The sequence below is a fragment of the Myxine glutinosa genome, chromosome 5 (genome assembly GCF_964187855.1).
Source record: "Myxine glutinosa chromosome 5, kmMyxGlut1.1, whole genome shotgun sequence".
NCBI lineage: Eukaryota > Metazoa > Chordata > Myxini > Myxiniformes > Myxinidae > Myxine > Myxine glutinosa.
The window spans coordinates 31431921-31504009 of record NC_136265.1 but is presented as its reverse complement, the minus strand read 5'-3'; the positions used below and the strand labels follow the sequence as shown (position 1 = coordinate 31504009).

The 72089-nt window shown below is 48.7% G+C and overlaps 2 protein-coding genes and 1 long non-coding RNA gene across 5 annotated transcripts in view; 2 read left to right on the top strand and 1 right to left on the bottom strand.

Annotated features, from left to right (window-relative positions):
* Positions 1-22173: 22173 nt before the first annotated feature.
* Positions 22174-56542, top strand: LOC137427746 (E3 SUMO-protein ligase ZBED1-like). Of its 2 annotated transcripts, none has more exons than XM_068117451.2 (5): positions 22174-22681; positions 22957-23013; positions 26013-26069; positions 50948-51294; positions 51578-56542. In XM_068117451.2, exons 1-5 carry the CDS (start codon positions 22510-22512, stop codon positions 53180-53182), a joined length of 2238 nt encoding a protein of 745 aa, XP_067973552.2. In that variant the 5' UTR covers positions 22174-22509; the 3' UTR covers positions 53183-56542. The 2 variants fall into 2 exon arrangements, with proteins under 2 accessions (XP_067973552.2, XP_067973553.2); XM_068117452.2 differs by having other exon boundaries at positions 22552-22674.
* Positions 43141-43436, bottom strand: LOC144892010 (uncharacterized). Its single transcript, XR_013623331.1, has 2 exons — positions 43308-43436; positions 43141-43185 (listed from the first exon to the last, which is right to left on the bottom strand). It is a non-coding gene; the product is annotated as an uncharacterized LOC144892010 (long non-coding RNA).
* Positions 56543-71804: 15262 nt separating the features above from the next.
* LOC144892230 (uncharacterized) overlaps positions 71805-72089 on the top strand; it is a 7250-nt gene continuing 6965 nt past the window's right edge. For both annotated transcript variants that reach the window (XM_078777797.1, XM_078777798.1), the window contains exon 1: positions 71805-72015. In XM_078777797.1, coding sequence (XP_078633923.1) covers positions 71856-72015 — 160 coding nt within the window. In that variant the 5' untranslated portion in view covers positions 71805-71855. The remainder of the gene's footprint in view (positions 72016-72089) is intronic.

The window sequence follows — 72089 nt, the reverse complement described above, 5'->3', positions numbered from 1 at the left end:
AAATTGGTTCTCAACTTTGGACCTCAAGAGTGGGTATTGGCAGGTGGAGATGGATAGGGCAGGGAAGGAGAAAACGGCATTTTCCACAGGTAAGGGGCTGTATCAGTTCACTGTGATGCCATTTGGTTTGTGTAACGCCCCCACCACCTTTGAACGATTGATGGAGCATGTACTGGGCGGCATGCCATGGCAGTCATGCCTGGTGTACCTGGATGACGTCCTGGTACATGCTAAAACATTCCCCCAAGCCATAGCTAATTTGGACCAGGTGTTTGGGTGTCTCAGACAGGCAGGGTTGAAGCTGAGTGCGAGTAAATGCACTTTGTTTGCTAGAGAGGTGGCCTGTCTAGGTCACGTCATCGGTCGCGAGGGGGTAAAAACAGACCCAGGCAAAATTACAGCGGTAGAGGAGTGGCCCGCACCTCGTACCATCAAGGAGGTGCGGGGATTTTTGGGACTCTGCTCCTACTACCGGCGCTTTGTGGCAAAATTTGCAGAGTTGGCCCGGCCCCTTCACCGGCTTACGGAGAAGGGGACGAGATTTAATTGGACAAGGGAGTACCAAGAGGCCTTCCTAGCATTGAAGGGGTGTTTGACATCCGCACCCATTCTAGCTTACCCCACTAGTGACGGGACATTTATCCTGGACATGGATGCAAGCCAGGAAGGATTGGGTGCGGTTTTGTCGCAGACACAGGGGGGCGTGGAGAGAGTGATCGCGTATTATAGTCGGGCCATGAGTAGGCCCGAGCGAAATTATTGCGTCACTCGCAAAGAGTTATTGGCTATGCTGGCTGCCATGAGCCATTTCCACCCGTACTTGTACGGGCGGAAATTTCTGGTTCGAACTGACCATACCTCCCTGCAATGGCTCCTCCAGTTCAAGGAACCGGAGGGCCAAATTGCAAGGTGGTTGGAAAAGTTGCAGCAGTACGATTTCAGTGTGACCCATAGGGCCGGGAAGGCCCATGGGAATGCCGATGCACTCTCTCGACGTCCTTGTTTGGGGGAAAACTGTAAATCTTGTGCGAGACACGAGGAGAGGGAACAATTGACAGACTCCACCCCTACCCTCGTAGTCCGTGCAACCCGGGTGAGAGGGCCAATTTTGCCACTAACCGCAGATGAAGAATTCGGAACATTGGCTTGGAGCACGGCCCAGCGGGAGGATCCCGAACTGGGACCGGTGTACGAATGGGTTCGATTGGGACAAACACCTCATGGGGAAGAGGTCACCCCCCTCGGGGTGCCAACAAAGGCATATTGGGTTCAGTGGCAAACCCTGGAATTGAAAGATAACATCTTATATCGCAAATGGGTGGAGGTTCCCTCTGAGAGAATCTCCTGGCTCGTGATAGTCCCAGACAAATTTTAAAACACCATATTACAGCAGGTGCATGGTACCCGCTCCGGCGGCCATTTGGGCAGGACAAAGACAACATCTCGGGTCCGCCGGAGGTTCTATTGGGTAAATATGGGGCGCGATATACAGGACTGGTGTCGGAGATGCGACGCCTGTACTGCTAATAAGGGACCAGCACAGAGGATGAGGGCCCCCCTTCAATTACACCAGGTGGGAGCCCCCCTTGAGCGGGTGGCTATGGATATTCTAGGACCACTACCCCACACCCGCCAAGGTAACAAGTACATCCTCGTTGTATTGGACTATTTCACCAAGTGGCCGGAGGCCTATGCCCTCCCCAAGCAAGAAGCCGGGGTGGTGGCACAGGCCTTCGTGGAAGGATTTGTATGTCGGCATGGGATTCCGGAGGAGCTGCACACCGACCAGGGTCGAAATTTTGAAAGCCAATTATTAAAAGATGTGTGCAAGCTCCTGTCAATTAGGAAGACACGGATAACGCCCTTAAGACCACAATCTGACGGGATGGTGGAAAGGTTCAATCGAACCCTGATTCAACAATTGACATTGTTTACCACCACCCGTCAGGACGACTGGGACGAACATCTCCCGTATTTGTTAATGGCCGACCGAACTAGCCAGCACGGAGCCACCGCATGCAGTCCAGCGTTGCTGATGTATGGGCGAGAGTTGTGGGCTCCCGCCGACCTGCTATGCGGTCCCGTGCCAGAGTCCACTAATACACCGCCGAGGGAGGGCTATGCACGTCACTTAGAGGCAGGCATGTAGAGAGTCCATGCCTTCGCACGCCATTCTTGGCATCCTGAGGGTGCCAAGATGAAGTGCAGGTACGACCACCGGAGCCAGGGGAGTCAGTACGCTCCGGGGATGAAGATTTGGTTCTTCAATCCCTGGAGGCGGAAGGGTAGGTGCCCCAAACTCACCTCTCCCTGGCAAGGCCCGGGGGTCTTCCTGTCGCAAATCTGTGACGTGGTCATTAAGATCAAGATTGGGCCATGAGCCCTCCCTCGGATCGTCCATGCCGACCGGTTAAGACCCTACACCGGCGAACAGGCGCCCTCATGGATCGCCTCGGCTTTAGAGGCCGAGGCAGGACCCAGTACCTCACATGACGGGGGCTCATAGTGCGAGAGGACTGGGGGTGATAGTGGGAGATAGTGTCCGATGTAGAGGGATGGTAGCTATACCATCCCTCACATTTTTTGGGGCAAAGGAGCAGTAGAGTATGGGGTTTGGCAGTGTGAACTAGCCAGGGCGGGCTAGGATATTGTTAGGGATTTAGAGAAATGACAATAGGAGACTGAGATTTAAGTAGTGACATTGATACAGGTAGTGGGGACGTAGTCAGATTAGGTGGATGTTAATGACGAGGGAAGTGCTTAGTATAAGGGATGACGGGGAGCACGAGTTTTAGAGGGAAATAGTTAGATTAAATGATGCTGTGTGTGTGTGGTAGTGTGGAGAAATTGTGTATGAGCTTGAGGATGCACTTTAGGCGCAAATGAGGAATTGAGAATGAGAATCTTTGTGGTGAGAGTGAGCAAATGAGGCAATGGTCGAGAATGATGTGTGTGTGTGTGTGTGTGTGTGTGTGTGTGTGTGTGTGTGTGTGTGTGTGTGTGTGTGTGTGTGTGTGTGTGTGTGTGTGTGTGTGTGTGTGTGTGTGTGTGTGTGTGTGTGTGTGTGTGTAAGTGTGTGTAAGTGTGAAAGTGTATGAGTAGAGTATTGTGGACAAGTGTAAGTGTATTGAGTGATTGGCTTGCATGGGGTGCAAGTGAGAATACTGAGTGGTGTGGGGTAAATGGTGTGGGGTAAATGGTGTGTGGAATGAGTGGTGTGGAGTGCATGGTGCGAAGGAGTGGATGGGGGAAGATGGACCCCTTCACGAATACCCGGGGAGGGTAGTTTAAGGTTAGGTAGAGGGAGTAGGTAAATTGGTTGGATATTTACATCTGTGGTGCGAGTAGTAGCAAGTTGTTGCTTTGAGGGGTGCATAAGTGAGTGGAATGGCTGGGCGTGTGAGCCTGTTGGTGCGTATGGTTAAATGGGCACTCCGCCACTGGTAGTCTGTCGGCCAGGTGAGGCCGCAGGTAGGCTATGGGAGCCAGTTAGGGTCAGTGTAGAGTTCAGTGGGGCCCGAGGATCCGAGGAGAAGGACCTGGGTAGCCCAATGCCAGAGAGGGCATCACGGGGTGAGAGAGCCAGGAGGGCCTTCCCCGGGTTCGGGTAGTTGTGAGGAGCTAGGCAAGCTCGGGTGGCGACTTCAGTGGCGGAGGTGCGCAGGTAGGTAGACCTGCTGGTAGAGCCACATGACCCAGCCCCGAAATTGTGCGAGGGCACAGTCGGAAAAATTGGGGGATTGAGACCCCAAATTTGAGAGGCACCACAGGATGGTCAATGGGAATTGGTTTTTAGAACCACATAGTGTAAAGAGGCCAATTGGATTGGCAGGGCATGACCCCAGGTAGTTTAAAGAGTTAATGTCAAGTAGTGGATACTTAGGATGAAATCTCTCCGCACCATACACATCCACTCACCGAGGTGACAGGACTCCACACCAGGTTTTTGCAGATGTTTGGAATGAAAGACGCATCATGACGTGGGTGAGACATTGTGTATATTCCATCCCTTCCTTCTTGGGAGGGATTGGAAACGAATTTGGTTTAGGGGGAGATATGGGAGACTCAGTAGAGACGAAATTTGTAAAGTGTAAATACGGGGGAGGGAAAGGGTAGTGTAGATTGACATGGGGGGTGACGAACGGCTCGGGGCGAGCTTTCTCCGCTCGCTCTCCCGCGCCCCTCATGTCGCATTGCCTTGTTATGACGTGTACCCTTGTGCCCTGTCCCCCGCTAACCTCTGCTTTGTCTTCCTCCCCACCCATGGACCCATTACCTTTTGTTGAGGGGAGTGTGCAGGTGCCCTGAGCTGTGCGGCTGCACTCTTGCGCTGCACCCTGCTGCCTGCACCGGTACACCATATGGACCACACGTTCTGTGGCCTGGCACCTTTGCTTGGGCAGGCAATCGCGACAAACGTTATCTTGCCCTGCAGACCACTGTCTTTTAAGTGGCCTCTAGTGGCGGCCATCGACGCCTTTATTGATACAGCTAACAAATCTCTTCGGACTTCCCTTTTAGGATTCACACTAGGTGATCTCTTCCAGCGCGACGATCTTCAGTCAGTTATCATCGTCCATAAGCACATTGTGCAATCTTTGCCACTTGTGCTCTCTTGAATCTCCTGGGTCGGAATCGTCAGTTTCTTTCAGAACCGACTCTATCCCGTACTTGGTCAGACTGGCCAACTCTTGTATGTACTCTATTGGGCTGATTGGGCACGATTTAGCTAAATCAGGGTAAAGGGTTGAGGGTAAGGCAGTGACGTAGTGAGGAGATGCTGCGAGGGAGTAAGAATGTTGCTGCTCTCGTACAGGGGTGTCTTGTTCATCTTCTTCTCATTCCTGGACCACCATTTGTCACTCACCTGTACCTGCATTGCAAAACTTACTGATGCACACACAAATCAAAACTTTTAAGCATGCAATGAAAATGATGATTGTGATAAGGAGTCCTACTGCAACCATCAGCCAGTGAACTATCTTAGCTCCCCAACCTCCGAAGATACTTTCCAACCAAGCTCCTATTCCCCACATATCTCTATGTAATCTTTTATCCTTCAAGTTGGTAGTTATATCCCTCATCTTATTGACGGCCGCCTGCTCTCCTTCCGTTGGATCTGGGATCCACATGCAACATTTACCTTCAATAATTCCGCATCCACCCCGCTTTTCTGCAAGAAGGAGGTCAAGGGCCACTCTGTCCTGCATTATCATTGTTCTCATTTCTACCGCAGCATTCAATAATGCATGATCTGCCTTCATTGACTCATTAGCTACCTTCTCTAATACAAACGGCAATTTATACAGTCGTAACTGTTCATTACAGTACCTGCCCTATGAAAGAAAAAGCTCACTGCCTTCTCCCATCCTGCCCTATGTAACGACGTTTGACCGTCCTTATCCCATAAGGCCCTTTCCTCCTGGTCTTTCCGGCATTCATCAAGTACCCCTCTTTCACAAAGTGTATTTGGGGGACAATGTCGGCTAGATAGCAGGTACCAACCCACCCTTTCGGCAGGTAGGGGTAAGCCTTGTCCCCACACACAAACATTGTCCCACGGGGTCCGACCCTAAAGTCTGATAAGCAGTGCCCGTTTCCCCTTAAATACACAGCCATTCTCATAATCGGTCCAGCAGGTGGCGTTATACTCAATCCCCGATGGCCCCTTTCTATTTGGGTATGTTTGCATGTTGACTACCCTGCAAATCCATGCATATAGTTTTCGCGGCCCTTGCTCTGAACACGGAGGACTCCTCTTTCCTGTTTCATAAGGTGTATGGGCCCGGGAATCTCTTCCTGTTGGATTTTGGGTGGCATCCTCCCCTCTTTTAACTCAGGACACATTTCTTCTTTTTCTTTGAAGGCTTCTCTTGTCTCAGTCATAACCTTTAAACAGGGCTGGCCTGCCTGGGTGTTGTCCCCAAGGGAACACCTACGCATGCCGTTCTTGTCTTTCCAAACAAATCCCAGTAATAGGAAGGGGAATTGCTCTCATATGAATTCCTTTCCTTGACAGGGGAACAGCAATTAGTACATGTACATGCCCGACAGTACTTTCCCAGCAATTAGTCTTGTTCAGGACAGCAGCTACCTGCATGGATACCTGCCAATAGGTGTTCCACTCATGCTCATGTTCCTCTGGTCCCTTCGCACTGTTTTCATGGGGCAACACTATCACCCCCAGGAGGCTGAGGAACCTGCGAAGCTTCATCGTCTTCTTCCTGTGGCTGGTATGTCTTACAGTGCGTTACGTGTACCCACGACGGCTTACCTTCAACCTTGACCGCTGTGTGTGACACAAGAAGTACCTGGTGTGGTCATGTCTGTAGTGAAATTATACCGAAGGTGAACCCAGGGAGTGCTCGCTTACCCCACTAAAAGGGGCGTCTATAAGACCCGGGACAACCGCGGGGCACAGACACTCCAGCGGCACTTACTGTGACATAGTCCTGTAGTTTGAATGGTATGTACGCCCCTATATGCTGCGCCTGTTTTGTTTCACCTATTGATATCGGACATTGCCCATGTAATACTCTGATTCTAATGTCTGTTGCATGAATGTATTTTACAGGATGTTACTACAGATCTAAATGATATTAAACCTACCCAAGGGACAAGTCGTGTCTGTGCTTGATTTTCACGACATTTAATATCATTTAGATCGACGAAATGACTGAACACAAGATGATCATGGTACCGATTCTCGGAGCCGACGCTCAAGCCGAGGGGTCGGGATCGGAGTTCACCCACTGGCTCAAAACACTGGAGAATTACTTCGCCGCTCATGAAGCAGAGCCCACCGCCGCGGTGAAGCTGTCCGTGTTACAGTCGAAGGTCCATCACACCGTTTACCGGAGCATTGCTCGGTTTGAGACGTACGCTACGGCTCTGGCTGAGCTAAAGCGACTATACATAAAGAAACGGAGCGCCGTGCACGGCCGGCATCAACTCTCCCAGCGGCGACAGCAACCATCGGAATCGATCGATCGCTATGCGCAGGAGCTGCGCTACCTATTGGCGGACTGCGTCCAAGAGGTACGGACCCATGAGCAAGTTCAGGATGATCTTCTCCGAGATTCTTTCGTCTCTGGAATTAATTCTGGAGTCTTGAGGCTCCGACTCTTGGAGACCGCGGAGCTGACATTTACGGAGGCACTACGGCTGGCACGCGTCTTTACAGATGCCCGTGAAGAATCCACCGCTTATGACCACCCACGTGTCGTGGCGGGGACTTCTCAACTCGCGCGACCGGAGAGGGTTACCACCGAGGATATGGGGGAGGACCCGACCACCACGGCCGAGTCTCTGGGTGCTCCTGAAGCGGACTCCGCTTCCGGCCTAACTGCTGCTGCCGCTGCCCGGCCACGGCCTGACCGGTACGCAAAGTGTTATTTTTGTGGGAATCGGCAGCACCCTAGATCCGAATGCCCGGCTCGGGAGGCCATATGCCATCTATGCTCCACCAAGGGCCATTTTGCAAAGGTCTGCAGGAAGGCCGCACGGGGCACGCGCACCCGCGCGACCTTGAATGGGCTTATCGCTGAGCCAACAGATCGAGCACCGGATGGGGCGCCTCACTCGGCTTTGATGAGCAGACCTCCTTCTCGCGGGCCTCTGGCTGCACACACGACCTTGGTGAGATACACCGGGCCGCCGAAACAAATGGCGCGAACGCGACCGGCCGCGGAGCGACCGACCTTGACTGGCGTTCGAATGCCTCCTTCAAACAAGCGACATGCTCCTGCTTTGGAAACCCCTCTTGATGTGCGGCAAATGCAGCACGTGCGAGCGCCATCTGACGGCGGCTCTTACGAATTACACGCACTCTCTCCGGCATATGAAACTGCAGATGAGCCAACTATGCGCTTGTCACGAGGATCCTCCATGGGCTGCCCGAACGACCGGCAAACTGCAGCCGGCGTGGGAACGTCCTCTGACAAAGGGTATTACGATTTATATGCTCCTGCTGAAGCCCAACCTGCCGACGATGCCCCGGGCTGCCCGAACGACCGGAAGATTGCAGCCGGAGTGGGATCCACTCGCGAGGCGCGATCTTCTCGCCCGGCCGGTACAATACCTGCCGGGTCTGCCGGCCTTGCGCAGGCCATCATTCCACTCAAGGTCGCGGGCGTTTTTGCGCAAGCTTTGATTGACACGGGGTCTACGGATAGTTTTATAGATCAACGACTAGTGCATCAACATGGGTGGCCAGTTCTCGGGACAACACGACGGATCTTCATGGCCTCCCAAGGACTTCGGCTGAGCACAAAAGGGGCATGTCGATTGAAACTTGTGATAAAGGGACGCACGTTTCCCAGACGTGTATCTCATGGTATTACCTGCTTTATGTGCCGACGTTCTGTTAGGACTTGATTTCCTTAAGCGACATGGACGTTTGGAAATAGACTTCGGTGGGCCGGACACGCTTGCTGTGTGCGCCCTCGCTCAGATGGACGTGGAGCCTCTCTCGCTGTTCCCCAACCTGACCACTGATTGTACCCCTGTAGCCGTAAAATCGCGGCGCTACTCTCGCGCAGACGCGCAATTAATTGTGGAAGAAACGGCCCAGCTCTTAAAGGACGGTATTATAGAACCCAGTAGGTCGCCGTGGTGGGCCCAAGTCTTAGTGGTGCGAAGTGAGGCCCACCGCCGGCGCATGGTAATCGACTACTCACAGACGATAAATCGATTTACCCAGCTGGATGCCTACCCCTTACCGGGGATGGATGCCCTGGTACGCCAGGTGGCCCTGTATTCCGTTTATAGCACTCTCGATCTGCGTAGTGCGTATCATCAGGTCCCCATCTCTAGGGCTGATCGCGTCTTTACAGCCTTTGAATCGGGTCAGCGGTTGTACCAGTTCACTCGACTCCCTTTTGGGGTAACTAACGGGGTCACTTGTTTTCAGAGGGCTATGGATGACCTCGTTGCGAAGGAGAACTTGACCGATGTCTTTGTCTATCTGGACAATCTTACAGTTTGTGGGTATGACCAGGAGCATCACGACGCTAATCTGAAGCGCTTCCTCGAGGTCGCGTGGAAATATCGCCTAACCATGAATGCGGCTAAGTGTCGTTACTCTCTACGCACGGTAGATCTTTTGGGGTACACCGTGACCCATGGCTCTGTCTCTCCGGATAAGGAGCGTCTACGACCGTTGCTCGATATGGCTCCGCCTAGCGATCGGGCTTTGCTGAAACGCGCTCTTGGGCTGTTCGCCCACTATTCAAAGTGGGTGCAAAATTTCTCCGTGAAGCTCCGCCCCCTCGTGGCCTGCGACACGTTCCCCATGGGCCCGGCCGCCATGGCGGCCTTCGAGGGCCTTAAAGCCGACATCGCTGGCGCCGCTGTAGCGACGATTGACGAGAGTGCCTCTTTCGTCTTGGAAAGTGATGCCTCGGATCATGCGATAGTGGCGACTCTCTCCCAAGGGGGACGCCCTGTGGCTTTCTTTTCGCGGACTCTCACCTCCGCCGAGCGGAGGCATTTGTCTTTCGAAAAGGAAGCGTACGCGATCGTCGAATCAATTCGGCGATGGCGGCCGTACCTGCTTGGGCGGTGTTTCCAAATCGTCACGGACCAACAAAGCGTTGCATTTATGTACGACACCTTACATGCTCAGCGCATTAAGAATGAGAAAATCACCCGTTGGCGTATCGAACTCGCCGACTTCTGCTACACCATCAAATACCGCCCGGGGAAGGATAACCTGGTCGCCGACGCCTTATCGGGGCCGGCCACTTGCGCGGGGGTTGTAACTTTGGAGGGACTGCGCGTTTTGCACGGCACTATGTGTCATCCCAGGGTGGCGCGTTTCGCGCATTTTGTGTGCAGTGGTAATCTGCCGTACTCGATTGAGGACATCCGCCGAATCTGCCGTGATTGCACTATCTGTGCGGAGCTCAAACCGCGTTTTTACAACCCTCCTATGGGGACGCTGGTTAGGGCTACTAGACCGTGGGAGCGCTTGGCGATGGACTTCAAGGGGCCGCTGCCGGTGTCGAGTAACTCTCGTTATCTGCTCACTATCGTTGATGAGTATTCACGATTCCCCTTTGCTTATACGTGCGGGGATATGTCGGCTGCCACGGTTATCCGGTGCCTGCAGAATTTGTTTTCTATGTTTGGGTATCCGGCCTACGTGCATACCGATCGGGGTGCGGTGTTCCTGTCTCAGGAGGTGAGGGGCTACTTGCTCCAGAATAATGTCGCCTCGAGCTACACCACCCCGTACCGGCCCCAGGCGAATGGGCAGATCGAACGCTTTAATGGGATTATATGGAGGGCCGTCATGCTAAGCCTCCGGACCCTCGGCCGAGGCCTCGATAAATGGGCGTGGTCGCTACCTGCAGCTCTAAACTCGATCCGGGCTCTCCTATGTACCGCCACCAACCAGACTCCTCACGAAAGACTGTTCCACCACCCTAGAAGCTCGGGTAGTATCCAATCTTTACCCAGCTGGCTCGCTGAGCCGGGGCCCGCCTATCTCAAACGAGCGGTTCGCGCTAGCAAGTACGACCCCCTTTTTGATAAGGTGCAGGTCCTCCAGGCTAATCCCGAGCATGCTCGTGTGTTAACGGCGGACGGCTGCGAGTCTACTGTCTCTGTACGCCATCTCGCCCCTTGTGGGGACGACGACAGGGATATCGACGAACCCATCTACGAGTCTATGGACCCTACCGAAGCTTCCTCTATGGAACTACCACCGTCACTTCCGTCGTCACCCACTCCCTTGCCAGAAGGCGCTGGGGCACCCCCTCCGACACCCACCACCGGCAGCTATTCCGACGCGGGGGACTCTGGGCTTGGGGACGCCATACCCGGTAGTTTCCGAACACGAACTGGCAGGGTAGTTCGCCGCCCCGACCGCTATGGGTGGACCGACTGACGTGGATTGCCGTGACCCTTTCGATTATTGCTGACGCTTGCTTGCAACCTGCCGTGCGGCAGTATAGTTCTAACGGTGGGGAGAATGTAGTGAAATTATACCGAAGGTGAACCCAGGGAGTGCTCGCTTACCCCACTAAAAGGGGCGTCTATAAGACCCGGGACAACCGCGGGGCACAGACACTCCAGCGGCACTTACTGTGACATAGTCCTGTAGTTTGAATGGTATGTACGCCCCTATATGCTGCGCCTGTTTTGTTTCACCGATTTGTATCGGACATTGCCCATGTAATACTCTGATTCTAATGTCTGTTGCATGAATGTATTTTACAGGATGTTACTACAGATCTAAATGATATTAAACCTACCCAAGGGACAAGTCGTGTCTGTGCTTGATTTTCACGACAATGTCCACCTGGGCTGTAGTGCTATAGTCCGCCTCCAGTTCTTCACCAATACCTGGTCACCTGGCTGATAGGGGTGGCATGGCTCTATTGCAGGTTCAGGCATTGCTGCTTTCACCTGTGTATGGAAACTGTATACAACTTTTGTTAAAGTAAGAGTGGGCTATACGGGGGTCAAAAATACTTTTATTGTTATTCTTCTTAGGTGACAGTTTTTTTGTATTCCATTTGACCTATCTCAACATGAAATGACAAAATTTTCGGCCTGGGGTCCAAGAAAAAAGTGTACAGGGCAAAAATTGTAGTGTCAAAAATAGACAATGTGAAATGAAAATAGACAATATAACTTATGTCTTAATAAAAATATGATTACTCAACATCGAAAACATAAAAAATATGTCTTAACTCAAAACATACAGCAAAAATATGTCTTAACTCAACATCTGAAGGTTTGACACTACTTTTAACTGCATAAATAGATTGCCTGACCCCATAAACATAGGGTTAGACACCACAACCAAGTAAAAAGACCCAGAAATGACAAAGTTATGGCTAAAAATGTGATTTTTCAGGGAAAACGGTGGCCATTTTGGATTTTTGCCCTGCACACTGTTTTCTTGGACCCCAGGCCGAAAAGTTTGTCATTTCATGTTGAGATAGGTCAAATGGAATACAAAAAAAACTGTCACCTAAGCAAAACAAAAAATGACCCATTTATAGCCCACTCTTATTTCTACCGAACCATTGTACATAATAGTGTAAATAAATCGTGTTATTTCTTTGATTCAACCGTCCCGTGTTTTCCATCATTGACTAAGCATGGTACGAATTATATCGCTCTGATCGGGTTCCAATAACAAGGTAACAGCACGGACCACGTGGTACGCCATCCGCTCGGACATACTCAAATTACGCGTGGTTCATGCGAGACTTGATCCCCGCTTCCGCGGCGGCGTGGGTACTTAGGTACATGCGAAAATTGTGCCGAAACCCTGTCCCGCGTCTGACCGGAAGTGGTGACTCAGTCTCGCGGTTGCGAAGACCCCAGGAGAACAAGGGGCTTAATCTCCCCTTGGTAAGGGAATGGGGGTCGCGCAAAACCGTAACATTTGGTGTCCGGGAGTGGGATTGGACCTGGAGTGCGCTTCACGCACTCGAAATTACGAGCGACCGAAATTTAGTATTTAAATCCAAAATTGTATTCGTACCATGGCTGGCCAAGGCGGTCGAATGCCGGTGGGGGTAGATGAAGAGGAGGAATGGATAACCCAGTACCGAGAGGGACAGTTGGTAATGGAGGAAGCCGAAGAGGGGACGGTAGCTGGCGAAGAAAATGGCGGAGCCTCGCACGTGGCAGCGGCAGCTGAGCCCGCTGTACGAGCTGCATCTGGCATTGAATTGCTCCTAATCCAACTGAATGCGAAAATGGACAAATCAGGAGCAGAAATGAATGCGAAAATGGACACCCAAAAGAATGACATAAATAAAATAAATGGGAAAATGGACATCCAAGAGAAAAAAATGGAAGAAATGGGTGATAAATCCACCAGGGACATAAAAGAAATGGGGAGCAAGATGGATACCCAGGGGAACAAATCCACCAAGGAAATTAACAAAGTGGGTGTTCAAATGACTAATCAAATAGAGGAAATGATGGCAGCGTCAAAGAGGGACATGAAAAAAGCGGGGGAGGACATTAGGCGCAGGTTGAGCAAGGAGGTCGCAATGGGGCGCGACGAGGTGAAGCGATGTGAGGAACGCGTGGGGAGCGAGCTTGGGCAGAGCACAGCCAAATTGACGGGGCCTATGGAAATCGCGACGTGGGGTGTAGAAAAGCTGACGGTCGCCAATTTTATGGGCGCCGACGATTGTCGAGGTAGAAAAAGAAATGATGGAAATTGGGGCCGAAGAGACGGTAGAATCGGAAAATAAATCGCGGGAGGTAGAAATGGAACCAGTACAAAGTTCGTATTCACACCGTGATGCCGTGCTTGCTAACCCCAATAAAGGTTTACAGGTGCTGGCGGAAAATCCGGGGAAGGAGGACCCCGAGGTGAGTGAGAAATATGGCGCGAATGTGTTTGGCGCGAACGGGTTTTGGCGCACTTGGGAGAGAGACGAAACCCAGGTGGTCGCAGAGGTCCATTGTGCGGTGTACGAGGGCGACTGGCGCGAAGTGTGATAGAGAGTGTGCGCCGAAGCGTGAGCGAGAAAAGTGTGCGCCAGGGTGTGCGATGATTGGGTGTGTAACAGGAGAGTGCACACCCGAGGGTGTTACGCAGTGTGTTACAGAGTGTGTGCAGGAATGCACACCGGAGCATGTTGCAGAGTGTGTGCAAGAGTGCACACCCGAGGGTGTTACGGAGTGTGTTACAGAGTGTGTGCAGGAGTGCACACCGGAGCGTGTTGCAGAGTTTGTGCAGGAGTGCACACCCGGGTGTGTTACGGAGTGTGTAATGAAAGAGGGTGTGCCAGGGTGTGCGCCAGAGTGTGTGATGACCGAGTGAGTTACAGAGTGTGAGGGAGAATGCACACCGGACTGTGTGTGGGAAGAGTGTGTAACGGATTGTGTGGAAGGTGCGAGTGCGCCTGGGTGGTGTGCATCAGAGAGTACGAGTACGGAACGTGAGGGAGAATGCACACCAGAGGATGTGGAAGGAGAGTGTGCAGTAACGGGATGTGTGGGAGACGCGGGGACGCCTGGGTGTGCGAGTGTGGAGTGGGTCCCGAGGTGTGAGGACGCGTCTCAAGCATCGACACCGACTGGGGTAGCATTTAGCGGGATGGATAGCAGACGCGAGCCCCCGGTGAGTGGTGTGCAGCAGGGACCGGCAGGGATCGGTGCAGCGGCGGTCTCACAAGGACCGACGTGCACGATTCGTGCCGGCCCCCGCACTGTATGGTTGGTGCCGTGCCGTGGCGGCAAAGGCAATCGGCGAGGTTCAAGGGGAGGTAGGAGATTTCGGAGCCGCGCACCTTGGCGGGTGCGGTGCTCCGACCGTGGCCAGATGGGTCATCGTGCGTGGGACCACGAGGCCCCACGCAGGGATGGGGCCCTGCACCTCGGCCCATCCATAACTCCCCCTTTGGATCGAAAATGCCGGACGGACCCAACATACAAGAGACAAACCACCCGCATGGATCGCTCAGCCCTTGGAGGTCGAGCCATGATGACAATGTACATCCACTTGGTGAGGCTCGAGTGTAGCGGACTGATGAGAGTAGTGTACCCTACGTGGAGGAATGGCAGTTTGACCATTCCTCACACCCAGGGCCCATGAGCATTAGTTTAGGGGGATGGCAGTGATAGGCACATGGAGGTGCCAGCAATGGTTACCTCCATGGGGCACCGAAGCTAGCCGAGGGAGGGCTAGGTTAATGTTAGGGAATTAGCAGACTGCAGAGACAAGATTTAAGTAGTGACACCTGTACTGTTGTGGGGACGTAGGTAGCTTAGGTGGATGATAATGACAATGGAGTGCGTAGTTTAAAGGGACGACGGGGAAGCACGAGTATTAGGGGAAATCAGTCAGCTAGATTATGATGTGTGTGTGAGGAATTATGTTGTTGAGACGAATGGAATTGTGTTTGAGGTGTGCGAGGAAAAAAGGTGTTTGAGCACAAAAGGTGTGTGAGCACAAAAGGTGTATGAGATAAATGGTGTGCGAATAAGTGGTGTGGAATGCTTGGTGTGGAATCCTTGGTGTGGAATGCATGGTGCGAAGGAGTGAATGGGGGGAGGTGGAACCCATTCGCGAAAGCCCGGGGTGGGTAGTGTAAAGCCAGGTAGTGGGCATAGGCAAAATTTGTATGGATATTGACACCTGTGGTGTGAGTAGTGGAAAGAAGTGTTTTGTTGGGTGCATGAGTATGTGGAATGGCTGGGCATGTGGCTTAATTGGTGCGTATGGTTATTGGGGCACTCCGCCACTGGTAGTTTGTCGGCCAGGTGAGGCCGCAGGTAGGCTCTGGGAGCCGGTTAGGGTAGTTGTGAGTGGGGCCCGAGGATCCCAGGAGAGGACCCGGGTTGCCCAATGCCAAGTTGGGCATCAGGGGGTAAAGTGCCAGGTGGGGCCTTCCCCAGTTTAGGTAGTCGCAGGTAAGCTCGGGTGGCGACTTCAGTGGCGGAGGTGCGCAGGTAGGTAGACCTGCTGGTAGAGCCACACGACCCAGCCCCGAAATTGTGCGAGGGCACAGTATGAAAATTTGTGGGAGTTAGACCCAAATTTTGGAGGGCACCAGGTGGGCAATGGGAATTCGGGTTCTTAGAACCACATAGTTTAAAGAGGCCGATTGGCAGGGTACGACCCCTGGCAGTTTAACAGAGTAAAGGTTACTAGAGTAGTTAGGAGATGAGAAGTCCCTTCGCACCATCCACAGCCAATCACTAATGAGGACGAAGCTCCACACCAGGGCTCTGTAAGCTGGTTTGAGTTGTAAGACGCATCACGACGTCGTGAGACATTGTGTTTGTTCCATTCCTTCCTTCCGGGGAGGGATTGGGAGACGAATTTGAGATAGAGGGGGATATGGGAAACAAGACATAGAGACAAATTGTAAATACAAGGGGGGCTAGGGTAGTGTAAGCCGACGGTGGGGGGTACGGACGGTTATGGACGAGCCTGCTCTGCTCGCTCTTCCGCGCCCCTCGCATCGCATTACCTTGTGTTTTTGTGTGCCATTGCGTCCTTTCCGCTTTGCTGGTCGTGCTTTGTCTCTCCCCCCCATCCCAGGACCATTTTGGAGGTAGAGCTGTGCAGCACCATCGACCTGTGCAGCATCCCTGCTGCACCTTGCTACATCTGTGCAGCCGAACGGTGCAGTATTTGCTGCCGTATCCTTTTGCTGTAACTTTGCTGCACCTGTGCAGCACTTTTCTGCCACAAACCCTTTGCTGCACCTTTGCTGCCACAAACACACTATGGACCACAAGCTTTGTGGCCTTGCACCTCTGCTGTGCAGCACCTTGCTGCAAAATCATCTTGCATCTTCGGACCACTTGTTGAGTGGCATTAATGTCACGCAGTCGGACCACATGGGAGTGGCCCTGCCTGGCAAAGAAAAAGAAATGAAATGAAATAAAAGTATTTTTTATGCCTTTTTATTATGGTGTGCTAGGGATGAGAAGATGTGTAAGTTTAGGTAGCCCTGAAGATTAAAAATGGCCTGTATGCCGGTCCGGGGGCTAGCCGGTTTGATATATGCACACAGAAGAAGCAAGATGCAAGAAGCAAGCAGCAAATGTCATGATTTTTGAGTGTGTTGTGTTTTTCCTGTGCTTTCTCTCCCCTCCAATCTTCTCTTCCAAAAAGGACAGGTCCTGGGTCATAGAATTGTAAATAAGATTAAGTTTCTGTGCTTGTAAATATAAAAATGCTGCCCACCGGCTTTGTGTGTAGTTTGACGAATTCCGGATATTCGGTTAGTTGTGGGCGTGAATCTGATATGTAGCTACTCAACACAATAGGAGGGACATATCTCGTGTTTTAAAACTGGCGCATACACGGGTCAGAGTAAATGTTAGGGGGAACCACACCGATATGTCACATGTAAAAGTAAAAGTTAATTTTGCATGTCGTTCTCTAACCGGTCGGTTCATTTGTTCGTTCCGACTCGGGGACGAGTCTGACGAGGGAGGGGTGTATTGTTGCAGTTTTGTGTTTGTACAATAAAAGGTTAATTTCCCCTCATAGTTTAGTTACACTACAACATGTAGCCTCGTTTAAGTTCAGTTATTTCATAGTAAATGTAAGCGTAGACCTTCCCTATGTTTAGTTTGCGTTGAGTAGAATAATGAGAGTTAGGTTTCCTTCCAATGCTTTATGCTGCCTTGATACTTTGAGTTTTGGCGCAAATCACCACGAGGCCGGCCTGACAAGTCGATCCAGGCTGAAGGAAGGCGGGGCCGGAGAAGTGGGAGTGACCGGTAAGCACGAGCCGCCAATCAGGGTTCGAGGGGAGTGGCTTAGCACTGCGGCAAAAGGCGTGGTTTGGAACATTCGATATGGGCCAGGGCGTGGCAATTTAACCCTGTGCCCGAAGCCCCCACCTCAGTTGTGAGAGTCGGTTCGGAGTGCCAAGTTGTGAGAGTCGGTTCGGAGCGCCAAGTTGTGGGAAGGGAGGCAGACGAGTTACAAGTTGAGTTTGCAGTTGAGCTTGAGTCAGATCCTCCGTTGAGTTACGAGAGTGAAAGCGCGCCGTTGTATTAATCGCGCTGTGAAGGACCGCCGTGCCGGGCGAGAGATGCGCATATTTTCCTGCCTGCCTTTGTTTGAGATACGTGCTGTGAGGATCCTTCCCGCCTGCCTGCCTGCCTTCACCGGGGAACGTGCGGTGACCGTCAGAGGGCCACGCCGAGTGAGTGTTCCTGGACGACCAAGGCCGGCGCGTTCAGCGCATGACCTTTTCTTCCTTCATCCCCCTGTGAGTGTGAATGGGCCCATTGTCTGGAGATTAAGCTAAGACTGACTAAGATCTGCCCTGTGTCTCTCTTTTCTACCGAACCATTGTACATAATAGTGTAAATAAATCGTGTTAGTTCTTTGATTCGACCGTCTCGTGTTTTCCATCATTGACTAAGCATGGTATGAATTATATCGCTCTGATCGGGTTCCGATAACAAGGTAACAGCACGGACCACGTGGTACGCCATCCGCTCGGACGTACTCAAATTACACATGGTTCGTGCAAGACTTGATCCCCGCTTCCGCGGTGGCGTGGGTACTTAGGTACGTGCGAAAATTGTCCCGAAACCCTGTCCCGCGTCTGACCGGAAGTGGCGACTCAGTCTCGCAGTTGCGAAGACCCCAGGAGAACAAGGGGCTTAATCTCCCCTTGGTAAGGGAACGGGGGTCGCGCAAACCCGTAACAATATACATAGATATATATTCATACCACACTATATATTCATACCAGATACCAATATGAACAGATACCAATATGAACAGATACCAATATAGATACCAATATACAGTGCATTCAGAAAGTATTCAGACCCCTTCACATTTTTCACATTTTGTTATGTTGCAGCCTTATGCTGAAATCGTTTAAATTCATTTTTTCCCTCATCAATCTACACTCAATACCCCATAATGACAAAGAGAAAACAGGATTTTAGAAAGTTTTGCAAATTTATTAAAAAGAAAAAACTGAAATATCACATTTACATAAGTATTCAGACCCTTTGCTATGACACTTGAAATTTAGCTCAGGTGCCTCCCATTTCTCTTGATAATCTTTGAGATGTTTCTACACCTTGATTGGAGTCCACCTGTGGTAAATTCAATTGATTGGACATGATTTGGAAAGGCACACACCTGTCTATATAAGGTCTCACAGCTGACAATGCATATCAGAGCAAAAACCAAGCCATGAGGTCGAAGGAACTGCCTGCAGAGCTCAGACAGGATTGTGTCGAGGCACAGATTTGGGGAAGCCTACAAAAAAAATTCTGCTGCATTGAAGGTTCCCAAGAGCACAGTGGCATCCATAATTCTTAAATGGAAGAAGATTGGAACGACCAGGACTCTTCGTAGAGCTGGCCGCCTGGCCAAACTGAGCAATCGGGGGAGAAGGGCCTTGGTAAGAGAGGTGACCAAGAACCCGATGGTCACTTTGGCTGAGCTCCAGAGATCCTGTGTGGAGATGGGAGAAACTTCCAGAAGGACATCCGTCACTGCAACACTCCACCGATCTGGGCTTTATGCTAGAGTGGTGAGACAGAAGTCTCTCTTCAGTGAAAGACACCTGAAAGCCCTCTTCTACCGACTCCTCTCTGTCCTTGCCCCCCCACCCCCCAGCTCTCTCTGGGCTCTGTCCCCCAAATATTCCTACAGGTCACACAAGATCTGCCTGCAACCCTCTTATGGTTAAACTGCCAAAATCAAGACTCTCTGCTCACCTTCACTCCTCTTTTCTCCCGCCTCTGGAACAAACTCCCTCACGCTCTTCAATCCCACTCCACCCTCCAGGTCTTTAAAACAGCTGTTCACCACCAACTCTTATCTTCCCCCATCCAAAACCTTGTTCTTTTCTACCCCCGCTAATTTCACCCCAAATCCACTTTTTTGAAATACCAACTTCTTTCCTGGAAGTCCTTGGTGTCCCTGTGTTTTATACTTCTCCCACCCCCCTCCCCCTTCCCACGCCTCCTCCCCCAAGCCCTCTCCCTCCCACACATCTCCCGATGTCCCTGCTCTCAAATGTTGTGTTTGTGTGCTTCCCCTTCTCTCCCCATCTTGTCTACCGCTCCCTCTTTTTATATATTTTGTTTGACTGTTTGATTTTTTTTTTGTGATAAATGTTAGCTTTCACGAGCCTCGATTCTGTATACACACAAAAAAAAAACTGCACACTTGATCTTGATGAAACTTGGCCATAAGCTTCATATATGAAGCCTAACGAAGGTTTTTGTCTGCATCAAAATCTGCGCTCAATATGAGGGTCTATGGGGGTGGGGGGGGGGGTGGTTTGAGCCCCACAAAATAGGTATTTGCTCTCTTCTCCGAAACTACACACACAATTTCAATGAAACCTGATGTTATAAAGTTTGTCCATGGCATTATAATATAAATATCAGGGTCTGTGGGGGGTTGGAGTGGCTGTTGCTCCTGATCCAGGTGAGCTTCAGGACACGCGGTCCTATTTTTGCTTGGCTCATAGGGGCGATTCCCAAAAAGTTGGACATCGAAAAATTTCGACTCTGGTAGTAATTCTTGGAAAAAATTACAGGGGCACATAAAAGGCCCCTTCATATGATATGTGCCATGTGGCAAACTATAGAAAAGAAGGGACATTCTTGGGAAAATTGCCAGCGGCATAGAAAAAGCTCCTTCATATGGGATGTGCCATGTGCCAAACTATAATAAATAGCACCGCAAAGCGGGCGTAACCCCTCAGCCCATGCATGGTAGCTGCCGTGGCGGCCATATTGGAAATCACAGCGCGCCCATTTTCGAAAGGAACCTTCCTCGACTCAACCCCAACACACACTGCAAAAATGGATTTAATCGGACAAGCCGTTCTGCTTGAAATTGACGGAAACCAATTTCAAGATGGCTGCCGTGGCGGCCATATTGAAAATCGCAGCGCGCCCATGAACCTTCCTCTACTCAACCCCAACACACACTGCAAAAATGGATTTAATCGGACAAGCCGTTCTGCTCGAAATTGATGGAAACCAATTTCAAGATGGCTGCGTGGCGGCCATATTGAAAATCGCAGCGCGCCCATTTTCGAAAGGCACCTTCCTCTACTCAACCCCAACACACACTGCAAACATGGATTTAATCGGACAAGCTGTTCTGCTCGAAATTGACAGAAAGGAATTTCAAGATTGCTACCGTGGCGGCCATATTGAAAATCGCAGCGCGCCCATTTTCGAAAGGAACCTTCCTCGACCCAACCCCAACACACACTGAAAAAATGAATTTAATCGGACAAGCCATTCTGCTCGAAATTGACGGAAACCAATTTCAAGATGGCTTCCGTGGCGGCGAAATTGAAAATAGCAGCGCGCCCATTTTCGAAAGGAACCTTCCTCTACTCAACCCCAACACACACCAAAAAATGGATTTAATCGGACAAGCCGTTCTGCTCGAAATTGACGGAAACCAAAAGTTGACGGACGCCCGGATGGCTGCCGTGGTGGCCATATTGAAAATCGCAGCGCACCCATTTTCGAAAGGACCCTTCCTCTACTCAACCCCAACACACACTGCAAAAATGGATTTAATCGGACAAGCCATTCTCCTTGAAATTGACGGAAACCAAAAGTTGACGGACGCCCGTGACGACAATACCCCTTTGCCCAATTTGGGCTGAGGGATGATTAGCCCAATTTGGGCTAAGGGGTGAAAACGAAGGAATATTCTCGGGGAAAATACCAGGGGCATAGAAAAAGCTGCTTTATATCTATGTGGCAAACTGTAGAAAAGAAGCTTGCAGAAAATGCCAAACAATAGAAAATAAGGGATATTCAAAAAATCTCGTGTGCATGCTGTACTACCCTTGTGTTCTTAGGAGGAACCAAGTAATTCTCTAGAAAAGTTTATATAAAGGGGCACCCTACATCTGGCAAATAAAATATTTACTTCTTCATGCAGCTGTGTAAATCAAATTGGCGCCCTTTATATGAACTTTTCTAGAGCATTACTTGGTTCCTCCTAAGAACACAAGGGTAGTCCAGCATGCACACGAGATTTTTTTGAATATCCTGTGGCGGACACGAAAGCCCACTGGCGTGGTGACATCATTCCGCGCACCAAGTGGGCGGCGGCCACGCCCAAGGGGTAGGCGTGGCCTCAGGATATACACCGGGCGCGCAGCCCGGAGCGCGCCAGTGCTACAGTGACCTCTTGTCAATAAAGACACTTTTGTTTTAACCGCGTTGTCCGCTTCCTCCTTGGTAGCAAGTCGCGCGCGTAGCACCGCGCTTCATTGGTGACCCCGACGTGATGCGTCGAACCCTGAACTGGGCTTCGGCCTTATTTTATATTGTTTGGCATTTTCTACAAGTCATGGAATGTCCCTTCTTTTCTATAGTTTGCCACATGGCACATACCATATAAAGGGGCCTTTTCTATGCCCTTGGCATTTTACCCGTGTATAAATATTACATAATAGATAGAATAGATACATTAAAAACGCCATATTAAACTGCTTCTTCAGGACAGGGGTGCTATTTGTTTTTTTTTTATGAGCCTCGATTGTGTCATGGTTATGGATGGTCTGCACTGAGTCTGGGAGCTCACCGGGGTGGTTCAAATCCCGGCTATGTCATACCAGAGACTTTGAGTACCTTCTGCTTCCTTGCTTGTTATTCTGATTCTGCATTAACAAAAGGATAAAACACGGACAAACAACTATGAATTGGTAATAATAGCGTGGGTTTTGGTGGGCCTCATCTCCTTCTGCGTCGAACTTTCGATTGTGGGTTGAGACACACGGAGGTGTATTGTATTTGCTGAATTCGCTGAGCTTGGGCATCCTCCCACTCGCCCTTTCAACGCCTCGTGGGAATTTTGTTATATCATCTAAAATGGACGTTTATAACAAGATAAGTTGTTTAACCCAGCAAGTCTGTCCTAAATATTGTGCATGTCGGTAAAATAACTTGTTTTGCTTTCCACCTCCTGAATGGCGATGTCAGTTAGACAACGGAAAGTTTGTGAGAGCAGAGGATTGAGACGATCCCGCTAGCTCTGTGCTGAGGGTCATGAACCGAGACCCTCCGAGCTGCACCCACAATCCGAGCTCATCGGACTCCACGTCGGGCTCCGATGGAGGGAGCACAGGAGGTCCGGGAGGGGATGCCGGCATCTGCGGGTTCAGGATCCTGGACGTTCAGAACCTTCGTGATGGAGATGACGTCACGGACCAGGTACCAGGTACGGTCGGTCACCGCCAGCCGGATAGCGAGCCTTTTAATTGCTTTTGTGATTTAGCACCAGCCAGGTATGCTTTCATTATTGTAGATCGAAAAATACATAATAAGTGGACAGTTGTAGGTGGCACAATGACTTGTGTGAATGTCATTAGTTGGACAAAGATGTTTCTGGTTCACCACCTGTGTTGAAAATGTCGTTAGGGTTGAATGCTTGGCCTTCGTGGTTGGTAGCTGTTATTCTGAGGTTCGTTTAAAACAGGTTTTGTTTCTCTGCAGATCCTATAGTGGTGATGAAGGTGGAACCTGAACCTACAGGTGGTTTCCCTTCACCAGGTAAGAATTCATAACAACATTGTACAAGTTGAAGATAACAATACTGGATGATGGGAAGGGCGGGATCGGTTTGTCTGCCTGTCCCCCGCGCAGCGGGAGACAGGATTTTGCAATCACTGAACTGTGTGTCTGTGTTGTCTGTCCGGGCTGTAACTTTCTCCCCATTTGAGCTTTTGTCATGAAATTTTCTACAAAGCTTTATAATGATAATATCGAGAAGACAAATTAATAATTTTGTCAAAAGGTCAAAGATCAGCGTCATCAAATCATCAATTTTCATCTGATTGACCTGAAATTTTAAGAATTGGCTGATTGGGTCACTGAATTGGTTCACCAATCAAAAGCTACAAACAAATTGTTTTTTTTCCTTGTTTTTTAAAAAGATCAAAAGGTCAAAGGTCAGGGTTGCATAAAATCATCAGTTTGTGTCCAATTGACCTGATTTTAAGAATTTGCATATTGGGTCACAGAATTGGTTCACTAATTAAAAGGTAGAAGCTGTTTATTTTTAGCCACGTCGCAGACGCTGGTCATAGAGTGTCCTCTGCTGTTGTTGTTGTTCTTCTTCTTGTTCTTCTTCTTCTTGTTCTTGCAGAGAAGACAAAACCTCAAAGCTCCACCCATTCTGGGAGAGCCTTCATATAAACAAATATCCACCATTTTATTAACTCGCATAGCTTTGAGGCCTGTTTTGTAGGCCCGTGGTGTCTTCCTCTCTCACACAGTTTTATTTCAAATCAAATTCGATATATCATTTCATTTTTCACAGTCACTAACATAGTTTTAGACTCGGTTGAAAATAAACGGGAAGAAAATCCGATGAAAGTTGCCCTTTATAGAACGAAATGAATTCTCAAAGGCCTGTAACTTCAAGTCCATTGAGATATTAATTTTTTTAAATCGCGGCATGGTCAGTCATACACCACCCGAAATAAGAGACGGGAAAATGCCGAGATATATATATTTTGTTTAAATCGCGGCATGGTCAGTCATACACCGCCCGAAATAACAGACGGGAAAATGCCGAGATATATTAAAAATTCGTCCATTTGATGACAATCGTCACGATGAAATATTTAATTTATACGTCGTCACAATAATGTGGAGAGAGGAGCATAGCTTCGTTCACGTGTCGCCACACACGGGAAATTGCCGAGATATATATTTTTTAAATCGCGGCATGGTCAGTCATACACCGCCTGAAATAACAGACGGGAAAATGCCGAGATATATTAAAAATTCGTCGCCACACACGGGAAATTGCCAAGATATTGTTACAGACGCGGTGGTGGATGTTAGTTACCGAGCGGTTTGGTATGACCACGTCTGCACAAGTTACCCGATTATACCCGAACGTTGACTAATCGCGCTACGCTAGATCAATTGAGGAAAATGACACACGGCTGGGATTCAAAGGACACGACACCAGGGATACGGTTCTCAAGACCTCCGGAGGAGGTTATATTCGTTCGGAAGGTTAGATTACAACTACAAGAGGGACAGCAAAGGAAGATAGGCACTTAGACACACTTATATTAACCCCAACAGACGACAGATAAACGGGACAAAAGGCTGACTCACACGGGGATTGATGGCAAGGAAAGGCAGGCAGTCGATGGCTCAAGGTGCACTCTTGGCTCAAGGCAGAATCGACCCGGTTCGGTCCGGTCCAAAGATGCGGGGAGGTCGCAGCGCTCGGAGGTAGTGACTTGCTCTTCTTCAAGCTGGGGGCGCATCTGACGTCACGTCCGGTACGTGGCCGCGTATATCCGGCGGGGAGTGACACGCCCTCGGCTCGTTAGCTCCGCCCCAGATGGAATCGGCTCGTTGCTTCTCATTGGGTGCGTGCGGGGGGGTTACCGGCTCCACCCTTGACGAGGGGCTGACAAGGAGCCCCTTCGTGGTAACCCCGTCGGAGCGCATCGTCAATGGCGGCTAACCGAGCCGGTGTGAGGACGCACACTCCTCCGCGCAGCGCCGTTGTTGTAGTTGTTGTTGTAATTGTTGTTGTAGTTGTAGTTGTAGTTGTAGTTGTTGTTGTTGTTGTTTGGGGAAGAAGACGGGAGGAGGCATGGGAAGGTCCTAAACTCACTACTGGTGCCATATAATCACATTCTGGTGCAACGAAGAGTCAGAATTAATGGAAACGAGTCCTTAACTGACATAGACTAAGAATAACTAGCAAGATGTCCGAAAGTTGTCTACGTGAGATGCGGTGGACCTGGGCACGACATTTAATGGGGGAAAAAGGGGAAGGTCGGTTCTACAGAGTGTTGTTTACAGACAATGGGACTAGGGAATGGGGGATTGGGGATAGTTGGGGAGTATTGGGGAAATAGGGGAATATTTACAAGCGGATATGGAGGCCAAATTCCATATTCGCAACAATATATTTTCACTTTGCACAAAAATAACATCAAGTAATCGAATCAATAGGAATGTCCTGTGCCTATAACATCGACGTTATAGGCACAGCTGCATCTAGGCATTGTGTAACATCGACGCGGCTTTTGTTTTAATTAAAACTTTTTGTACTTGTTTACATCTAAAGCTCAAAGGTCAATGGTACATAAAATCATCAATTTTAATTTTGTATTTTTTTTTTACATTTTGTTATTTTGAGCTACCGAATATTAATAAAAGGATGTCTGAATACAAACGGACATGGTGGGGCTTTACATTTTCAGATGCTTTCTAGTTTGTTTTGTTTTTAGATCAAATGGTCAAAGGTCAAGGTTGCATGAAATCATCAATTTACATCCGATGTGAAATTTGAGCAGGGTTTGCATATTGGGTCACTGAAGCCTATTGCATTTGAGGCCAAAAGGTCAACTTCGTCTAAAATCGTCAATATTTTTGTATTTTTTTTTTAAAGCTGTTTTCCTCATGTTTAGCATATGGAAGAAGAAGCCTAAATACAAAGCGGACATGGACAGGCTTTGCATTTTCAGATGCTTTCTAGATTAGTTTGGTTTCAGGCTCGATTTATGTTGTTACAGATTTAAATGGGGAGGTGAAGTTGAAACCTGAACCCTTGCATGCTTTTTCCTCTCAAGGTGAGTGCAGAAGTGCATGTGAACGATTTGATTACTCCATGAAAATACGATTTATTTATTTTTCGAAATTAACGAAGAAGCCTGTCTCTGCTCCACGTCACTCCTTTGAATGCACTCGAACATGCCATACTGCAATTATTGTATTGTTCCCCATACACGTAGCACAAAGATCAATTGGTTCAGTCTGTCTGTTTATGATCGAGGAACTACTACATTTATATTGGGTTTTATATTTTGAACACTAAAATATGAATCGGAACATGCATCGGAACACAAGTCTGCAGTTTAGCTGTTCTTTGGCTCTGAATTTGGCAAAATGTACGGATTTACATCCCGGTCATGCATAAGCACAGAAGAGGAAGATAATTGTTTTATTCTCTCGTTGCCTGTCTGGCAGTCAAAGAAAATTTAAAAACATTCCAAACAGGAAACGGTGTTTTAAAGGATGTCATAAAGGACACAAACAACGGGCACATATAACTAGTGTAACGTGTTAAATAAGGTGGTGTAAAAGACATTGCATCAATGACAGTAAACTTCCGATTCAATGTTTGTTTTTGTGTTTTGTTTTCTAAAACCTTTCAAACTTTTATTTTATTTCAGTTGAATTAAATATTTTAATACTGCTGAACACAAATCACCTTTTTGGCTATTTTAAAAACCTTCAGTTTAGCAGTGAAATGAATGGATGATCGTTTTAAGGCCATTTTCCCCCACTAGAACGGGGGTTAGCCTTGCGGGCCCCTTGACAATCATGGTTCCCTTTTTGAGGCAATGGTTTTATGGCCGGATGCCCTTCCTCACGCCAACCCTTAGTCGCCTCTTGCGATGTGCAGGGATACGGTGTACCTATTCTAAATTGGGGTACACACCTGGATCATTCATCCCAGCAAGCTGGTACTCAATTTTCCGACCTCGGAAGGATGACAGGCTGAGTCAACCCCCCTGGTGTTAATTTAGCGATCGACCGGGATTCGAACCCAGGATCCTAGGATCCCAAGCCGGCACCCGAACCGCTAAGCCAACACTAGGCTCATTACAAAGTAATATATTATATTATATATTTTTATATATATACTTATATTACAAAGTAAGTCCAGTCAAATTTAATGTCCATTGAATAACCTGAAATGGTACAAAGGTAAGCAGTTAACTGCTCGAGGTTAAAAAAAAAGTTTAGGTTAGCAAAAACGGGAAAATAATGTAAATTGCACAGTTATATTGTTTAAAAAAAAGGCCTTCTTCAGGGAACAAGTAATGGGTTACCAACTTACAGCTGTTCTGCAGCAATGTAAGTAAATTAAGCCTTGAAAGTTGATGCAAACAATTCCTACAGGTGTCCGCACCTCTGCTGATTACTTGATTACAAACCCCCTGTCTGTATAAAAGCAGTATTGGAATAGACTGTTATTACACCCTCTGAAGCATTATTTGGACAATATTGCACTGCAGGACATAGTATATTGGAAACTGGAGGAAACTGACAGGAAGATGTCCTGCAGACCCAAAGCCACGACAGAATCAGAAGACAAGTTTCTGAGAGTCAACAGCTTGCGTGATAGGCGGCTCACAGGACAACAGCTTCAAGCACAGCTTAACACTGGTCGAAGTAAGCAAGTCTCAGTTTCAACTGTGAAGAGAAGACTTCGAGCTGCAGGTTTGACAGGTTGAGTGGCAGTAAGAAAGCCATTGCTAAGATGGCAAAATAAGAAAAAGAGGCTTGCCTGGGCCATGAAGCACCGCCAGTGGACTACTGAAGACTGGAAGAATGTCTTATGGACCGATGAATCAAAATTTGAAATCTTTGGTTCATCATGTAGGGTTTTTGTACGCCGTTGAGTAGGTGAAAGGATGGTTCATCAGTGTGTGACACCAACTGTCAAACATGGAGGAGGAAGCGTGATGGTCTGGGGCTCTTTTGCTGGATCCAGAGTCGGCGACTTGCACAGTGACTGGCACCCTGAACCAAAAGGGCTACCACAGCATTTTGCAACTCCATGCAATACCCTCTGGTATACGCCTAGTTGGTTAGGGGTTCATCCTACAGCAAGATAATGACCCTAAACACACCTCCAGGCTATGTCAAAACTACCTTCGAGGAAAAGAACAAGACAGCAGGCTTCAAGTCATGGAATGGCCAGTACAGTCTCCAGACTTAAACCCCATTGAGCTGGTTTGGGATGAACTGGACAGAAGGGTGAAAGCAAAGCAACCTTCAAGTGCAACACATTTGTGGGAACTTCTGCAACAGTGTTGGGAAGAACTTCCCGAACAATATTTTGATTTCCATTGTCGAAAGAATGCCACGAGTGTGTTCGGTCGTTATATCTGCAAAAGCTGGCTACTTTGCTGAGTTAAAAATTTAAATTAAATTTTGTTAAACAAATGATTCTATGATTTCTTTTTTATCTCCAATTGTTTATTTGTTCTCTGCTTAATTTCAGAGTACATTGAGACATTGAGTACATAAGCCTGGTGTCGGCTTAGCGGTTAGGGTGCCGGCTTAGCGGTTAGGGTGCCGGCTTGGGATCCTAGGATCCTGAGTTCGAATCCCGGTGGTTCGCTGAATTAACACCAGGGGGGTCGACTCAGCCTGTCATCCTTCCGAGGTCGGCAAATTGAGTACCAGCTTGCTGGGATGAATGATCCCGATGTGTACCCAGGTTTAGCATAGGTACACCGTATCCCTGCTCATCGTAAGAGGTGACTAAGGGTTGGTGTCAGGAAGGGCATCCGGCCATAATAACTGCCTCATAAAGGGAACCATGAGGTCATGGGGCCCGCAAGGCTAACCTCCGCTTTAGCGGGGAAAAATTGCCTCAAAACGATCATTCATTCATTCATTGAGACATTAAACTGCGTAAATTTCAATAAAAACTGGAAAAATTGAGGTGTTCTAAAACTTTTGACCGGTAGTGTGTGTATACATATATATATATATATATATATATATATATATATATATATATATATATATATATATATATATATATATATATATATATATATATATATATTCATATATATTCATATATATATTCATATATATATTACTTATATTACAAAGTAATATATTATATTATATATTTTATATATTTATTACTTATTATATTACAAAGTAATATATTATATTATATATTATATTACTTCAGTTTTGCAGTAATTTGGCAAAATTGGACACCACCTCGACAAATCAAATTTGCCACTTGCACTCTCGGGGTGTGGGAACTTTGAGCTTCTTCTTCTTCTTCCAATAAACTGTTTTCAATTAAGTCCAATAGGCTTGCACGTAAGAATCGATTACCCAGTTCGAATTGTTTCCCTCGATCCGAACCGGGAATCAAATCCCAAATTTTCGGGAGTCGATTTACCCGCCCATAGCGGTTCCAATTATCCAGTCTATTTCTCCTACTGTGCCGTATTTTACTTCTTCCATTGAGAATCTGTTCTTTGGTTCAGCAAATTATATCAAAAGCCTCTCTTGTCATATTATTTACAAAACAGACAAAGACAAGTCCATTTTTTCTGCCTCTCGATTGTGTTCAAGTTGTAAAGAGAATGAGAGGATATGTAATCATGAACTGTGTGCATGTGTGTCAGACTTCTCATTCATGGATCTGACGTGTGAGCTCTGACAGAGACAGCATTCGCATATGTATGTATATATATATATATATTTATATATATATATATATATATATATATATATATATATATATATATATACGTATATATATATATATATATATATATATATATATATATGTATGTATATATGTATGTATATATATATATGTATGTATATATGTATGTATATATATATATATGTATATATATATGTATATATATATATATATATATGTATATATATACAGTCATCCCTCGCTATATCGCGGTTCACTTTTCGCGGATTCGGTACATCGCGGTTTTTTCTCGCTAGTATATGTAAAATTATATCGCGGATTTTTCGCTATATCGCGGGATTTTGCGGTATAAATGTATTTTTATATACTATTATTTTAAATATTTTTGTGGTAAAATAAGCATTTTCTAGCCTAAAAAATTAAAAAACGTAAAGAAATAAGAAAAATACAGTATTTAAAACATATTACAAGAAATAAAATACTGTACATAGTGTACAGTAGAAGGGTAGACAAAGAGTCGTGCGTATGGAAAACGCCAGTACATTCATCATCGTCATCACCTTCATCGTCATCAGTACTGCACAGCTAATTCATCATCATCTTCATCACGCAAGTTGTAGTATTGAAGAGCCGGGGCTCTTGCTTGATACGGACGAAATGTCGGGCAAGACACAAACTCGTCCGAGAAGATATTTATTCTCAAAACCAACTCGGGAACACTGAAAAGCCCATTTATCGGGCTGCATTATAAAGCACAACCAGAAACCGAAAGCCACGCCTCTCAAGCGTGGCGTGCTTCGGTGAATCGGTGGTCACGTGATCAACAGGTGTAGCTGATTATACCCGCAAAGCGCGGCACGCTTTAGCGGTCACGTGACCAGCCACTCTCGCGCCGGGAATCCCCGCCGGTGACGTCACCGGCTGGAGCAAGGAGATTCTGATGCTGGTCTTGCTTGGGGAACCCATGGGTAGCTACAGTATCTTCAATGGTGAGTACCCATTAGAATTTTATATGTTGTTAAAATTACGTATGTTTAAGAGTGTAAAAAGTGTTTAAGAGTATAGGAAGTGTTTATAAGAGTATGGGAAAGGTTAATAAGAGTGTGGGGAGTTCATAATGCTTTAAAATATATATTAAAAAAAAAAAAAAATATGGTCGCTACTTCGCGGATTTTCGTTTATCGCGGGGGGTTCTGGAACGTAACCCCCGCGATAAACGAGGGTTCACTGTATATATATACGTAATTTTAACAACATATAAAATTCTAATGGGTACTCACCATTGAAGATACTGTAGCTACCCATGGGTTCCCCAAGCAAGACCAGCATCAGAATCTCCTTGCTCCAGCCGGTGACGTCACCGGCGGGGATTCCCGGCGCGAGAGTGGCTGGTCACGTGACCGCTAAAGCGTGCCGCGCTTTGCGGGTATAATCAGCTACACCTGTTGATCACGTGACCACCGATTCACCGAAGCACGCCACGCTTGAGAGGCGTGGCTTTCGGTTTCTGGTTGTGCTTTATAATGCAGCCCGATAAATGGGCTTTTCAGTGTTCCCGAGTTGGTTTTGAGAATAAATATCTTCTCGGACGAGTTTGTGTCTTGCCCGTCATTTCGTCCGTATCAAGCAAGAGCCCCGGCTCTTCAATACTACAACTTGCGTGATGAAGATGATGATGAATTAGCTGTGCAGTACTGATGACGATGAAGGTGATGACGATGATGAATGTACTGGCGTTTTCCATACGCACGACTCTTTGTCTACCCTTCTACTGTACACTATGTACAGTATTTTATTTCTTGTAATATGTTTTAAATACTGTATTTTTCTTATTTCTTTACGTTTTTTAATTTTTTAGGCTAGAAAATGCTTATTTTACCACAAAAATATTTAAAATAATAGTATATAAAAATACATTTATACCGCAAAATCCCGCGATATAGCGAAAAAGCCGCGATATAATTTTACATATACTAGCGAGAAAAAACCGCGATGTACCGAATCCGCGAAAAGTGAACCGCGATATAGCGAGGGATGACTGTATATATATATATATATATATATATATATATATAATCAACGAACATAACAGCGTGACGAGCGCTGTCCCGATCTCCTGTGGACCGAAGTCCTAGACCAAAGCGTCACCTCCGACCCAAAGGGTCTTCTGGAGGCCTCAGCCCGGCCACTCTGTCAACAGACAGAGATTTATTCATTGGTCCCCATTGGCTAAACATCAAGCAGAGCCGCCAATCCAGATTTCGGGCTTATTGACTGTTTTAGGACCCCAGTCAGGGCCTGCCTTTTTTGCTTGTGAAAAAGGTAAAATGTCAAACATTCGAACAGCCTCGGACGTGCACCTTGACCCCATGGCCAAGGCACAACATCAACAAGGCTGTCCCCATAACAATACACATGCGCCTCAACCCCGAGAGGGAAGCACATGGTCATTCAAACACATGCATCATGCCCCCGAAGGGCCACAATGCATGGTCATACAATTGGGACCACTCCTCTTAATAGGAGTAAGACCCCTTAATCCACCAGCAGGGCATTACTCCTGCCAGGTCCGATTTGCATGCAGGTCTACCAGCGTTTTGGGCCCGCCGGGAAGGCCTGCCTTTTTTACAATGAAAAAAGGTAAAAAGTCAAACATTCGAACAGCCTCGGACGTGCACCTTGACCCCATGGCCAAGGCACAACGTCAACAAGGCTGTCCCCATAACAATACACATGCGCCTCAACCCCGAGGGGGAAGCGCATGGTCATTCAAACGCATGCATCATGCCCCCGAAGGGCCACAATGCATGGTCATACAATTGGGACCACTCCTCTTAATAGGAGTAAGACCCTTTAATCCACCAGCAGGGCATTACTCCTGCCAGGTCCGATTTGCATGCAGGTCTACGCACCGTTTTAGGGCCCCGGACAGGGCCTGCCTTTTTTACAAAGAAAAAAGGTAAAAAGTCAAACATTTGAACAGCCTTGGACGTGCACCTTGACCCCATGGTCAAGGCACATCGTCAACAAGGCTGTCCCCATAACAATACACATGCGCCTCAACCCCGAGGGGGAAGCGCATGGTCATTCAAACGCATGCATCATGCCCCCGAAGGGCCACAATGCATGGTCATACAGGTGGGACCACTCCTCTTAATAGGAGTGAGACCCCTTAATCCACCGGCAGGGAATTACTCCTGCCAGGTCCGATTTCCATGCAGTTTTTCGCGTCGCCACAGGGCGGCACACTGTAAAAAATCTAACCAATGAGGACCAAAATCGTCTATTAAGATGATCAAGGCACCTCCTAGCTTTAATGGTGAGCACCAGCCACGAATTATGTCTCACACGGTAAATACCGCATAACCCGCAAGGAACCAACAGCCTGTCTGCCACACAGACCATCGTTCCCACCAGTGCAAACCAAAACCAGGGGGTGGGGTGCGATCGGCGGGGATAATAATCAACGAACATAACAGCGTGACGAGCGCTGTCCCGATCTCCTGTGGACCGAAGTCCTAGACCAAAGCGTCACCTCCGACCCAAAGGGTCTTCTGGAGGCCTCAGCCCGGCCACTCTGTCAACAGACAGAGATTTATTCATTGGGCTGAGGCCTCCAGAAGACCCTTTGGGTCGGAGGTGACGCTTTGGTCTAGGACTTCGGTCCACAGGAGATCGGGACAGCACTCGTCACGCTGTTATGTTCGTTGATTATTATCCCCGCCGATCGCACCCCACCCCCTGGTTTTGGTTTGCACTGGTGGGAACGATGGTCTGTGTGGCAGACAGGCTGTTGGTTCCTTGCGGGTTATGCGGTATTTACCGTGTGAGACATAATTCGTGGCTGGTGCTCACCATTAAAGCTAGGAGGTGCCTTGATCATATATATATATATATATATATACAGTGAAACCTTGACTTACGAGTTTAATTCGTTCTGTGACCGAGCTCGTAACTCAATTTGCTCGTTTCTCAAATTAAATTTCCCCATTAAAATGCATTGAAATGCTATTAATCCGTTCCAGCCCCAAAAAAAACACACCAATTTTTTTTGTTACGTGTTTTTAAATAAGAAAAATGTACTTTATAAATAACAAATAATGTATAAACAAGCACGACCTCGTATATACTGTACATAATAAGCGGCGTTACGCGCGCTGCTTGTAAACAAGGAGGAAGCAGACAACGCGGTAATTTGTAAGAGTCTTTATTCAAGAGCTCACTGTAACACTGAGCTGCTCAGGGCTGCGCGCCCGGTGTATATCCTGAGGCCACGCCTACCCCTCGGCGTGGCCCCCGCCCACTTGGTGCGCGGAATGATGTCACCACGTCAGTGAGCTTCCGTGTCCGCCACAATGTAAAGAAATAAACTGGTTTTATTAAGTGTATTTACCTTGAAGATCAGACGAAGATGCTGGCGGAGGTGGAGGAGATGGCTTTTGCCTTTCCTCGCTTTCACTTGCAGGGCGTTTCAATAAAAACCTGTCCAATGAGGTTTGTTTCTTCCTCCCTTTCAAAATGTTTCGATCGTACTGCTACGATTGTACTGCCTCGCCAAGTCGACAACACGCACACCTCGCTCATGTTTTTCGACGATTGCGTGTTTTATATCCAAGCACATCATCCTCTTCTTCTTCTCAGTACTGCCCTTGGCACTCAATTTCTTAGGACCCATGGTTAAAACTAAGAAATTTTCCAAAATAACCAACATGTGAAAACAAAGCAGCAGCGATATACGGCAGAGATGCTTGCACGGCAAGATAACCACGTGACCGGAACGCTCGTTGGGCCACCTCGTGGCGGGTGGCGTAAGCTCGTAACTCAGATCTCGGCTCGCATCTCAAAGCAAAAAACCGCCCGAGCGACGGCTCGTATCTCGGAAAACTCGTAAGTTGGTGCACTCGTAAGTCAAGGTTTCACTGTATATATATATATATATATATCTTTATATATATATATATTGTTGCGGAACCCAATGTCAGCCTATGGTTCCCCTTTGAGGGGGGATTAGACCCCTTGTTTATTGCTGACCGACGTGGTCCCTGGCGCCGTACCGCGACCTCCGGAAAGGCCGGTGCACGGCCCCGTTCGTACCGCGGACAGATGTTAATTGATTGCCGAGCGGTGTTTAGCAACCGCAGCACGAACCGTTAACAAAGACTAACCCGATTCTGAACGTTGGCCAAATCGTGCCACAGGTATTCAATTTGGAAAAGACAAAGACGACGGATGTGAAGAAGAAGAAGACAAGAGGTAGGAAATACGAATATGATTTATTACTACTATTTACAACCAAAGGAAACCAAGGAAGAAGGAAAGATAATAAAATAAAATACAGAAGAAGAAGAAACACAGTGCAAATTAGCTTACCTATAAACAGTCTTACTTAACCCAGGACAGAACAAACAAAGACAGACTCACACGAATGGGGAATGAAGGCAGGAACGATTGGCGGGAAGGAGAGGATGGTCCAGGTGGTCCACAGAGCTGGAAGGATGCAGGTCCTGTTCGTGTAAACGGCAAGGCTCGAGGTGAGCGGCCGCCGACCCTCCTCAATCTGGTTCGCACGGCGGCGTTGCTTCGTAGCAGCGGGTCAAAACTGCCGTCAAAGCTCAACTCAACTGCGGTGGACTCAGCTGCGGTGGACTCAGCTGCGGTGGACTCAACTGTGGTGGACTCAGCTGCGGTGGACTCAACTGCGGTGGACTCAGCTGCGGTGGACTCCTCACTCATCTGCTTAAGCAGTCCCTCCCAACCCCCTTTTATGAGGCGCGTGGCGATCAAGCCGCCGGCCTTTTGGAAACGCCCATCGGGTCGCTCTCCGCAGTGCCGATTGGTGGGCACGGGCTCTCTGGCTCCACCCTTGATGACGATGGGCGGGCACGCCCCTCTTCCCCAAGCTGACCACGCCGTAATGGCGGCAAATGCAGTTGGCAATAAATGCAGTTGGCAATAGAGGCTTTGGGGGAATTTGAAAAAGGGGATCTATCTATTTGAATTCCGTGCAATGGAGTATTAATTAATGGAAGACAAAGCCTTAACCTAATACACAGAATAAGGAAATAACTACCAACAAAGGAGGAAATCTATGATTGGCTAACGTGATTGTATATGACCTAACTAAGGGACGCCCTTTGACCTTTATACACAACAACTGGAGGAAGGAGGGTGTTATTTTTACAACAATAAAAAAACACAATTCTCATATCCACAACACTGCACCCTCCTCCTCTTAGGCACGTCCCGGGCCTATTACCTTTACTTTTAGTGTGGCACGTAGGTGTAGTTCCCTCTACATTTAACCTGACCCTGAGTGTGACAGTTTTAAAACACAAATAAGTATGTCCCCCTGCTCCATTGCACCCTACCTAACAGACTCACGCTCACAGCTAATCGAATTGCGGAATTGTCTTCAAACTATACATTTACGATGGGGGAGCATTATTTACAGTTGATGCTATTTTATTTACAACACGCAACCCAGGACCTGTGATTGTTCTTTTGGGGGGGGAGACAGCCTGTGCTGCATCGACGCACCAGAAATCACCCACAATGCACCAAAACACCATCAAGCACCAATCGGTGCACAGTCACCACAGTTCAATAATAATAAACAAACCCCTGGTGCTGGTCTTCCTCTTCGGCTCCCTCTGCTGGCTATGGTTCTTCCAGTTGTTGTCATATTCTTTGCTGGCAGCCTATTTGGACATAAAACTTGCACAAAACGTGTCCATTGTTCTTTATTTATGGCCCACAGGGCCGACTAGGGGTGGTTCACCTGTGGGGCATAGGTGCCCTGTGACCAAGGTCCGCCAGCAAGATCTCTGGCCTTCATGGCCGGTTCCAGCAGAGGGGCCATGCCCCAACCCATGGGGTCCACAAGTGGTGCTCAGCCACAGACATGTGGTCCATACGTGGTGCATCGATGCAGACAGCTGTGGTTGCGAGAGTTTCGGGCGCACAATGGCGGACTCCCGCACGCTCCCCTCGGCGCCCAGTGGCGCACAGTCCTCGTGTGGGAGACAAGGGGGGGGGGGGGGGGAAAGACAGGTGAGCGAGGGGTAAGGTCACAAGGGTACACATCAATAAGGCAATGCAAAACGAGGTGCGTACGGAGAGCGAAGTGAGAAAGCTCGTCCCTACCGTACGCCCCCCCACATGTGACCTACACTACCCTTGCCCTTACCCCGTATGTACAAAATCTACACATTACAAATTCGTCACTAATGTCTCGTCTTCCTCATATTTCCCCTGTACCAAATTCGTCTTCACTCCCACTAATCCAAAATTTGCCATCACCCAATTCATCATCAATCCTCATAAGGAGGAAGAGATGGAACAACAAAGCACAATGTCACACCCACGTCATGATGCATCTCATAATCCAAACATTTGCACAATAAAAAATAATCAACCCTGGCATGGTGTGGAGTAGCATCACCTCAGGTGAGTGGATGTAGATGGTGTGAGGAGATCTCAATCCTAACTACCCTCTAACTGACATTAACACACTTTACACTACCCGGGGCCTTTCCCTGCCAAACCATTGGCCATCTTACTCTATGCGGTTTTAAGAACCAAATTCCCATTGACCAAACTGTGGTGCTTCCTCAATTTTGGGTCTCACTCCCCCGATGCAACTCCCTGTGCCCTTGCACAATTTCCGGGCTGGGTCGTGCAGCTCTCCCAGCAGGTCTACCCACCTGCACACCTCCACCACTGTAGTTGCCTCCGAGCTTACCTGCTCCTCACCTAACATCTAATTGGGGAAGGCCCCTCCTGGCTCTGTCACCCCTCGGTGCCCTCTGGCACTGGGCTACCCGGGTCCGTCCTCCGGATCCTCGGGCCCCATCCACAACAACTCTACCGGCTCCCAGAGCCCACCTGCGGCCTCACCTGGCCGACATCCTCACAGTGGTGGAGTGCCCAATCAACTACACATACTAACAGGCTACACGCCCAGCCATTTCCACGACACTAATGCACCCATCCAACCATAATTCCTCCACCACGCACCACAGATGCCAATATCCAACCACAATTTACTTGTACCCTCTACCTAACTCTTAAACTACCCTCCCCGGGTATTCGTGATAGGGGTCCACTCTTCCCCCATTCACACCTTCGCACCATCCACTCCACTCCACAGTTTCCACCATACTCCCTCCACGACCATCCATTCCATACTCTATATATCCCACATAACCATGTATTCCACACAACCATTCTCCATTCACCTGTAGTTGCACACCTGTGCAATCACCTGGTGCCACCTGCACCCTCCTTCCTCCCTGGACCATTTGGTCAGCACAACTCACATCACTATCACTCACTCACACACTGCTCCATCCACCTGTTCAGTTGCACACCTGTGCAATCTCACTTGTTCCTCACTCACTGCTCCATACACTTCCACGCTCAATACACTTTCGATTCCCAAACACACGGCATCATCTCATCTAACTACGCCCCTCTGGAACTTGCGCTTCCCAGTCGCCCCTTTAAACTATTGCGCTCCCTCGTCATTATAATCCAAACTAATCTACCTGCGTCCCCACTACAGGTATCATTGTCACTGTCGTGAAAATCAAGCTCAGACACGACTTGACCTCTGGGTAGGTTTAATATCATTTAGATCTGCAGTACATCCTGTAAGAATACATGCATGCAACAGGCATTAAATCAGAGCATTTCATGAGCAGCAATGGTTGATTCAATATAACAATGGTTAGCGCAGCGCATTGTCAGCGCAGCATTTGGGGCGTACATACCATTCAAACTACTGGATAATGTCACAGTGAGTTCCGCTGAAGTGTCCGCGCGCGCCCCGGTTGTCCCGGGTCTTATAGACGCCCCCTTCCGTAGCGAGCACCCCTGGGTTCACCTTGGTATAATTTCACTACATTCTCCCCGCCGTTAGAACTATACTGCCGCTCGGCAGGTTGCAAGCAAGCATCAGCAATAAACGAATGGGTCACGTCAATCCACGTCAGTCGGTCCACCCGTAGCGGTCGGGGCGGCGAACCTCCCTGCCAGTTCGTGTTCGGAATCTACCGGGCACGGCGTCCCCTAGCCCAGAGTCCCCCGCGTCGGAATAGCCGCCGGAGGTTGGAGTCGGAGGGGGCGCCCCTGCGCCTTCGGGCACGGGAGCGGGGGACGACGGGAGTAACAGTGGTAGTTCCATAGGGGAAGCTTCGATAGAGTCCATAGACTCGTAGACGGGTTCGTCGATATCCCTGTCGTCGTCCCCACATGGGGCGAGATGGCGTACGGAGACAGTAGACTCGCGGCCATCCGCCGTTAACACGCGAGCATGCTCGGGATTAGCCTGGAGGACCTGCACCTTGTCAACAAGGGGGTCGTACTTGCTAGCGCGAACCGCTCGTTTGAGATAGGCGGGCCCCGGTTCAGCGAGCCAGCTGGGTAAAGATTGGATACTGCCGGAGCTTCTAGGGTGGTGGAACAGTCGTTCGTGAGGAGTCTGGTTGGTGGCAGTACATGGGAGAGCCCGGATCGAGTTTAGAGCGGCAGGTAGTGACCACGCCCATTTATCGAGGCCTCGGCCGAGGGTCCGAAGGCTTAGCATGACGGCCCGCCATATAATCCCATTAAAGCGTTCGATCTGTCCATTCGCTTGGGGCCGGTACGGGGTGGTGTAGCTCGAAGCGACATTATGCTGGAGCAAGTAGCCCCTCACCTCCTGGGACAGGAACACCGCACCCCGATCGGTATGCACGTAGGCCGGATACCCGAACATAGAAAACAAATTCTGCAGGCACCGAATAACCGTGGCAGCCGACATATCCCCGCACGTGTAAGCAAAGGGGAATCGGGAATACTCATCGACGATAGTGAGCAGATAGCGAGAGTTGCTCGACATCGGCAGCGGCCCTTTGAAGTCCATCGCCAAGCGCTCCCACGGTCTAGTAGCCCTAACGAGTGTCCCCAGATGGGGGCTATAAAAACGCGGTTTGAGTTCCGCACAGATCGCGCAATCACGGCAGATGCGGCGGATGTCCTCCATCGAGTACGGCAGATTGCCCGCGCGCACAAAATGCGCGAAGCGCGTTACCCCGGGATGACACATAGTGCTGTGCAAAGTGCGCAGCCCCTCCAAAGTTACAACCCCCGCGCAAGTGGCCGGCCTCGATAAGGCGTCAGCGACCAGGTTATCCTTCCCCGGGCGGTATTTGATGGTGTAGCAGAAGTCGGCGAGTTCGATACGCCAACGGGTGATTTTCTCATTCTTAATGCGCTGAGCATGTAAGGTGTCGTACATAAACGCAACACTCTGTTGGTCCGTGATGATTTGGAAACTCCGCCCAAGCAGATACGGACGCCATCGCCGAATTGATTCGACGATCGCGTACGCTTCCTTTTCGACAGACGAATGCCTCCGCTCGGCGGAGGTGAGAGTCCGCGAGAAGAAAGCCACAGGGTGGCCTCCTTGGGAGAGAGTCGCCGCTATCGCATGATCCGAGGCATCACTCTCCAAAACGAAAGAGGCACTCTCGTCAATCGTCGCGATAGCGGCGCCAGCAATGTCGACTTTAAGGCCCTCGAAGGCCGCCAGGGCGGCCGGGCCCATGGGGAAAGTGTCGCAGGCCACGAGGGGGCGGAGCTTTGCGGAGAAATTTTGCACCCACTTTGAGTAGTGGGCGAACAGCCCTAGAGCGCGTTTCAGCGAAGCCCGATCGCTAGGCGGAGCCATATCGAGCAAAGGGCGCAGACGCTCCTTATCCGGAGAGACGGAGCCATGGGTCACGGTGTACCCCAAAAGGTCTACCGTGCGTAGAGAGTATTGACACTTCGCCGCATTCATGGTTAAGCGATATTTCCGCGCGACCTCGAGGAAGCGTTTCAGATTAGCGTCGTGATGCTCCTGGTCATACCCACAAACCGTAAAATTGTCCAGATAGACAAAGACATCGGTCAAATTCTCCTTCGCAACGAGGTCATCCATAGCTCTCTGAAAACAAGCGACGCCGTTCGTTACCCCAAAGGGAAGTCTCGTGAACTGGTACAACCGCTGACCCGATTCAAAGGCTGTAAAGACGCGATCAGCCCTAGAGATGGGGACTTGATGATACGCACTACGCAGATCGAGAGTGCTATAAACGGAATACAGGGCCACCTGGCGTACCAGGGCGTCCATCCCCGGTAAGGGGTAGGCATCCAGTTGTGTAAAACGATTAATCGTCTGCGAATAGTCAATTACCATACGCCGGCGGTGGGCCTCACTCCGCACCACTAAGACTTGGGCCCGCCATGGTGACCTACTGTGTTCTATGATACCGTCCTTCAAGAGCAGGGCCGTTTCTTCCGCAATGAATTGCGCGTCCGCGCGAGAGTAGCGCCGCGATTTGACGGCTACAGGGGTACAATCAGTGGTCAGGTTGGGGAACAGTGAGAGTGGCTCCATGTCCATTTGAGCGAGGGCGCACACAGCGAGCGTGTCCGGCCCTCCGAAGTCTATTTCCAAACGTCCATGCCGCTTAAGGAAATCAAGTCCTAACAGAACGTCAGCGCATAAGGCCGGTAATACCATGAGATACACGTCCGGGAACGTGCGTCCGTTTATCACAAGTTTCAATCGACATGCCCCTTTTGTGCTCAACCGAAGTCCCTGAGAGGCCATGAAGATCCGGCGGGTTGTCCCGAGAACCGGCCACCCATGTTGATGCACGAGTCGCTGATCAATAAAACTATCCGTGGACCCCGTGTCAATCAAAGCTTGCGCAAAAACGCCCGCGACCGTGAGCGGAACGAAGGCCTGTGCTAGGCCGGCAGACCCGGCAGGTATAGTTCCGGCCGGGCGAGAAGATCGCGCCTCGCGGGTGGATCCCACGCCGGCTGCAATCCTTCGGGCAGCGTCGGCAGGTTGGGCCTCAGCAGGAGCATTGAAGTCAGTTGGCTCATCAGCAGTTTCATTTGCCAGAGTGGGTGTGGGTTGGTCGTCAGAGCAGCCACCAGATGGCGCTCGAGCCACGTGAGAAAGGTCTCTGCCGTCTGCAGAGTCATTTGCCAGAGTGGGTGTGGGTTGGTCGTAAGAGCAGCCGCCAGATGGCGCTCGAGCCACGTGAGAAAGGTCTCTGCCGTCTGCAGAGTCATATGCCAAAGTGGGTGCATGTAATTCATAAAAGCTGCCGTCAGATGGGGCTCGAGTCACGTGAGAAAGATTTCTGCCGTCTGCAGATTCACATGCCAAAGTGGGTGCATGTAATTCGCAAAAGCTGCCGTCAGATGGGGCTCGTGTCACGTGCTGCGTTTGCCGCACTTCGAGAGGAATTTCCAAAGCAGGAGCATGTCGCTTGTTTGAAGTAGGCGTTCGAACGCCTGTCTAGGTCGGACGCGCTGTGACCGGTCGCGTTCGCGCCATTTGTTTCGGCGGCCCGATGTATCTCACCACGGTCGGGCGGGTAGCCAGAGGCCCACGAGGAGGAGAGCGGCTCTTCAAAGTCGAGCGAGGCGCCCCGTCCGGCGCTCGATCCGTTGGCTCCGCGATGAGCCCATTCAAGGTCGCTCGGGAATGCGTGCCCCGAGCGGCCTTTCTGCAGACCTTTGCAAAATGGCCCTTGGTGGAGCACAGGTGACATGTCGCCTCTCGGGCCGGGCATTCAGAGCGAGGATGCTGCCGATTTCCACAAAAATAACATTTTGCATACCGGGCAGGCCGTGGCCGGGCAGCGGCGGCAGCAGTGAGGCCGGAAGCGGAGTCCGCTTCCGGAACTCCCAGAGACTCGGCCGTAGTGGTGGTCGGGTCCTCCTCCGTATCCTCGGCGGTAGCCCTCTCAGGTCGCGCGAGTTGCGAGGTCCCCGCCACGACTCGTGGGTGATCATATGCGGTCAATTGTTCTCGGGCATCTGTGTATACGCGTGCCAGCCGTAGTGCTTCTGTAAATGTCAGCTCCGCGACCTCCAAGAGACGGAGCCGCAAGACTCCAGAACTAATTCCGGAGATGAATGAATCTCGGAGCAAATCGTCCTGCACTTGCTCGTGGGTCCGGACGTCCTGCACGCAGTCTGCCAATAGGTAGCGCAACTCCTGCGCGAAGCGATCGATCGATTCAGACGGTTGCTGTCTCCGCTGAGAGAGTTGATGCCGGCCGTGCACAGCGCTCCGTGTCTTTACGTAGAGGCGCTTCAGCTCGGCTAGGGCCGTAGCGTACGTCCCAAATCGAGAAATGTTCTTGAAAACAGTGTGATGGACCTTGGACTGTAACACGGACAGCTTTATCGCAGCGGTGGGCTCTGTCTCGTGAGCCGCAAAGTAATTCTGCAGCGTGTTGAGCCAATGAGCAAACTCCGATGCAGATCCCTCAGCTTGAGGGTCGGCTCCGAGAATCGGTACCACGATCATCTTGTGGTCAGCCATTCCGGCGATCTAAATGATATTAAATGTCGTGAAAATCAAGCTCAGACACGACTTGACCTCTGGGTAGGTTTAATATCATTTAGATCTGCAGTACATCCTGTAAGAATACATGCATGCAACAGGCATTAAATCAGAGCATTTCATGAGCAGCAATGGTTGATTCAATATAACAATGGTTAGCGCAGCGCATTGTCAGCGCAGCATTTGGGGCGTACATACCATTCAAACTACTGGATAATGTCACAGTGAGTTCCGCTGAAGTGTCCGCGCGCGCCCCGGTTGTCCCGGGTCTTATAGACGCCCCCTTCCGTAGCGAGCACCCCTGGGTTCACCTTGGTATAATTTCACTACAGTCACTACCTAACCTTACCGTTACCTATTGTCAATCTCTAGATCCCTACACACTATATCCTAACCCTCCCAGGCTAGTTTTCACTGCCAACCCCCATAACTAGTGCTCCTTTGCCCCCGACTGTGAGGGATGGCAGAGTTGCCATCCCACCACATCGGGTATCTCTCACTATAAATTTTGCTCACCAAATTCCAGCCAATTAAAAATTTGCCAATCACTACCAATCTGCCAATCATCAGTCTGCCAATCCTTTGCCAATCATCAAATTTTGCTTTTCAATTTCGGGTCCAAAACACTATCATCATCACACGTCTACTCACTTGAGCATCTCGGTGCGCCAATTCATTTCTAAAGCCCGGCTTCGCAAAGCCGGGCAATGAATGCGGGTTGTTTGGTGCCAGCGGTTGGATTCGCCCGGCATCCAGTGCAGGGAAGGAGGTTTACCCGGGCCGAGATCCCACACACCATCTCGGCACGGAGCCGTCCAATGGCCCGATCTCGCCCTGCCGGAACGCCTCAACCCCAAAGGGTTGCCGTAACGACCCTTCCTACCGGACCGCCCGCTCCGCCTAGCGGAGCACGGACGCGGCCGTTAAGAGCACGGCCCGGCATGGATCCCGCACGGTGGTTCTTTCAAAACCGCCGCGGTCACGATCTCCGCGGGTTGCCGCGGCACGCAACGCCCGGCAGGAACCGAGGGCCCGCTTCGGCTATAAGTCGATCTAACCGCTAACCCGGTTAGCGTCGATGCTCCACTTGCATGCTCACACCCCGCAGCCCATTCCTTGCTCATACATCCAGCCGTTCCCATGCTCCTAGTAATTGCACCTTCTCTTACACACCCAGGTACACTCATTCCGCTCACAGACTTGGTCACACACCTGACCACCGCACACCTTTGCACACACTCGTCGTTCACACACCTCACCAACACATCTCTTCGCGCCCCCTCCTCGGTCACCTCCTCTGTGACAACCACGGGTGTGCACTCACTTGCACACCCAATCACGTGCCTCACTACCAACTCCAGTGTGCATTCTCATACGCGCTCTACCATTCCAGGTCTGCATCCTTCCATTCCAGGTGTACATCCTCTCTCACCTGCCACAACCAACTCACGCTCTGTGTCACTCTTACTACTTTCACCACCACTCTCGGTCGCGCATTCACCCTTACTCTTGACAGCGCACTCTTTCCTCATGCACCCGTCCATTACACACCTTTCTCGCGCATCCTCTTGCGCACACTCTCCCGTCACACCCTCCGTAACACTCACCACAGGTGTGCACTCTCGTTACATCCCCTGTAACACTCCCCACTACGCGCTTCCATGTGCCCCCCCGCACACGCGCTACGACCAACTCGCTCTCGACAGCACACTCACTCCTCGGCGCGCACTTTTTCCTCACACACCCCATAGTCGGACATTCTCGCACACCTCCTCTGTCCATACACTCCGTACCTGTCGCACACTTCACCAGCGGCCTCTCACGAACACCCGGGTCAAAACCAACCCCCAAGCCGACTGAAGCTTCCCTCACACCATATACATTTCCGAATATATCGCCACTCACCTTGGCACCTCGTCTCCGCACCTCCTACGCCACCTGCAACCTCTTTATTTGGTTAGCAAGCACACCATCACGATTTGAGCACCGACCTTGTACATATTCCATCACCTCCTCCTTTATCTCCCTCTTAGTTTCCCTTCGTCTCTTCTTAATTTCACTCACCCCCTCTTCCACTTCCTCTAATTTTTGCTTCACCTCTTTTATTTCCCGGTGCGTCTCCTCAATTTTGTCCTCTAATGCCACCTTGACCGTTTCTATGTGCGTCCTCACCTGCCGGTCCTTTGTCTCCATTGCCTCCGTCACCTCATCCAACCTCGTTGTCAGTCCCTCACGTACCATCTGACATTCCCTCTTCGTCGCTATTAAGTCATTTTTGATTTCGTTTTGTGTCGCCTTTAACCCTCCTTGTACCGCAGTGTTCTTTTCTACCTGCTCCACTAACTCCCTTTGTCCCACTGTCAGCTGTTCCACCTCCTGCGTCAGATCTTCTATGCCCCCTTGTAACTTGGCCGTTCCATTTCTCACCTCTTTCTCCATACGCTTCTCACCTCGCTTTACCTTCTCGCGTACCCCCGAGACCTCCTCGCTTACACCTCGTCTTATTTCCTCCCCCATCTCCATTTCTTTAGTAGATGCTGCCCTCATCTGTCCCAATTCATCCCTCTGAGCATCCAGTTTACCTTCCAACCCGATTTTCACCTCCTCTATCTGGTTCCCCATCCGTTTGATTTCCCGGGCGGATTGCTCCCCTACTTCCTGCAATTTGTCGTCCATTGTGTTTTCTAACCCCTCTAACCCATTCTTCATTCCTTCCATCTGGTTCTCCTGGGCAGCCATTCTATTTTCCAACCCCGTTAACCCATTCTTCACCTCTTTTATCCCGTTGTCTAACCCCTCAAATTTATTGTCTAAACCCTCAAATTTAGCTTCCAGCCCCCCGATTTGATTTTCTAATCGCTCCCCCATCCTTTGTTCTAGACTACCCAACCCGTCTCTCAATTCCCCGATTTTGGCTTCTAGCCCCATATTCCCCATTAGTATGGCTGCATTAATCTGCGCCATGAGGTCCCGCACATCAATTCCCCCTATTCGCGCAGCGGGCGCGGCTACTGCAGCCCCGCCATTTTGTGCCTCTGCCACCACGTGCGCGAGGGCGCCATTTTGTGCGCCTGATACCTCCTCAACCACCTCCTTATTGTTCTCCTCCATTTCTTCCCTCTGGTCCTGGGTTACCCCTAACCCCTCTTCTAGTTCCCCCACCGGCATCCCGCCGCCTTGACCATCCATGGCACGATTTTCAAATTTGGAATTTTATAACAAAATTTTGGCCCACTCGTAATTTGAGCGCGCTAAGCGCTTCAGGTCCGTATCTCACTCCCGACACCAAATGTTACGGAACCCAACGTCGGCCTCGGATCCCTTCTCGAGGGGGGATTAGTCCCCTCGTTTGTGACTGACCGACGTGGTCCCTGAAGCTGCACAAGCTCCCTCCAGAGGCAGGTGAGCAGCTTCGTTCGCGACCGCGGATAAGATGTTAATTTGCCGAGCGGATGGCAGCCGCGGCACGAACTATTAACATTGACTAGACCCGATTCTGAACGTTGGCCAAATCGTGCCACAGGTATTCAATTTGGAAAAGACAAAGACGACGGATGTGAAGAAGAAGACAAGAGGTAGGAAATACGAATATGATTTATTACTACTATTTACAACCAAAAGAAACCAAGGAAGAAGGAAAGATAATAAAATAAAATACAGAAGAAGAAGAAACACATTGCAAATTAGCTTACCTATAAACAGTCTTACTTAACCCAGGACAGAACAAACAAAGACAGACTCACACGAATGGGGAATGAAGGCAGGAACGATTGGCGGGAAGGAGAGGATGGTCCAGGTGGTCCACAGAGCTGGAAGGATGCGGGTCCTGTTCGTGTAAACGGCAAGGCTCGAGGTGAGCGGCTGCCGACCCTCCTCAATCTGGTTTGCACAGCGGCGTTGCTTCGTAGCAGCGGGTCGAAACTGCCGTCAAAGCTCAACACAACTGCGGTGGACTCAGCTGCGGTGGACTCAGCTGCGGTGGACTCAACTGCGGTGGACTCAACTGTGGTGGACTCAACTGCGGTGGACTCAACTGCGGTGGACTCAGCTGCGGTGGACTCCTCACTCATCTGCTTAAGCAGTCCCCCCCAACCCCCTTTTATGAGGCGCGTGGCGATCAAGCCGCCGGCCTTTTGGAAACGCCCATCGGGTCGCTCTCCGCAGTGCCAATTGGTGGGCACGGGCTCTCTGGCTCCACCCTTGATGACGATGGGTGGGCACGCCCCTCTTCCCTGAGCTGACCACGCCGTAATGGCGGCAAATGCAGTTGGCAATAAATGCAGTTGGCAATAGAGGCTTTGGGGGAATTTGAAAAAGGGGATCTATCTATTTGAATTCCGTGCAATGGAGTATTAATTAATGGAAGACAAAGCCTTAACCTAATACACAGAATAAGGAAATAACTACCAACAAAGGAGGAAATCTATGATTGGCTAACGTGATTGTATATGACCTAACTAAGGGACGCCCTTTGACCTTTATACACAACAACTGGAGGAAGTAAGGTGTTATTTTTACAACAATAAAAAAACACTTCTCATATCCACAACAATATTGTTACGGTACGCGGATATGGATGTTGTTTGCCGAGCGGAGGCTCCGCGACCGAACAGTTGTTCCCCGACTAAACCCGATTCACCCAAACGTTGGCCGTATCGCGCCACAGATATTCAATGGGGAAAAGACTAAGACGACGAATGCAAAGAGGAAGAAGAAGAAGAAGACGTACAGAAGAGTAACGGGGTTTATTATTATTTACACACACATAAGCAAAAAGAGCAGTCACGGGTATTTACAGCGGACATGAAAAAGCAGGTAACACAGTGCAAATTACTAGCTTATACTGACTTAGTTTACTACCCAGGACAGCACGAACAGAACAAACTCACGTACGCAAATGGATGGAAGGGTAGGAATCGTTTGGAGGGATGAGCAGGTGGGATCACAGGGCACAGCGAGCAGGTCCACTCCGGGCGAGGAGCCGGCAGCTCCTTGTATTCGGCTTTACAGCGCACGCCGGCAGGGTCACTCGGCTGGTTGAAACGGGGCTGGTTGAAGCGGCTCTTTGTCAAAGGCTTTGCGTATCTCTCACGCAACTCCGGTGCCACTCTGAACTCTCTCTCGGTGGACTGCCAACCCTCTTATGCACCTGGACTCATCTGCCGTATCTTTGGTGTCGCTTGTCCCAGCGATCGTCGCACCCTTCTCTCATACCTTCAGCCCGGGTGTGACACGCCCTCCTCGGTTTCGGTACCGCCCTCCCCCCCCCGTGCTCTGTTTCGTGACCTTGTATGGTAATCCCACGGGCTTGTCTCCTTATTTGGGCATGGCGCCGACGGCACGCCCCTCGTGGTGAGCCACGGGCTTGTTTCCTTATTTGGGCATGGGGCTGAACAGCCCCGCCCTTCGTGGCGCGCCCTGGGCTTGCCTCTCCCGGGCGACCCCGCCCCTCCTGTTCAAACAGAGCACGGAGCACATATTCACTATAGCAGCGAAATGAGAGGGCGTGCACCCCACGCTTGTGAACTGCTTTACCCGCAGATGGAGAGTTTGGCTGGGAAATGGAAGTATTGAAGGGGAGCTATTCTTAATTGATTCGGTGCAATGGAGTATTATTTTAATGGAAGACAAGGCCTTACCCTAAAACACATAATAAGATATAAGCTACTGAACAAGGGTTTTATCGGGTCCTTCAATGTGGTGTTTCCTGGAATTAACTACCGGGACGCCCTTTTTACCTTTACACAACTCTGGAGGCAGGAGGGGCCATATTCAACAATGTTCATCACCATTTCCAATATAATACAACACAATCAAAAAAATGCAATCCTCATATCCGCAACAATATATATATATATATATATATATATATATATATATATATATACTAGCTTGGCTCGACTCGCGGTCGATACTGAGGAACGGGCTTATTTTAGCTGAGGCTAATGACTGTACCTGAGTTGCTGTGTTATCATGATTTTCACCAATCATAATACAAACAATTACTTTGCACAAATGTATTTGTTGTGTTTGTGATATTACATTTTTATAGGCAATTTAGGTTGAAGATTTAGGTTGAATGTTTTTTTTTCAAGAAAGAACCCCTCAGCACATACATAGGGGAGGGATAGGTGCAGACTGGAAGTTTGGGACGATTACACCTCACCACCACGTAATTCAAAACACCTCACCACCAAGTAATTCAAAACACCGCACCACCACGTAATTCAAAATACCTCACCACCACGTAATTCAAAATACCTCACCACCAAGTAATTCAAAACACCTCACCACCATAAAACAAGCAATAAAAACACCTCACCACCACGAAATTAAAAACACCTCACCACCACGAAATTGAAAACACCTCAGCCATCAAGCACGTAATAAAAACACCTCACAGCCATAAAACACGTAATAAAAACACCTCACCACCACGAAAATAAAAACACCTCACAGCCATAAAACACGTAATAAAAACACCTCACAGCCATAAAACACGTAATAAAAACACCTCACCACCACAAAATTAAAAACGCCTCAGCCATAAAACACGTAATAAAAACACCACAGCCATAAAACACGTCATAAAAACACCTCACCACCACAAAATTAAAAACACCTCACCACCACAAAATTAAAAACACCTCAGAGCTATAAAACACGTAATAAAAACACCTCACAGCCATAAAACACGTAATAAAAACACCTCACAGCCACGAAATTAAAAACACCTCACCACCATGTCATTTAAAAACACCTCACCACCAAGTAATTCAAAACACCTCACCACCACATAATTCAAAACACCTCATTACCAACTAATTCAAAACACCTCACCACCACCTAATTAAAAACACCTCACCACCACGTAATTATAAATACCTCACCACCACATAATTCAAAACACCTCACCACCATGTTATTTAAAAACACCTCACCACCATGTGATATTAAAACACCTCACCACCACGTCATTTAAAAACACCTCACCGCCACATAATTCAAAATACCTCACCACCACGTGATTCAAAACCACCACAACGTTATTAAAAACACTTCACAACCACGGAAACAAAAGTTTGAGGGAGTCGTTAAGTGACAACACAGACACTGCCCAGATGTGTCGATATATAGATAAATGACTACCCGAGTTGCCGTTTTGTCATGGTTTAAACCAATCATAATTCAAACAATTATTTTGCACAAATGTATTTGTAATATACGTGATATCACATTTTATAAACAATTGAAGTTGAAAAAAAAAAATTCCCCAAAAAATTCCAAAAAAAATTAAATTGCAATAAAAAAAAAATACCCTTAGGACATACCGACGGGAGAGATATGTGCATCCCAGAAGTTTGGTACGATTTCACAAAAGTTTGAGAAAGTAGTTCAGTGACAACACAACACAACACAGGACAGGACAGGACAGACGCTGCACAAATATATATATAGATATACTGTATAGAATAGTGTGAAATTCCAAAATCATCATATTTCTTAACAGGAAATGCAGCATATTTATTAACAAGTAAAAAATATTTTTGGGAGGGATTTAGGCAGCGGTCTGTTGTCTTGTACACCACCCGGGTTCTTCATTTTTTAAAAATTTTTTTTGGCTGATTGAGAAAACTTATAATTTTCCCAGAGGTTTGGATTAATTTGAAGCAACTTTTATTTAATAATTTTTGACTCCCAGGAGCATTTCCGTGTTTCAGGGTGGGGACAGACAGACAGACTGACAGGTAGCATTAGCCTATAATGTAATATATAATAATTATATGTATATATCTGTAGATTACTCAATCGTTTTCTCTGTACGGCAAAACAACTAGGAATCGACATGGAGGACCTTCTCGGAAAGCAAAATCTGCTACGAAAAGCTGGTACATCATCGAGTATGATTTGGAGCTTCTATGGATTTGAAAAAAATCCAGAGAAGCCGAGCGAGATTTTAAATCCGAAGCAAGTTCGGTGCGTGCTCTGCAATAAGAAGTTGTCTTACATGTCAAGCACCTCTGTGATGCATAAGCATCTAAAGTCCTTGCATCCAAAGGAAGCTCGTGGAATGGAAGGTCATGCTAAACGTGACCGAGACCAGTCGCCATCATCGGCAAATCGGGAACGGCCAAGCACCTGCGCTGAATCAGGAACACGCAAGCCTGCCCAAGAGTCACTACTGGTAAGCTACTCCTCCCCAAACGTATTGCTCAAATCATTTTTATATTCATGGAAATGGTAATAATGATCAACAACTTTTGTTAAAATCTTTCAAGTTAATCATAATGATATTCTTTTTTAACTTTGTAGTTTTTCTTATGTCTCACAGCACGAGTCTCATTCTCAACTCAAGTAATAATGTAATGATTTTGAAGAGGACAATCAAATTTGCACCTTAACTTGCTTAACCTCTCGATGATGAATTGGGTCTATCCTGGTTTTTTTTCCCCCTTCCTCTTATTTAGACTCATTTCCAATCTTCGACCCCCTATGCTGCTGTTTCTGCTCGGCACAAGGAGCTTACGACAGCCGTTTCCAGATTCATCGTCGCAGGAATGCGACCAATATACACAGTGGAAGAGGAGGGATTCCGCAACATGCTGAAAATCTTCGACCAGCGCTACACTTTGCCGTCGAGGAAATCATTCTCGTCTGTCATAATCCCTCAGCTATACAACAAGGTGAAGGAGGAAAGTGTTGTACCTCAGCTGCAAGAAGCATCGTATGTAGCGCTCACAACTGACATGTGGACCAGTCGTGCATCCGACCATTACATCGGTGTCACAGCACATTTCGTCAACAGGGATTGGTCAGTCGGGCGTTTCACACTTGAGAACGCAGAACTACCCCCACCACATGATCTTGAGCACATTGCTAGTGCTCTGCACGAAATCCTGGAAGACTGGAAGTTGAAAGATAAGCTAAGTGCGGTGGTCACTGATAATGAGACGAATATAACCGAGGCGGTGCGTGAGGGCTTAGGTTTTCCTCACATTAGCTGTTTCGGCCACACATTGAATCTGATGGTGAAAGTTGGCCTGAATTCAAGGGGGATTAAAACAACCCTTGCTCGTTGTTCAAAACTTGTTGAGTTTGCTCGCCGTTCAGCAAAAGCTAAATACTCTTTTGCGGCTCATCAACACACCCTGGACTTCCCGGTACACAAGCTCATCCAGGACATAGACACCAGATGGGGTTCTACGCATGATATGCTGAAGCGTATCCTGGAACAACAGCAGTCGATTTCCAACCTCCTAATCAAGACGAAGAGGAAGGAGTTAGATCTGTCAGCACATGAAGTTTTGATTGCTAAAAAAATAGTGGAGGTGTTGGAACCTGTGAGAGGCATTACAGAGTCTTTTTCCAGTGAGACCTCAGTAACCATATCAGGGATTTTGCCGACCATTTCCTATCTGGAGGGAATCTTTGCTGAGTCAGAAGATGATTTGTCAGAGATAAGGCAGGTAAAGCGAGAGATGGCATCCAAGCTGAGCGACTACTACAGTGACTTTGGAACAAGGCAATATTTACTAACCGCTGAATTTCTGGATGGGAGGTATAAACGCCTTCCCTTTCTCTCAGATACAGAGAAAGCGAGAGTGAAAGACATGGTGATGCGGGAAGCCACCACCATTATCGAACAGAGGCGTCAGGCTGCCAAACGAGAATTTACAGAAGACAGTCTGGGGAAATTGACTTCGGGACCCCCCAAAAAGAAGAAGAAGAAGAAGAGCTTAGCTGCCCTCATCAATGAAGCATTGGGAGACATTGGGGAAGAAGACCTGCACCACCCACCACCAGAGCAAGAGGCAGAGGATGAGATTGATCGATATCTAGTGGAGGCGAGATTGGATGCAGATTGTTGTCCGTTGAAGTGGTGGAGCTCCAAGGAAGCGAAATATCCTACGCTCGCAACAATGGCTAAAAAGTACTTGTGTACGCCTGCCACCAGCGTCCCTGCAGAATGTTTATTCAGCGTATCCGGATACATTGTAAATGCGAAGCGCACACTGTTGACGCCAGCAAACATAGGGATGCTGACATTTCTCCATGACAACTTAAAACAATGATAACATGCGGAGAATCATGAAGTCACTAGTCGTGCTTTAAAAAGAATGAACAACAAATATCATGTGATTCTGATCCGGCTTACACTTATAAAAGAGAAGAATGAAAACTGCTTAACAATAAACAATTACAATGGAACATAATTTCAGGTTTTTCTTGTAATATAAATCATGCTACTGATTTTATTCACTCATGAATATAAATGTTATGCCTAAGTTATTTATCTTTATTACCTCCACCACCGAAAGTGGACGGAGGTTGTGTTTTCACCCCTGTCTGTCTGTGGACAGGTTATGACAAAACTTGGTGGATGAGTTGGATGGATGGGTGACAAGTATAAGCCAATTACATTTTGGTTAACCTCTGGAATCAGATGCAGCCTATCGGTGGAATACAAAGTGTAAACTTTTCAGCCCTGTCGGAGGTATAGTGCCTTCAGAAAGTATTCACACACCTTGACTTTTTCACATTTTCTTGTGTTACAGCCTGAATTTAAAATGGATAAAATTTCATTTTTTGTCACCGATCTACACAATATACCCCAATTACCCCATAATGTCAAAGTGAAAACATGTTTTTAGAAATACTTACAAATTTATTGAAAATGAAATACTGAAATATCTAATTTACATAAGTATTCAGCCACCTGAGTCAATACTTCGTATAAGCGCCTTTGGCAGCAATTGCAGCTTTGAGTCTTGGGTATGTCTGTATCAGTTTTGCACATCTGGGTTTGGGGAGTTTCTCCCATTCTTCCATGCAGATTTGCTAGGGCTCTGTCAAGGTGGATGGGGAGCATCAGTGAACAGCAGTCTTCAAGTTTTTCCACAGATTCTCAATGGGATTTAAGTCTGAGCTTTGGCTGGGCCACTCAGGACTTCCATGTTCTTGTTCTGAAGCCATTCCAGTGTTGTTTTGGCTGTATCCTTGGGGACATTGTCCTGTTGGAACATACATCTTCGTGTACGTCTGAGGTCTTTTTCAGTTGGAAGTGGGTTATCCTCAATGATTTGCCTGTATTTGTCTCCACTCGTTGTTCCCTCTATCCTTTCAAGTCTCTCAGTCCCTGCCGCTGAAAAGCATTCCCATAGCATGATGCTGCCATCACCATGCTTCATGGTCAGGATGGTTTTAGATGGGTGATGTAGCACTTTGTATTCAGGCCAAAGAGTTAAAGTTTCGTCTCATCAGACCACAGAATCTTTTGCCTCATGCTCTGGGTCTTTTGTGTGCCTTTTTGCAAACTCTAGGCATGCTATCATGTGCCTTTTTCTCAGGAGTGGCTTCCGTCTGGCCACTCTCCCATAAAGCCTAGATTTGTGAAGTGCTGCAGAGACTGTTGTCCTTCCGGCAGGTTCTCCCATCTCAGCCAAGGAACTCTATATTTAAGTCAGAGTGGTCATTGGGTTCTTGGTCACCTCCCTGACCAAGATCCTTCTTGCCCTGTTATTCAGTTTCGTCGGACGGCCAGCTCTAGAAAGAGTCTAGGTAGTTCCATCTTCTTTGCATTTCCTAATGATGGAGCTCACTGTGCTCTTGGAAACTTTCAACACTCCAGAAATTGTTTTATACACTTCCCCAGATCTAGGCCACCTCACCATTCTATCTCAGAGTTCTACGGACAGTTCCTTGGCACTTCATGGTGGAGTTTCTGCTTTGACATGCACTGTCAACTGCTGGACCTTGTATAGAAAGGTGTGTTTCTTTCTAAATCGTGTCCAATCGATTGAATTGGCCACAGGTGGACTCCATTCAAGTTGTAGAGACGTCTCAAGGATGATCAAAGGAAATTGAATGCACCTGAGCTAAATTAGAGTGTCATAGCAAAGGGGTTGAATACTTATTTACTCAAGACATTTTAGCTTTTCATTTTTTAATTAATTTGTATAATTTTCTATTATAAAAAAAAATCCCACTTTGACATTATGGTATATTATGTGTAGATTAGTGACAAATAAAATCACACAGTGTCCAAAGGAAGCAGATCAGCTTGGCTTCTATAATAATAAAAGGCAGTGTGTGTGCAGGTGTGTGTCTCCTCCATAACTCCAAAGCCATTAAATCTAGTGGCCCCAACCTTTGAATGCATACTTCTCGACCCTTAGGCATTGTAGAAATGAAAACTGGGTGTGCTGTGCCCCCTGGGCAGCATGCACTATTAAACTAGAATGGTACTGGTAGAGCACATACCTCCGCCAGGCTGAACAGTTTACGTTTTGTATCCCACTGATAGGCCGGATCTGGATTCGGACCTGAACCAAAATCCAATCGGCTTGTTCTTGTCACCTAACCAACTCATCCCCCAAGTTTAGTTATAACTTGTCCACAACTTTTTCGAATATGTTATTTATCACTTTTTGTCCGATCTCTCAATGGTGAAGAATCACTTAAAAATTTATAGTAACTGGATCTGAATCCGCATCTTCACCAAAATCTAATCATTTCGTCCTTGTGACATACGCTACATCTCTGCCAAATTTCGTCCAAATCTGTCCACAACTTTTTGAGATATTCTGTTCACAAACAAACAAACAAATGGACAAACAGACAGGGGTGAAAACATAACCTCCATCCACCTTTGGTGGCGGAGGTAATAACACTCAGGGGCCTAGTGTGCAATCAATCAAAGTGCTTGGTGTGACAATACAGGAAAACTTGAAATGGGATGCTCATATAGGACAAATGCTTAAAAAATACATTAGAAAGTTGTACTGTACATTTTACATATTCTTAAATCGTATAATTTACCCATCTGTGACCTTGTGACAATTTATATTGGCTACATAAGACTAGTGTTGGAGTATTGTGTACCTGTTTTCAATGCAGCCTTAACTAAAGAACAGGTGAACAATTTAGAACATGTTTAAAAAAGAGCCTGCAAAATAATGTTCGGACAACGTTTCAGATCTTACCACCTTGCTTTGGAAATATTTAAATTACAAACCCTAGATGAACGATGATACAAGTTGTGTAAAGATTTTGCACTCGCTATTGAAACCCAGCTTTTGCATACAAATTGGTTACCTGCTATGAGAGATATACATTTTAATCTCAGGAAAGCATGAAAGTACTCACAGTACAAATGCAGAGCAAAAAATTTCAAACAAGCACATTGCCATTTCAAATTGGTATTCTTAATAGTTTGTAATACCCAGTCACAATTCCTAGGGTTTTTATTTTTTAATCTTCTGTTTGAAACATGCCATGTTTGTTTTTTTTATTTTGCATTTTTTTGTAAATTCAATATTTTAATTTTATATATATTTATCTTGTAAGCAATCTTTGATTGCAAATTATGAATATGTATGCATGTGTAATTCAGCCATTCGCTGCCAGACATGCTTTCAATAAACCATTTTGATTGATTCATTGATTGATTGAACTTTTTGAGATATCGTGTTATTTATCGGTTTTAGCCCTACTTCCCATTGGTGAAGAATCACTAAAAAATGTAATAATTATCGTATCCGAATTCATATTCAGATCTTTTCCATAATTGAATCAATTCTTCCTTATCGCACACCCAATCTATCCACCAAGTTTCGTCCGAATCCGTCCATAACTTTTTGAGATATCCTGCTATATATCATTTTTGGCCCAATCTCTCAATGGTGAAGAATCACTTAAAAATTTATACAAGCTAGATCCAAATCCAGATCTTCACCAAAATCTAATCATGTCGTCTGTGTCACATACATTACCTCTCTGACAAATTTCGTCCGAATCCGTCCATAACTCTTTGAAATATCTTGTTCATAGACAGATAGACAGACAAACAAATGAAAAATCGGTCAAAGACCGAGGACTTGCTGGAATCTACTTTTTTAATCGAACATTTTGGACAAATATGGCAGCCAAACCATGTGACCGATGACGTCATCATTCTTTGTTTTCTAAACTAATTTATTCCTAGATTATGCTCAAGAAATTTCATCTTGATCGGATGAAGTTTTGTTTTTGTCGAATTATGACGTCATAATGGAGGCACCTATTACATCATCATTAGCATATTTTATTCCCCATGGAAATTTCTTTACAATGAGCCATGTCTCATTTTTTTCTATTCAGCACTTTCGGAGATATAGAGGTGCAAAGTTTTTCGGTTTTTCCAAGATGGCGGCCGAACCATGTGACCGATGACGTCATCGGTTTTTTTCCTCCACCAGTTTATGCCGACATGGCGCTCAGGAAATTGCATCTTGATTGGATGAAGTTTTGTACTTGTCGAATTATCGAATTATGACGTCATAATGGAGGCCTTGGGCCTAGAGAGTTAAAAATTGGGCACAGTCTATTCCAGGGCAAGACACATATGTGTGTAAAGTATGGCGATTCTACGTGCAACGATGTGGACGTAGTACTGTGCACAAACACAGACAGACAAACCAACCAACCAACATCCTTGCCGGAATCTTTTCCAGCAAGTAACAAACAAGAAGACGTCATGCAAAGCAAGATACTTGCAAAATCCACCACCCCTCTCCCCCAAAAAAGGTTGCCATTGATCCAGCAAATTGTCCATTTCATCAAGATTAAAATTGACGATCTTGATCAAAGCTCATAGCTTGACAAATTTCTGACAAAGCTTGATTTCATAGGATGAAAAGTGACGATTTTTCAGATGAAAATTGATGATTTTTTGAAGTTTAACTTGGAGTTGACCTTTGACCTCAAAAAATAGTTGGTTTCCCTATTTAGTGATTCAATGTGCAAATGCTGTTCAATTTTCAAGTCAATCGGATTAAAAATGGCGATTATAGAAATTTGACCTCCAGATGACCTTTGACCTTTGACCTCAAAATCAATAGGCTTCTCAATTGTGACGACCCCTACGACTTGGTGAAGTTTCATGACGATCGGTTTAGAATTGTGACCTGTACGCCGGTGACAAACAAACAAACAGACAGACTTGGTTGTAGTGGGGTGGCTTAGCCCAAATATTCAAAAGAATTGTGCATTTTGTGATACAAGCACCAAATTTGGCACAAATGTACATTAATATGTTGCGAACATTTTCAGATATTGGGCCACTTGAAATTCCGTAATTTTTTTTTTCAAATTTTTTCAAATTTCGTAATTTCAAATTTTTCGGGTGACACCGTCACAATTCCGGTCTTCGAGGCCGGCCGATAGGCAAAGTGTGACCGGAAGGGACGAGGTTCTCCTGACCACGTGGCCCTCGATCTGGGAAGCGAGAGGCGTTCCATTAGTGGACGCGCCCCTCACGCCCGACTTTTGGGCGGCCCCGGCAGGCCGTTTGTTTTGACGTTCCGTGACAGGCCCCGCACCCCCACCTCCGGGCCGACCGGAAGCTTGTGCTGAGTACATCATACCTGAACAACTCAGTGAGGCAGAACACAGCAGTGCACACCAGGGTGACCCCTTCAGTGCATAAACCAATTAACCTGTCCACTGCAGGGCATATAGAAATGAAGTTATTTTCTGCATATAATAATAATATAAGTTCAGTTCTATATAACAATTTCTGTTATCACCACTACCACTACAACTACCACTACTACAAGCTTTGTCTGGAATTTTGTGGACTAACAGACAAACAGACATACAGACAAGCTGGGATCAAAACATTACCTCCTTCCACCATTGAGTGTAGAGGTAAACATCATGGAAATTATATCATGCCCTAGATTTAATTCATGCTTACCCGTGTATTTGCTTCACTGGTTCACAAGGTCTTTTGCATACATGTAATTCAGACTCTCGTCTTCATTGCTGACCACACAATGTTCGCAACATATTAATGTACATTTGTGCCAAATTTGGTGCTTGTATCACAAAATGCACAATTCTTTTGAATATTTGGGCTAAGCCGCCCCACTATATCGGCCGGCCTCGAAGACCGAAATTGTGACGGTGTCACCCAAAAAATTTGAAATTACGAAATTTGAAAAAAATTGAAAAAAAAAATTACGGAATTTCAAGTGGCCCAATATCTGAAAATGTTCGCAACATATTAATGTACATTTGTGCCAAATTTGGTGCTTGTATCACAAAATGCACAACAGGTTTGCTATGCTGCTACACTATTGGTCAATTAGACTACGGATTTTTATGTTAAGAAAATAGGCCTTTTATGTTTTGAAAAGCGGAATTTTTTTTTTTTTATGTGAAAAAATCCCGAAATTTTTTTTTCCCCCGTTTTATTCATTTTTTATTATTACCAAGTTTTTCAGAAATCAGTCAAAAAAGAACAAAAAATGGTAAGCTTTTTCCTGCACAACATTAAACACTCTGGGCTAGTAAACAGGTAAAAAATGACGTTCAGGTACCTTTATTGCAACCGCATTGTTTGCTAAGTAGAGGACAAGAAGAAATTGACAAGACCCTTTTAGGAACGGTTAAAGTAGGTGTTTGAAATCATTATCTTGGTAATGTTCTCCTTGGTGAGGCGGTGTCGGCGGTCGGTGAGGACGTTTCTGTAGATGGAGAAGGACCTTTCCACGTCGACGCCGACGATGGGGCAGTACCTCAAGAGGGGGATGTCAGCAAGCTTGACTCCAGCCGGCACACCAACCTCAGATCCGTGCTGATCTCCATCCAGGATCAAAGCCACTGTCCTCAGCACACCAATGTCGGGATTGCGCTGCAGCACCGCCTTGAACTTGGTGAGCAGGATCTCCTTACGGCAGCCTCGGATCTTTTCGAGCTCCTCCTTGGCCTGATCAAGGAGCTGGAAGGCCTTGGCCAGCTCCATGCCGGCCTCCTCCAGCTGCTTAAGGATCTTCGGGATGAACGACACGTGGGCATTTAAGAAGACCAAACTGAGCTTGATGTCCACCTTTCCGAACAGGTCCTTGGCACTCCGGATTGCCATCGCGTCGTCATCGTTCAGCTGGTCCACAATGTCCTTGACGGCCTCGAAGTGCTCGGCGTAAAACACCGCGGCGTCGATCCACGTCCCCCAACGAGTCAGAATGGGCTCCGGGGGGAGAGAAAGATTGGGCTGCTGCTCCTTCCAAAAGACAACATGCGACGGGGCTTTGACGAACACCTTCTTCGTCGTGGCAATCAGGTCGTTGACGTCCTTGAACATTTCTCGGACTGTCTCGCAGACACGGTGGAGCACGTGGGCAACGCAAGTCACATGCAGCAAGTCCGGGAAGAGTTCCTTCAGGGCATGGCCGGCCTTGATCATATAGGCCGCGGCGTCGCTGACGAGGACCTTGAGGCACTCCGGCCTGAAATCAGGCCAAAGATAGCGCAGCGTGTCATTGACTGCACGCACGATCTCCCCGGAGTTGGTCTTCTCCAGAAACATGCACTGGACGAGGTGGGGACGAAAGTACCCCTCCTTGGACAAGCGTCTCGCGATGATGTTGGCCACATATCGACCTGCCGAATCGGTCGTCTCGTCGACGGACAGCCAGATGGGCTGCTGTCCGAGGTCGGCACGGATCCCCGCCAAGGCCTCGTCGTAGCACTTGTCGAGGTAGTGCTTTCGAATCCAGCTTTCATCGGGGATCTGGAGAGTGATGTGCTTTTCCAGGAACGACCGGAGGGCAGTGTTTTCCAATTTCGACCATGGGATGCCAGCGGCCAGCATGGCCTGGCACAGCTCCTGAGCCATGACGTCGCACTTGTGCCTCTTTCCGCCACCAAAGTCCTCCATGGTGGCTTGCGTGACCGTCCTCTTCTTCTTCAAGGCCAAGTTGCTCTTGTGGCGGTCTCCTCGGACATGTTGGGCCAGCTCAGACTTCTGCTTCGCCCGGAAAGTCTTTTCACAAGCTCGACAGAAAGCCGTGTCACTCGACACGTACTTGAAGGTGGCCCCATCGCCGCCAGCGTTGAATTCCTTCAGCCACTTGTCACGAAGAGCAGCACTCATCTTGATAGGAGACTTGTTCACACTTTGTGTACACTCTCTCACTGTAGTACACCGTCTCACTGCTGTACACGCTGGGGACGCAACGCACGCAAGTGGACGCAACGTTTTGTTTTTGAGATCGATCGCAGTTAAAAATTTCGATCGCAGTTACAAATTTCGATCGCAGTTTAAAATTTCGAAAAATTCCCTAATTTTTTTTAGCGTTGCCAGACATTTTCGACCAAAAAGGGCATTTTATTTTATTTTTCCTGAAAAAGGGTGAAATTCTTTTTTTCTCCGAAAATAGCAAAATAATTTTTTTGCGCGCAAAAAAGCCGTTTTATGTGAAAAAATATTTTTTCTTTTTTCACATAAAAATCCGATGTGCAGTCATAACAAACGCAACCGACCAATATACTTACAAACAAACAGACAGACAGAGGTGAAAACATAACCATCCACCTTTGGTGGCCGAGCTAAAAAGTGTTCATTTGTCTAATTCGGACATTGTGGGACACCAGGCATATCAACAATATTGTTGGAGTGCCTGCTTGAGTGCTTAAGCTGCTTGACGAGCGCTCTTCAGGTTTATTTTGCAAGTCATGGCGATGGTGGACAGCGCTCCCTTTTTGTTGCACAATATCACATTGATTCACATATTTGTGCGATATACTTTCGTTATATTAGGATAAGTTATATTAATATACCTATAAAAATATACTTATTTTTAAAAAACGTCGAATCAAACCGTGTTTGGGACTCCGCCATGTTTGACTGCAGCTTTGCAAGTGAAAGTCTGGCATTTTGTTTGTGCGCTCTGGTTTGCACATTTCACTGATTTCCTACTTGATTTTAATTTTTATAGAAGACTATTTAAAGGTAAATATTTGTGGGTGCCGTTTTTGTGCTGCGTTGAAATGCGAAATTTGTGAACAATTCGACTGTCCTCTTTGGGGACTGCTTATTCATGGGGTCTACTCAACTTGTATTTTCGTTTTTAAAGGTCCCTCGAGGTGCTCCACACAAAATTACAACAAATGTGGAAAAAAACGGATGTTTAAAAATGAAATCGCATTGCTCTGTGCATTCTGCAGGTAAACCTGACGAGTGATCACACGCACGGACGTGGAGGAGGCAATGTGACGCATTTCTCGTGTGGTTTATCCATGTTACACCTGATTGTACTAATGGATGCGCCCAAGGATGTTACACTTGCGCGAAAATAAGTTTGGGGGAAAGGTGAAGTTTTTGAAGGATTACACACCATAATGATATTGTAGAACTTCGGAGAATCGTATAATTTTGAGGCCTCGCTGGTGGAAGTATTTATCTCGATGATAGCACATGCTTGCTTGCCCATGCTTGCCCAAAGCCCGCTTGGAGTGTGCAAAAAAGCACCTAAAGGACTCTCAGACTGTGAGAAACAAGATTCTGTGGGCTTTCATGTGTCTTTCACTGGAGGAGAGGCTTCCGTCTGGCCACTCTGCCATAAAGCCCAGATCGGTGGAGTGTTGCAGTGATGGTTGTCCTGGAAGTTTCTCCCATCTCCACACAGGATCTCTGGAGCTCAGCCAGTCACCATCGGGTTCTTGGTCACCTCTCTTACCAAGGCCCTTCTCCCCCGATTGCTCAGTTTGGCCGGGCGGCCAACTCGAGGAAGAGTCCTGGTTGTTCCGAACTTCTTCCATTTAAGAATTATGGAGGCCACTGTGCTCTTGGGAACCTTCAATGCAGCAGACATTTTTTTGTAGGTTTCCCCAGATCTTTGCCTCGACACAATCCTGTCTGAGCTCTGCAGGCAGTTCCTTCGACCTCATGGCTTGGTTTTTGCTCTGATATGCGTTGTCAGCTGTGAGACCTTATATAGACAGGTGTGTGCCTTTCCAAATCATGTCCAATCAATTGAATTTACCACAGGTGGACTCCAATCAAGGTGTAGAAACATCTCAAAGATGATCAAGAGAAATGGGAGGCACCTGAGCTAAATTTCAAGTGTCATAGCAAAGGGTCTGAATACTTATGTCAATGTGATATTTCAGTTTTTTCTTTTTAATAAATTTGCAAAACTTTATAAAATCCTGTTTTCTCTTTGTCATTATGGGGTATTGAGTGTAGATTGATGAGGGAAAAAATGAATTTAAACGATTTCAGCATAAGGTTGAAACATAACAAAATGTGAAAAAAGTGAAGGGGTCTGAATACTTTCTGAATGCACTGTAACTAAATGAGATACCCGTTCTACACCCGGGGAATTGAGATAATAAATGAGATACCCGTGCATTGTCCCACCTTCCCGTCCCCTTCTTTATCCTGCCCTCCCCTATCCTCCAATCCGTCTCCCCTCCTCTTCCCCCTCATGTTCACTTAAAAAATTAAATAATTATCATATCAGAATCCATATTCAGATCTTCTCCAAAATTAAATCGATTTTTCCTTATCGCACGCCCAATCCATCCACCAAGTTTCGTCCAAATCCGTCCACAACTTTTTGGGATATCCTGCTATGTATTGTTGTTGGCCCTATCTCCCAATGATGAAGAATCATTATCTTTAAAAATATCCCTTAAAAAATTATAGTAGCCGAATCAGGATCTTCACCAAAATCGAATCATTTCGTCCGTGTCACATGCGCTACATCTCTGCCAAATTTCGTCCGAATCCGTCCACAACTTTTTGAGATATTTTGTTCACCAACTGACAGACAAATGAAAAATCACTCATAGAGCGACACTTGGCAAAACAGAAAAAAGAAGAATGGCACTCAGGAGAGCATCCTTTTGACCTCAAAAATAATTGATGGTTGAATACAGTGACCTGATATGCAAATAGTCTTCAAATTTTAAGTTAATCGGATGAAAATTGATAATTTTAGAAATTTGACCTATGTTGACCTTTTGGCCTATGTTGACCTCAAAAATAGTTGGTGTTTGGTATAACTAAGCTGATATGAAAATCCTTTTCAAATTTCAAGTCAATCGGATGAAAATTGAGGATTTTAGAAATTTGATAAAAATGTGTTGACCTTTGGCCTATGTTGACCTTATGACCTATGTTGATCTCAAAAATAGTTGGTGGTTGAATTCATTTAGCCGATATGTAAATCCCATTCAAATGTAAAGTGAATCGGATGAAAATTGAGGATTTTAGAATTTGGAATTGTTGTTTACCTTTGGCCTATGTTGACATTTTGGCCTATGTTGACATTTTGGCCGATGCTGATCTCAAAAATAGTTTGTGGTTGAATTCAGTTAGCCGATATGTAAATCCTCAGTAGAGCATCCACCCACCCCAAATATTCCTACAGGTCGCACAAGATCTGCCAGCAACCCACTTCTGGTGAAATTGCCAAAATCAAGACTTGCTGTTCACCTTCACTCTTTCATTCCTCTTTACTCCCGCCTCTGGAACAAACTCCCTCACTCTCTTCAATCCCACTCCTCCCTCCAGGTCTTTAAAAGAGCTGTTCACCACCATCTTTTATCTTCCCCCATCCAAAACCTTGATCTTTCCTACTCCCGTTAATTCACACCAGATCCACTTTTTTTTAAACGGACTTTTTTTCCTGGAAGTCCTAGCAGTGTCCATGTGTTTTATACCTATCCCACCCCCCCCCCCCCCACCCCCGCTCCCTTTTTTTGTATGTTTTGTGTGCCGGTTTTTTTTTTTTTTTGGGATTAATGTGGGCTCTTTCACGAGCCTCGATCTTGTATACAACAACAACAACAACAAAAAATCCTATTCAAATTTCAAGTCAGACGGATAAAAATTGAGGATTCTCGAATTTTTTTTAAAAAAGTGGTTGACCTTTGGCCGATGTTGACTTTTTGACCCCAAAAATATATAGGATTTTGTCGGACCACAAACTCTACCATTTGATGAAGTTTCGTGAAGATCGGTTTAAAATTGTGACCTGTATAACTGAGCAGACAGACAAACACACAAAAAACGCACAAACACACAAAAACGGAGTGATCAACATACTTGTCCAAAAATTTTTTTTTTCCCCAAGTAACAAACAGACAGACAGGGGTGAAAACATAACCTCCATCCACCTTTGGTGGCAGATAAAGAAGGCCTGAAAGGACAAACGCCAGTGGCGGGAGGCCATTAACACACAATAAGGGACAGATACAATATAACATTATAAGGGATTAACTCAGGAATAATTGAGCAGCTAAATTATCATCATGTGACCAATGACAGTGGAAGGGGTTAGGGGGATAAGGATTAGCTCTGCAATCCGGACTGATGATGCCTGAAGTCTGGATGTGGAGTTTGTGGACCACGTGCAGTCCACATACCTTTGCCTCTCTGAAGATCTCTCTCCCTGTATCTCTTCTCTCTCTCTTTCTCTTTCTCTTTCTCTTTCTCTTTCTCTTTCTCTTTCTCTTTTTCTTTCTCTTTCCCTTTCCCTTTCCCTCTCCCTCTCCCTCTCTCTCTTTCCCTTTCCCTCTCCCTCTCCCTCTCTCTCTTTCCCTTTCCCTCTCCCTCTCCCTCTCTCTCTTTCCCTTTCCCTCTCCCTCTCTCTCTCTCTTTCCCTTTCCCTCTCCCTCTCCCTCTCTCTCTTTCCCTTTCCCTCTCCCTCTCCCTCTCCCTCTCTCTCTTTCCCTTTCCCTCTTTCTCTTTCTCTTTCTCTTTCTCTTTCTCTTTCTCTTTCTCTTTCTCTTTTTCTTTCTCTTTCCCTTTCCCTCTCCCTCTCCCTCTCTCTCTTTCCCTTTCCCTCTCTCTCTTTCCCTTTCCCTCTCCCTCTCTCTCTCTCTTTCCCTTTCCCTCTCTCTCTCTCTCTTTCCCTTTCCCTCTCCCTCTCTCTCTCCCTTTCTCTCTCTCTCTCTCTCCCTTTCTCTCTCTCTCTCTCTCTCTCTCTCCCTTTCTCTCTCTCTCTCTCTCTTTTATATTGCAGGCACCTGCAACTCACCACAGGTGAGTTCAAGACCAAAGTAAAGGAGAATCACCTTGTTGAAATCTAATTATTCCTCACAACTTCGAAAAGGTGCCAATAATATTGTCCGGGCAATTTTAGGATTTGTGTGTGGAATAAGCTAAGATTTAGTAATTTTTTCAGATATTTTTTTTTTGTTCCACTGCAAACCAAAGAAATATTTTTAATTTAATATATATTTTAAAGATTTTTAAATTTCAACAATTTTCTGGAAGAAATGGTGCATTATTTGAAAAAAGTGCAAGGGTGCCAATATTTTTGGCCACGACTGCATGACCGATTTTACCATGCTGCACTGCATATCATAGCAACCATCAACCAATCATTTTAATGCTTATTTATAATGTATTGTATTTCATAAATACTATTTTTTTATCTAAAATCTCCATTATTTAATACTATCTATCAATAAATAAATAAATATGTTTAATCTGAAGGAACTGCACTCCAACGCGAGTCGAAAGAATTGACGCGACCAAAGACGGAATTCGTCCGAGTTGCTTTATTGAAACAAAACAGCTCAGGTATTCTCAAAAGCCCGTTTATCGGGCAACAATATATATACACATTTATGTCGGGAGTTTGCCCGGCAAAAGCTATACCGGGCATGCCCGGGTATCAAGGGCGAGCCTTGGAAAGGCGAGTCTGGACCTGCCCGGGCGTGTTTGGCTGCGGCCTGGCAAGTCGAGGCTGGGCGTGCCCGGGCGCTCTGGGCGAGCACTGGAAAGGCGATAGCGGGCATGCCCGGACGCTCTGGGCGAGCCCTGGAAAGGCGATAGCGGGCATGCCCGGACGCTCTGGGCGAGCCCTGGAAAGGCGATAGCGGGCATGCCCGGACGCTCTGGGCGAGCCCTAGAAAGGCGAGAGCGGGCATGCCCGGGAAAGACGAGACCGGGCGTGCCCGGGAGGTTCGGGCGTGCCCGGGAACAGTGAGTCCGGGCATGCCCGGGAGAGGCGCGTCTGGCCGTGTTCTGGCCGGTGCAAGGCGATTATGTACATCCAGCGGTAACCGCTACACACGCCCCTCCAGAATCGACCTGCACCGGCAGGGTCAATTTAAGGGGGGTCCGGATGACCCGGCCGAAGCGACCCCTGGAGGGTCGTGGGGAGGGGTCTGACGTGGTGGTAGGTGGTCGAGCGGGGGGAACTGTGGACGGGGGGCGGCCTTGCCGCGGAGGAAGGGCCAACCGTGGTGGTCGGTCGACGTCCATGTGCGCCGGTTTGAGGCGGTCCACAGAAATCCGGTCCGGCCGGCCGCCGAAGTCGACGATGAAAGACTTGTCGCCCCGTCGCAGGACCCGGAAGGGCCCGTCGTACGGCGGCCGGAGTGGCCCCCGGTGCGCGTCATGACGCACAAAGACGTACTCCGCTGTGCGAAGCGCCGGGGGGACGTAGGACTGGGGGCCACCGTGGCGGGACGTCGGCACGGGGGCAAATCGTCGGGCGGCCTCCTGGAGGTCCGAGCGCTGGCGAGCGGCGGACCAGGGACTGGTAGCGTCAGGCACGAATTCGCCCGGGACGCGGAGTGGCTGGCCGTAGACGAGCTCGGCGGCGGACGCCTGGAGGTCTTCCTTGGGGGCCGTGCGAAGGCCCAAAAGGACCCACGGCAGCCGGTCGGCCCAACCGTCGTCCTGAAGGCCGGCCATGAGTGCGGCCTTCATGGAGCGGTGAAACCGCTCGCACAACCCATTGGCTTGGGGGTGGTAGGCCGTGGTGCGGTGCAGCGTGACCCCCAACGAACGGGCGACCGCGCCCCAAAGCTCAGACGTGAACTGTGGGCCGCGGTCGGACGAGATGTCCGCTGGTGCGCCGAAGCGCGCGACCCAGGTGGCGATGAACGCCTGCGCCACGTCGGCGGTGGTGGTGGAGGTGAGGGGCACGGCCTCCGGCCACCTGGTGGTCCTGTCCACCATGGTGAGCAGGTGGGTGAACCCCCGCGAGGGGGGCAGGGGACCCACCAGGTCCACGTGGACGTGGTCGAAACGCCGTTCAGGCACGGCGAAAGGTGCCAGCGGGGCCTGGGTGTGGCGGTGGACCTTGGCTCGCTGGCAGGCCGTGCAGGCGTTGGCCCAGTCGCGGATGTTTCGTCGAAGGCCGTGCCAGACGAAACGCGCCGACACCAGCTTCTGAGAAGCTTTCCGGCCCGGGTGAGAAAGGCCGTGGATGGAGGCGAAGATGCGGCGCTGCCAGGAAACGGGCACGATGGGGCGAGGCTGGCCCTGGGAGACGTCGCAGAGCAGGACGGTGCCCGCGAAGGGGATGTCGGCCAGGCGGAGGCCCGTGTCCGCCACGCGGAGTGCCTGCACCGAGGCGTCGGTGGTCTGGTCGGCCGCCATGAGCGTGAAGTCCACGCCGAGGTGGACCGCGTTCGCGCTGGCCCGCGAAAGGCAGTCGGCCACGGCGTTGTCTTTGCCGGCGACGTGCTGGATGTCCGTGGTGAACTCCGACACGGCGGAGAGGTGGCGCTGCTGGCGGGCCGACCACGGCTCCGTGACCTTAGCCATTGCGTAGACCAACGGCTTGTGGTCGACGAAAGCCGTGAACGGGCGGCCCTCCAGGAGGTGTCGGAAATGGCGAACGGCCAGGAATAGCCCGAGCAGCTCGCGGTCGAACGTGCTGTAGTTTAACTCGTTCGGCCGGAGTTGCCGGCTGAAAAAAGCGAGTGGCTGCCAAACCCCGTCCACCCATTGCTCATGGACGGCGCCCACCGCGTAGTTGGAGGCGTCCGTAGTGAGGGCGATGGGCGCGTTGAGCACCGGGTGAGCCAGCAGCGTTGCGTCGGCGAGGGCCCGTTTGGCACTGGCGAAGGCCGCGTCCATGGCCGCGGACCAAACAATGTCATGCTTGGCCGGCTTGCCCCGGAGGGCCTCGTAAAGGGGCCGCATGAGCTGAGCAGCGCGGGGCACGAATCGGTGATAAAAATTCACCATGCCGAGGAACTCTTGGAGGGCCTTGATGGAACGGGGACGCGGGAACGTGGTGATGGCCTCGACCTTGGTCGGCAGCGGCACGGCCCCGGTCTTGGTGATGCGGTGGCCCAAAAAGTCAACGGTCGTCGCGCCGAAGTGGCATTTGACCGGGTTGACAATTAAGCCGTGCTCGCTGAGGCGACCGAACAGTGTTCGGAGGTGGAGGAGGTGCTCGGCGCGGGACGTGCTGGCGACGAGGATGTCGTCCAGATAGACGAAAAGAAACGGCAGGTCGCGCAGCACGCCGTCCATCAAGCGCTGGAACGCCTGGGCCGCGTTCTTGAGGCCAAACGGCATCCGCAAAAATTCGAACAGGCCGAACGGCGTGATGACGGCCGTCTTCGGGACGTCGGCCGCCCGGACAGGTACCTGGTGGTAGCCCCGTATCAGGTCAATTTTCGAAAAGATGACCCGTCCCGCCAAACGGGCGGAAAAGTCCTGAATATGCGGGATCGGGTACCTGTCGGGGGTGGTAGCGTCATTGAGACGGCGGTAGTCGCCACACGGGCGCCATCCACCCCCCGGCTTTGGCACGATGTGCAGTGGCGAGGCCCACGCGCTATCGGAGCGCCGCACGATGCCGAGGTGCTCCAACGCGTCGAATTCGGCCTTTGCCACGGCGAGCTTGGCTGGGTCGAGGCGGCGGGCCCTGGCATAGACCGGCGGGCCCGTAGTGGGTATGTGGTGCTCGATCCCGTGCCGCACCGCGACGGCCGAAAACGTCGGCCGCGTGAGGGCCGGGAATTCCACGAGCAGGCGAGCGAACTCGTTCGTTGCCGGGAGGGCGCACGCCAGTTCGGTCGGCGCGGAGCTGCTCATTGTGCACGCCAGGGAGCTGAAGGTCTCGGCGTGGACAAGGCGACGTCGTTTGACGTCGACCAGCAGCCCGTGCGCGCAGAGGAAGTCGGCGCCCAGCAAAGCCACGGGGACGCTGGTGGTAACAAAAGTCCATTGAAAGCGCTGGCTGCCGAAGCAGAGGGTGACGACGCGTGGGCCGAAAGTGCGTATGGCCGAGCCATTAGCAGCGACCAAAGAGGGGCCGCAAACTGCGTCCAGCCTGTCCTGCTCGGAGGCAGGTATGACGCTCAGTTGGGCGCCGGTGTCGCACAGGAAACGCCGTCCAGACGCTTTGTCCCGAATAAACAGCAAGTTGCCCGAGTGGCCGGCGCTCATGGCTGGGAATGACCTGCCGAAAGTGCACGGGGGCCGGCACGTCCGAGCCTTGTGTCCGAACCTGGTGTGGTAATAACACCACGCCCGGTCAGGTGGAGGCCTCGGCCGTCGTGTCGGAAGCGGGCGGTGCGGCGTGGCGGCCGCCAGTTGCACCGGCAGTTCGGCCTCCAACCGCGCAGGGCGCTCGGGCGTCGTGGGCGTCGCCTCGGACGGCGGCGGGCTCCAGGTAACCGCGCCGATGTGCTGGCCCGCCGAGGAGATCTTATCGGCTTCCCTGGCGAGGGCGCGGGAATCCGTGATCAACGTGCCAGCCAGGGCGAGGCGTACCGGGTTAGGCAGCTGACGGAGGAACAGCTCCCGGAACAGGAATGCCGGAGAGTGCTCGCCGAGCAACGAGAGCATATAGTCCATGCGCTCGGACGGGCGCGTGTCGCCGAGCTCGGGCAGGTTAAGCAGGCGCCGTGCGCGTGCTGCCGGTGAGAGGGCGAAAGCGCCGAGGAGGAGCGTCTTCAGCGCGTCGTATTTGTCAGCAGCCGGCGGGTGCTGGAGGAGGCTCAAGGCGCGGGCCGCGGTGGCGGAACCGAGCGCCGCCACAACATGGTGGAAGCGGGTGTCGTCCGCGGTGATGCCTCGCAGGGCGAACTGGGAGTCCGCCTGGGCGAACCAAACAGCCGCGTGAGCCTCCCAGAAGGTAGGCAGTTTAAGCGTCACTGCCGTATCCATGTCGGTAGGTCACCAATGAAGGAACTGCGCTCCAACGCGAGTCGAAAGAATTGACGCGACCAAAGACGGAATTCGTCCGAGTTGCTTTATTGAAACAAAACAGCTCAGGTATTCTGACAAGCCCGTTTATCGGGCAACAATATATATACACATTTATGTCGGGAAGTTTGCCCGGCAAAAGCTATACCGGGCATGCCCGGGTATCAAGGGCGAGCCTTGGAAAGGCGAGTCTGGACCTGCCCGGGCGTGTTTGGCTGCGGCCTGGCAAGTCGAGGCTGGGCGTGCCCGGGCGCTCTGGGCGAGCACTGGAAAGGCGATAGCGGGCATGCCCGGACGCTCTGGGCGAGCCCTGGAAAGGCGATAGCGGGCATGCCCGGACGCTCTGGGCGAGCCCTGGAAAGGCGATAGCGGGCATGCCCGGACGCTCTGGGCGAGCCTTGGAAAGGCGAGAGCGGGCATGCCCGGGAAAGACGAGACCGGGCGTGCCCGGGAGGTTCGGGCGTGCCCGGGAACAGTGAGTCCGGGCATGCCCGGGAGAGGCGCGTCTGGCCGTGTTCTGGCCGGTGCAAGGCGATTATGTACATCCAGCGGTAACCGCTACAAATCAATCATATATTAATTTTAAAAAAATGTTAAATCAAATAATTAATTCAATGGTATCATATCAAATGTAATGCAATAGGAACTTGTTAACATGAAAATGAACCAAACTTAAACAAAAGGTGACGATGGAGTCCAGAGACATTCTCACGTTTCGCGGCAGCATGTCATTCTCGGTGTATCCTTCAGCTGGGCTTGTACATCCTCCCTCTTTCCTTTTCACCGTTTGCTCCGTGAAAATTAAACGAATTTGGACAGTATTCCAGGAGGGTGGCTTTAGACTTCAGTAAATGTATTTCGTTTGGAAAATTTGTAAAATAACAGTAGATTAATATTGGAATTGATTTTGTTATTGAAAGAGCGTGGCAGCGATTTCCTTTATCTGAGGCGGGGAAGAGACGAATGCGAACTGAGGGAATTTGTTCTGTAATTCGGTGCTGACGGTTATGGATCGAGATTCCCCGAGCTTCACTCACGATCCGAGCTTCACTCAGGATCCGAGCTTCGCGGGCTCTGATGGAGGAGAGGATGCTGGGATCTGTGGGTTCAGGATCCTGGACGTTCAGAAGCTTCGTGATGGAGGGGACGGGACGGACCAGGAACCCGGTACGGGGTTCTCTCATCATGATGGAGAATTCATGTTGATTTATTCTTCCGATGGTCAAATTTGAATACACACC

Bases quoted from the DNA above. Each gene is read 5' to 3' on its own strand.
- LOC137427746 (XM_068117451.2), top strand. From the start codon at position 22,510: ATGAACCGAGACCCTCCGAGCTGCACCCACAATCCGAGCTCATCGGAC. The intron at 23,014-26,012 runs GTAAGAATTCAT...ATGTTGTTACAG, and splicing joins AGGTGGTTTCCCTTCACCAG to ATTTAAATGGGGAGGTGAAG. The intron at 26,070-50,947 runs GTGAGTGCAGAA...CAAAACAACTAG, and splicing joins GCATGCTTTTTCCTCTCAAG to GAATCGACATGGAGGACCTT.